General features: G+C 39.8%; 4 protein-coding genes, 1 long non-coding RNA gene and 1 other non-coding gene across 12 annotated transcripts; all 6 read left to right on the top strand.

Moving 5' to 3' along the window:
* The first annotated feature begins 2,151 nt into the window (after window positions 1-2,151).
* Window positions 2,152-3,010, top strand: LOC136235747 (peptidyl-prolyl cis-trans isomerase-like). The gene has a single exon (XM_066025734.1). It carries the CDS (start codon window positions 2,226-2,228, stop codon window positions 2,742-2,744), a length of 519 nt encoding a protein of 172 aa, XP_065881806.1. The 5' UTR covers window positions 2,152-2,225; the 3' UTR covers window positions 2,745-3,010.
* Window positions 3,011-27,694: 24,684 nt separating this feature from the next.
* Window positions 27,695-28,419, top strand: LOC136236041 (peptidyl-prolyl cis-trans isomerase-like). The gene has a single exon (XM_066026155.1). The coding sequence runs from the start codon at window positions 27,769-27,771 to the stop codon at window positions 28,285-28,287; it is 519 nt and encodes a 172-aa protein (XP_065882227.1). The 5' UTR covers window positions 27,695-27,768; the 3' UTR covers window positions 28,288-28,419.
* Window positions 28,420-33,083: 4,664 nt separating this feature from the next.
* On the top strand, window positions 33,084-33,217 carry LOC136201814 (small nucleolar RNA U19). Its single transcript, XR_010674152.1, has one exon. It is a non-coding gene; the product is annotated as a small nucleolar RNA U19 (small nucleolar RNA).
* Window positions 33,218-36,159: 2,942 nt separating this feature from the next.
* Window positions 36,160-41,702, top strand: LOC136200558 (uncharacterized). Of its 7 annotated transcripts, XR_010673385.1 has the most exons (6): window positions 36,160-36,511; window positions 36,605-36,702; window positions 37,715-37,818; window positions 38,957-40,140; window positions 40,224-40,886; window positions 40,954-41,702. XR_010673385.1 is itself a non-coding variant. In XM_065990930.1 (5 exons), the coding sequence occupies exons 4-5, from the start codon at window positions 40,830-40,832 to the stop codon at window positions 41,512-41,514; spliced, it is 618 nt and encodes a 205-aa protein (XP_065847002.1). In that variant the 5' UTR covers window positions 36,164-36,511; window positions 36,605-36,702; window positions 37,715-37,818; window positions 40,224-40,829; the 3' UTR covers window positions 41,515-41,702. The 7 variants fall into 7 exon arrangements, 2 of the variants coding, with proteins under 2 accessions (XP_065847003.1, XP_065847002.1); XM_065990930.1 differs by lacking the exon at window positions 38,957-40,140 and having other exon boundaries at window positions 36,164-36,511; XR_010673387.1 differs by lacking the exons at window positions 38,957-40,140; window positions 40,224-40,886; window positions 40,954-41,702 and adding exons at window positions 37,446-37,478; window positions 38,151-38,446 and having other exon boundaries at window positions 36,169-36,511.
* A 12,590-nt stretch (window positions 41,703-54,292) lies between these two features.
* On the top strand, window positions 54,293-54,940 carry LOC136200544 (uncharacterized). The gene is made up of 2 exons (XR_010673381.1): window positions 54,293-54,578; window positions 54,688-54,940. It is a non-coding gene; the product is annotated as an uncharacterized lncRNA (long non-coding RNA).
* A 9,229-nt stretch (window positions 54,941-64,169) lies between these two features.
* LOC136235861 (peptidyl-prolyl cis-trans isomerase-like) lies at window positions 64,170-64,897 on the top strand. The gene has a single exon (XM_066025931.1). The coding sequence runs from the start codon at window positions 64,247-64,249 to the stop codon at window positions 64,763-64,765; it is 519 nt and encodes a 172-aa protein (XP_065882003.1). The 5' UTR covers window positions 64,170-64,246; the 3' UTR covers window positions 64,766-64,897.
* Window positions 64,898-72,089: the final 7,192 nt, after the last annotated feature.

Here is a 72,089-nt window from a genome sequence, read left to right on the forward strand (position 1 = left end):
ATCTGGACAAATACTTGAAGAGACACGCCAAAATTGGATAAATGATTATGAAAAATAACGGAGTTAAATTCACCACCACCATCACATTGAAAAATCTTGATTTTTCTTTCAAATTGGTTCTCAATAAGCTTTTGGAATTTTATAAAGCAATCAAAAAAGTCTGATTTTCTTCTTAAACAATATAACCAAGTGAAACGAGAGAAATTATCCACAAAAATAGCATAATAGCGAAAGGATTGATTGGATGCAACAGGTGCTGGCCCCCATAAATCACAATGTATTTTATCCAAAAGAAAGCTCGAAACTTTATTTGTTTTAATGAAAGATAATTTGCAACTTTTACCCATCTGACAACTGACACAAATATTCAGTTCAAAAATCCAAAGATTAACATCAATACATTCAATAGGTAAAACATCTTGGTGTGAGGATGACCAAGTCGTTCATACCATATGGAAGAAGTTGTACTGCTTTTCCTAACTGCACTCAAAGCTTCATGAAAAAAACCAAAGGCATAAAGCTTGCCTTTTTTATGCCTATTGGTGATGACTCTTTTGTTTCTGTCCTTTATCACAAAAGAAGATCCAGTAAATTCAAAGACACGTTGATTGTCAGATGCAAAGTTTCCAACAGATAGTAAGTTCTTGGTAAGCTCAGGAACAACAAGAACATCATTAAGCTTTAAATAACCTGTATTTGTAGAAATATAAGCATTTCCAACATGAGAAATAGAGAGTCCCATTTCATCGACAACATACATTTTATCATGACCATTATAAGGTCTTTTTGAAAATAACTTACTCTCATCATTAATCATATGAGTTTTTGCACCAGTGTCAACATAAAGAGAATGATCATTATCAGCAAGATTAAGAGCAACAATAGCCTGAGAAAAATCTTCAGATTGATATGAATAATCAAACTTATACCAGCAATCAATAGCAAGATGATTAGCTTTGCCACAAATTTGACAAATAGATTTGTTACCTGAAGATTCAAGAGCAGCATCTGATTTGGATCGATTATCGATAGCCGAGGATCATGCGTCACTGTTGGAGAAGGGCTGACGTTTTTGAAAGAAGGGCTGCTATTTTCGATCCTAAAGCCCAACTTCTAAAATTTGAAAATTTGTAGTTTATTTAATTAGTCAATTTCTTCTAGCTAAAACTATAATCTACTATTTGGTCAGTCACAGACTAATACTCACTATTAGATTAGAATTCTAAGAACTCCACCTTAAAATAATTACCATCTTAAGTATTTTTTTTTTTGACAAAACAATGGTATATAGACTAAGCTTGGATTTAGGTAACATAATTCATAAAATTAGCTCGTTTGGGTTCAGAGAGGGAGGTAGAAGGCACACTTGTGTCGGCGCACTCTCGCTATCGAGAACCAGCCATGTAGGGGTGATTAAAGGACGGTTCCATCTCAGCCACCCCTTTCTATCTGCATTTCTGACGATCCAACCAAAACCTGGATTGATCCGGATTTTTATTATTTTTAAAAAGGAAAAGATAAAGCAATAAAATTAAAAAAAAATCATACTTTTTAAAAACTTTGAAACCCAAGTCTGAATTGCTTTCATAATTCATTAATTTTTTTCTTTCTATCTAAATAATAAAAGGTTTAATATGAAATACTAATAATTGAATACGAATATTGTTATAATTAGAATGAGACGTGATGGTGATGAATCCATAGAATTTATTAGATTTTAATTAAATATTAGAGGCAAAAACTTACAAATTACAAGTCTTTTAAGAATTGAAATAGACACACAAATTAGAAACAGGTACATATACCGTTACTAAAAAAACATAAAATCATGTAAGTGCGTCTAAAAAAATTCAAAGACAATAGCCACAAGTTTTAACAATTATGATGAGGTTCATGGTCATGATCTTGGAACAAAAAGTTGAAAGCCATGCTAAAATTAAACCATTTTTGAAAATTTTTCTTCTTATTTTTCAGCTTTTGTATCAACTTAACACTAAGATTTTGTGAGTTGGAGTTAATTGGAGATTTTAGTATAAATTGGGGGAGCTAATTGGTGATTTTAAGAGTTTGGGTATGTAATTGAATTCTAAGACATGGAATGGGCCTTAAGCCCTAATTTTATAAATATATATATAACATCAGTTGCTGTGAACCCTAAGGTCATTTCATTGATTCAATTTTCAATCCACGAACAGAGCAAACAACCATCAGTTTTCTTTTCTGCAATGGCAAACCCTAAGGTGTTCTTCGATATGTCGGTCGGCGGAGATCCGGTAGGTCGGATAGTGATAGAGCTATACGCGGATACAACACCGCGAACGGCGGAGAACTTCCGGGCTCTTTGCACCGGTGAGAAAGGCGTTGGAAGTAGTCGCAAGCCCTTGCACTACAAGGGATCATCATTCCACCGAGTGATCCCTGGATTCATGTGCCAAGGAGGCGATTTCACAGCCGGGAACGGAACTGGAGGCGAATCGATCTACGGAGCTAAGTTCGCTGATGAGAATTTCATCAAGAAGCACACAGGACCAGGGATCTTGTCGATGGCTAATGCAGGGCCTGGGACGAACGGGTCGCAGTTTTTCATTTGTACAGCGAAAACAGAGTGGCTGGACGGGAAGCATGTGGTGTTTGGGAGAGTTGTGGAGGGAATGGATGTGGTGAAAGCCATTGAGAAGGTTGGATCTTCCTCCGGCAGGTGTGCCAAGCCGGTTGTGATCGCCGATTGTGGGCAGCTTTCTTGAATCAAAGCATAATATTGTATTGTTTGATCAGACTCTACTGTTTTTTAAATTGCTGTGTTTGTTTATTTTCCCCTGTTCTGCTGTTCATCAGACGTATGCTTTGTTAGAAATAAAGTTAAATAATTTCTTCTATTTTTTTTGTTACAAATTTTATTACATTTTGAGGTATTAGTGTAACCTGGATCTTGCCATCAGAAATATCTGATGTTAAGGATGTGATTTTGGACCATTCATTTCTTGAGTGACTACTTTCTCAAGGTTCTGTAGATGCATTTGGCATACTTCTCCATCTCCTCAAGTGCAGCTTCAGATTATAATTTTTACAACAATATTACTTATCTCCTGTCATTGCAAGTTTTGTTGAAATTTACATGCTTTTGTATACATGTGATAAGACTATTTGATCAATCTTGTTTTTTTTTAGCTTCACCACACAAGTGATAAGACTTATCATTCAATTTGAGTCCTTCCATAGTTTTGCTATTGCTAAAACTGCCGCTTCACATTCTTTTAAGTTTTTTCTGAAGTGCATAGACAAGAAACATATGGTTTTAACCCATTAATGATTGCTTCAATAGAGGCTTGGGAAATTACACTGGTTGGTGATGTAGACAATGCTGGTCTCTTGCTCCTCCATGATTAGGTGTGGAATTATGACTCGGATTATGTGACATTCTCGAAGGGTAGGATGCAAATGAAGTTTCTTTCACGGAGGAGCTGAATCAGTTTTTTGGAGTTTCAGAGTACAAAAATTCTTGAGCAAGATCATGGTGCTGCTCTATCCATGATGTGATGAGTTTTTTTAGTACATAATTTGTTTTAGGCATTGAGTTTGTAGATAAAGGTTGCCGAGTAATGGGACAAGTGGTATTTCCTCTTTTTAGCGATTCCTGAATAGCTTTTCTTTCGTAAGGCTGACCAGTTTCGAGCTTAACTGGGTCATTGAAGAGCTGACGGGCAAACAAAACCTTTTGGTGGCATTGAATTAGAAGTCAGATTATCAGACATAGGGAGAGAAATGCAGCTCTAGTCTTCTTCACTTCTATTTAGAGAACTGTGTAACCCAAACAAGTTTTGAGCTAAAGAATACCATAAAATTGTAAATTATTGGAAGAAAATTGGCATTTGAGCTACCTATTCTCCAAGTCTTGGTTGTCCACCTTGTTGGAACTCATACTCCTTGCTTGGCTCCCGGGTTTTCTCCTTACACTTTTTTGCAGATCCTAAATTTGCAAAGCAACTATAGGGATGATAAGGAATAATGCAGCTTTCAAAGCACAAAGACAAAAAGAACTTCTAAGTTTTGGACATAAAATCACTTCAACATCAAAGTCTGGTGAGCTAATGTTGTAATAACGGCTCATGCTTGGAGAAACCGGAATGGAGGAGGCAATAGAGGATTCAATGACATGGCTGGAGAGAAACCGCATTAGAGGAGTAGACCCTTTTTTATGATTAGTAGAAGATACTTTTGGTGAAACAGTTGTTGGCGAATCAATCCACTGGAGAAAATTTTGCAGGAGAATATGACCAACTATTTGCTCTAGACGATCTTATGCTCGCGCCAATTTCCTCATTTCGAGCCATTTTCATGCTGCTCGGAGTTCCCGATTTATAACTTGTATCTTCAAAATCCAAATTACTATCATCAGACTCACCAGCAGAATCGTCTTCGTCCTCATGGTGTATCAGTTCCTAACATATTAACGAAGAGTATAATTGGGGTTATTTGAAACTAGAACAAGCAATTAACAAGTGAATCTTCATTTACTCTACGATCTATATATGCAAAATTGATAGCCTGGCCTAAGTATCCCACTCTTCCATATTATGTGACAGAGTTGGACTTGAATTTGATCTGCTTAAAAGTTACATCCATACGTGTATTAGAATTTTTGCAAATTAAACCCGAAAACAGTAACTAACCATAGTTATTAGAGAATTTGAAAGTATTTCCACAAACTCATTTACAATTGTTGCTTTGGATAGATAGGAATTTGAGTCCTTTCGTAGTTTTGCTATTGCTAAAACTGTTGCTTCACATTCTTCTAAGTTTTCTGAAGTGCATAGACATGAAACATATGGTTTTAACCCATTAATGACTGCTTCAATAAAGGCTTGGGAAATTACACTGGTTAGTGATGTAGACAATGCTGGTTGTGTAAATCTCTTGCTCCTCTGCTGTGCATGATTAGGTGTGGAATTATGATTCGGATTACGTGACATTCTCGAAGGGTAGGATGCAAATGAAGTTTCTTTCAGGGAGGAGGAGTTGAATGAGTTTTTTGGAGTTTCAGAGTACAAAAATTCTTAAGCAAGGTTAGGGTACTGCTCTATCCATGATATGACAAGTGGTATTTCCTCTTTTTAGTCACTCCTGAATTACTTTTCTTTCATAAGTCAGACCAGTTTCGGGCGTAATTGGGTCATTTAAGAGCTGACATGTGATAGGGCAAACAAAATCTTTTGTTGGCAGTGAATTAGAAGTCAGCTTATCAGACATAGGGAGAGAAATGCAGCTCTGGCCTTCTTCACTTCTATTTAGAGAACTGTGTAACCCAAACAAATTTTGAGCTAAAGAATACTAGAAAATTATAGATTATTGGAAGAAAATTGTCATTTGAGCTGCCTATTCTCCAAGTCTTGGCTGTCCACCTTGCTGGAACTCATACTCATTGCTTGGCTCCGGGGTTATCTCCTGACACTTTTCTGCAGATCCTAAATTTGCAAAGCAACTATCAGTATGATAAGGAATAATGCAGCTTTCAAGGCACAAAGACAAAAAGAACTTATAAGTTTAGGACATACAATCACTTCAATATCAGAGTCTGGTGAGCTAATGCTGTAATAACTGCTCATGCTTGGAGAAACCGGAATGGAAGAGGAAATAGAAGATTCCCTAACATGGTTGGAGAGAAACCGCATTAGAGGAGTAGACTCTTTTCTATGATTAGTAGAAGATACTTTTGGTGAAACAGTTGTTGGCGAATCCACTAGAGAAAATGTTGCAGGAGAATATGATCAGCTATTTGCTCTAGACGATCTTATGCTTGCGCCAATTTCCTTATTTTGAGCCATTTTCGTGCCGCTCGGAGTTCCTGATTTACAACTTTCAAAATCCAAATTACTATCATCAAGCTCACCACCAGAATAATCTTCGTTCTCCTCGTGTATCGGTTCCTAACATTTAGCCAAGCGTATAATTGGGGTTATTTGAAACTAGAACAAGCAATTAGCAAGTGAATCTTCATTTACTCTACGATCTATATAAGCAGAATTCACAGCCTGACCTGAGTATCCCACTCTTCCATATTATGTGATAGAGTTCGACTTGAATTTGATCTGCTTAAAAGTAACATTCATACATATATTAGAACTTTTGAAAATTAGACCCGAAAACAATGACTAACCATAGTTATTAAAGCTGAATGGTGCACTAAGGCGCTAGTGATCCTGGAGCCTTGGCGCATGGCACACGACGATGGCGCGCGCCATAGCGAGACAAGGCGCACTTACAGTAAAACAAAAATTATAAAACTAGCATAAAAATGCAATGAATACTAAATCATGACAATATTGAGCATAAATAAGTTTTAAAATGCAAAATAAACCCCATGTTAGAAGGCTAAAGTTGAATACTAAATCCTAAGTTCTACTACTCATCAAAACTCTCCAAATTAATCACTCATGTTGAATTTGAATTCCCTTGACTGCTTTGTTTATGTTTGAATTCGCTTTCTTCCTCTTATTATAAGATTTTGTTATTGCCTCTTCTAATTAATTCAAATATATAATCTCTCTCTTCCGCTTTAATATTTGTTTTTTTTCTCATTTTAGACCTTTCAGAATACTTGTTCCATATATATAACTATAAAAAAACCCATAAACTGCTCCTAACTCACCAAGGCACGCCTTAGTGCGTCTTTAGCAACTACCCCTTGGCGCAAAATGGCACACCAGGCGCGCGCCATGGCGGTTGCGCCACGCCATGAGGTGTTATGGCGCTAAGGCCTGCGCCTCCATAGGCGCTCCTTTAATAACTATGTTACTAACAATTTCAAATTTAGTGCAGGACGCAGACTAACCTCCTTGCTTCTCTTGCATCATTTTTTCATTGAATAACTGGACAAAAACCAACACTCTTTGGCAAGATGGGACCAAATTTGACATAATCAGGAATTGACTTGCTAACCTTCCGCAGAGGAGTCATGGGCGGCTCAGCTATCGGAAACATGGGTATCATCTTCTTACTTATGGTAGAATCAGAGCTCATACTGAGAATATTTCAAGGCAATAACTTAGATGGTTTTTATTAACTAGAACGTAACCTTTATACACAAAGAAAAGTTGTTTTTCTGTTATACAACTCTCTAATTCAAATTCAAAAATACAACTAACTGACTAATAAGAGATAAGAGATAAAATAAACAAAGACTATTATTATTATCCTTCTTCTATTTGACTATCGTGATCTGTAGAGATAATGCTTAACATTCCCCTTCAATCTGGCAATGGAGCCTTGGCCAAGGCTTTAGTAAAAATATCAGCAGGTTGGGAGGCCGAAGGAATATAACGAGTCACCAATTGTTGAACAACAACCTTCTAACGAACAAAGTGATAATCCAAATGAATATGCTTGGATCGAGAATGAAACATAGGATTAATGGTCATATGAAATGCACTCAAATTATCACAGAATAGTTGAGAAGGTCGGGAAAGCTGAATTCTAAGATCACGAAGGAGATAGGTAAGCCAAGTTAACTCAATTGTAGTAGAAGCCATAGAGCGATATTATGCTTCAGAACTAGAACGAGAAACTGTAGGCTGCTTCTTCGAGCTCCAACTAATACGATTTGCACCAATAAAAACACAAAATCGACTCGTACTACTACGAGACTAGGGACAACCAGCCCAATCAGCATCACTGAAACCATAAAGAGAAGATGGACTAGTAGAAAGACAATGTAGACCAAAATCTGAAGTACCTTTTCGGTAACGAATAATTTGTTTTACAGCCTTAAAATTGCCCAAGGTGGGACAAGATAAATGTTGGCAAACCTGGTTAATAGCATGAGTAATACCAGGATATGTAAATGTTAAGTATTGGAGAGCCCCAATGATGTTTCGATAAGAAAAAGCATCAACACGAGTAGAATCAGCTGTATGAGACTTTCCTTTTAGAGCAGCTGGTGTCGCAAAGAAGGAGCTGTTTGATATGACTGTTCTTTTTAAGAGATCATTAGTATAGTTGCTTTGACATAGGAAAAGACCATCAGTAGTATACTTAATTTCGATGCCAAGAAAGTACCGAAGGATACCCAAATCTTTTATTGCAAATTCAATGCCAAGCTGATTGATTATTTGTTGAAGAAAGGCTGCATCAGTACCAGCAATTAAGACATCATCCACATAAATATGAAAAAGAACCATCACAGTAAAAGACTGAAGAATAAATAAACAGGGATCTGCCTTGCTGCTACGAAAACCAATATGAAGTAAAAATTGAGATAAACGATCAAACCAAGCACGACGTGCTTGTGTACGGCCATAAAATGGATTTCTTCAACAAACAAGCATGATCAGTTAGCTTAGAATCAACGAAACCAGCATGGTGCTCCATATATACTTTTTCTTTTAAGAACCAATATAAAAAAAGCATTTTTGACATCCAATTGTCGAAAAGTCCATCCGTGAGAAATAGCCAAAGCAATTGGTAAACGAATTGTAGTAGGTTGAACAACAGGGTTGAATATCTCATCAAAATCAATTCCAGATACTTGGGTGAAACCACAAGCGACAAGACGAGCTTTAAATCTATCAAGAGAACCATCTTCCTTAGTTTTAATTAGGGCTATAAATGAACAGAGCCGCTCATGAGCGGCTCGGTGATCGGCTCGATAAAAGCTCAGTCGATTCGGCTCGATTTGTAAACGAGCCGCTCGTGAACACGATTTACTGGCTCGGTTCGTAAATGAGCCGAGCTTAAACAGGCCAAAGCTCGGCTCGAAAGCTCACGAGCAGGCTCGATTAGTACATTTATGAACAAATTTTAGTTTTGTAGAAAACTATATAGTTTTGTGTTAGTTCACAAATATGTAAACTTAATATTATTTTATTTGCTATTAGATGAGTTCGTTCACAAACATAATAAATGAGTAATAGACGAACTATTTGTAAGCATCTTATTTATTTATTCACGAACTTTGCTTGTTAGCTTGTTTATGTACACAATTAAAGAGTTATTTGCGAGCAAACTTCACAAATATAATTAACGATTTACTAACAAACAATTCATCATTAGATAATTTTCTTAATGAACAAAGTTCAAAGAGGATTTTGGGCTCGAAACAAGCTCGAAGCTCGGTTCAAGCTCGTTGAGCAAGCCAAAGCTCGGCTCGGACTTGACTCGTTAATTTTATAGCAAGCTCGGCTCGGGCTTGAGCTCGTTAATTTTATAGCGAGCAGAGCTTGAACAGGCCAAAGCTCGGCTCGGCTCGGCTCGTTTACAGCCCTAGTTTTAATGCAAAAAATCCATTATGAGCCAACTATGTTTGTATTTGTTGGTCGAGGCACCAAACCCCATGTCTGATTGTCATGAAATGCCTGAAGTTCCTCTTTTATTGCGTCGACCCAACGAGAGTCTTTGAGAGCTTTCTATAGTGTTTTTGGTTCTACAAAAGTAGAGGCAGAATCACAAGCAAGAGTCGCATAATCCTTTAGATCGGATAAAGGATGGCGTTCTCGTGTCAGTTTAGACAAAGCAATGGGAAACGAGGATGGCGATGCCTCAAGATTGGCAGCATTAATATTTGGCAATATATTAATTGCAGCAGAGGAAAGATCATTAATTTCTGCAGTAGTAGTTGAAACATTTTGTTGCAAACTAGCAGCAGACGAAGACATATATCAGTGTCTATATGAGTAGCAGAGATGGGACTCTAAGAATCAGTATTTGATGAATAAATAATGGGATCAACACCATCTGTAGCAGGATTATTAGTTCGCAAATCAGGGGAAGAAGTGTCAAGACTATTACCTGGAATATTAGAGGTTGAAGCACTATAATCCAAAGAAGAAACATAATCATATGATGGTACTGATGCAGACACATCATTGTCCAAGCGAATAATAGATCCATATATATATATGATGCATTATTAGATATTCGAATAACATCATAAGAGTCACAACACCCCGGATGGACCGGTGAACATCATAATTGACTATAGCAGATGTGATGTTTGAAGAGGCACAAGAAAACCATTCATCTGTGGACGAATATTCAACAAGACCAAAGTTTATATCATGCACTTTTGTTGCAACAGGTTTGTGATAGGGGTCAAAAAGCCCTATTTTTAGGTACGGTTTTTAGTGTAGTTTTGATTAGTTTTTGGCCAATAAGCGAGTGTTTCTCGCACTTTTATGCATTTGTACTTGTTATTTAGTTTTCGCACACGATTTATTTATTTTTGTAGTTTCTAGCCGTTTCAGAGTGTTTTTAGGCAAAACATTGCCAAAACAGCACACACTTGAACTTCACCTTATTTATTTTAGCTAATTGATCAACCAAAGGTAACACCAAAATGAGTTTTTACTAAAATCTAACGACTGGTGGGTTCAATTTAACTTTTGGAGTAATGTTTTCGGAGTTTGATTTGTGTGTGCAGGTTGAACGGAATCCAAATTGGCAAGAAATCGCGTCTTGGGGACCCCCGAGAGTCGCTCGACAAACTGGGAAGAACCAGCCCGTCGAATTGACCTCTGTAGGCCAGCTCGGTGAGCTAGCCGGCGGGAATCAGCTTTTTAGCTGATTCCCGGCCCCACGCCCGCACGATCGCGTCTCCGCCTTCCTACCTGCATTGGGAAACACTTTAGAATTAGTTTAAGGTTAGCTACAACTATAAATAGAACGTTTTATCATGTATTTTATTATCTTTAGTCTTATGTAAAATTAGCCTCACCCTACCTTGAAGAATCCCTCTTTTTCCTCCGTCTGCCATTGAAGAACATCAACCTCCGCGCTCCAAGGGATTATTCAAGGTGATCATCCTTCAAGTCCTAGGAAGACGACTGCTTGGTCAACAGGTTCCCTGAAAGGGATTTCTTCTCTTTTATATCTGTTTGCCTTTGATCTTTTCTATGAATCCTAGGCTAATTGTATCCTCCTGACAAACACTACTTTCATCTTTAATATTAATTCAAGTATTAATTTCTTCAACTAATTGTTATTTCTCTTCTTTTTATGCTTTGCCTTTTTGGTTTAAATCATTCAAATATCCAAATATCGTCTAGGTACATATTGCGAGTCGAATTTGATTAACCCTTGTTGAAACACCTTTCCACATGATTTTGATTTGACAAAATTATTTAAGTCAATCCCATGATTAAGACAATTAAATTTAAGTGCTTTGATTTAATTTTACTAATGAGTTTGTTCAATGTTGAGTATAATTATAAATGAGAACAGAAATAAAAAGTAAGACAGGACGAAGTCAGCATGAGACACAGCACAAGCTGAGTAGAAATGTAACTCAGCAGTATAAAAGAAAAGTCTTCTTCAGAACAAATGCTTGAAGATGAAACTACCCGAAGACGCTGAGTGGAATGGTACTCAGTCTCCGATATAAATAAAGAACAAAGGCAACGTCAATAAAGTCAAGCTGAGTGTTCGTCAGGTCAGCGCAAATGATCCGTTTACTAAAAGATAAGATCTGACAAGAGTCTGCGCCAATACAGAAGCCTTGGAATTACGCCCAGAGACATTTTCGAGATGCATGGGTCAACTGGCATTTGGCTAAAAGACGAAATTGGTGCTAGAAGACGAACCTGGCGGAAGAAGACAAGTCTGGCGCCTGCTAAATTCAGACGATAGGATTGGCCTGCAAAACTGTATGCTGACCAGTGAATGATGTAAGAAGACTGTTTGAATTCAACGAATACATTCGAATTCAAATGATTGAAGCATCATATTTCACTATAAAAGGACAAGTTCATCACTTGGATCCTTGGCTGAAGCACAAAAAGAAAAGCATACATACAAGCACATACAAACAAGAAAAAAAGCAAATTCTTACACCCAAATCCTATCTCTGTGTAAAAGTCTAGATTGAATTTTTATTCATCTAAAGTGTTCTTCATCTAGAAAGAACAAATTTGTATCAATTGTAAAGATTGAAAGAGTGGTGCTGAGTACTCGGTTTTAGTACTCAGCGGTAGAGAAAATCTGAGTGTTTGTTTATAGCGCTCAGTAGGGTTGAGTAGACGAATAGAGGACGGTACTCTTGCATACTCAATTGCTTTGTAAATGGTTTGTGCTCTACCTTTAAAGAGCTCAGTAGTGGATTGAAAAAGCCCGGAAGGATTCTGGGGACTGGACGTAGGTGGTAAGGCCGAACCAGGATAAGACTGCTGAGTAATTTCTAACCCTTCTCTTGATATATATATGTATGTGTTGCTTGTTTAAATTACTCAGTATATGATCTGTATAAGCCGACGCTGAGTAATCAGAGTGCTAAGTTGGAAGCTGACCTTAAGTGTTAATTCCCAACTCACAAGTAAAACAGATCTAGTCAGCTTCTGACTATGCTGTCTTGCATCGTGCTCAGCCTTGCTAACCTAAACTGAGTAAAGTTGTTTAAAGAATTAAATTAAGTCAGCAATTAAGCGAAAAAGTTACATTAGTTCCTAACCCCCCCCCCCCCCCTTGGAACTAATTACACGGGACCAACAAGTGGTATCAGAGTGCAGTAGTTCACTACTCAAAGATAAAACTATCTTGAGCTTATCCCTGTAAATGGCTGAGAACAGCACTCGTTTCCTTCCTGGAAATCAAACAACACAGATACTCCCTGAGGGATTATCTATTAGTCGGCCTCCCTTGTTCTTCGGATCAAACTATACATTTTGGAAGAACAGGATGAAAATTTTTATTCAGGCTACAAACATGAGTGCATGGCTTGCAATAGTCCAAGGCCCGTTTGTGCCTTACAAAATGGTAAACAACGAGAAAGTTGTTAAGAGTGAAACTGAGTGGTCAGAAGATGACCTTAGAAAATTACAAAATAACACTTCATCTATCAATATGCTTCACTGTGCGTTAGATGCTGCAGAGTACAATAAAATTTCAGGTTGCGAGTCAGCACAGGAAATATGGAAGAAGCTGGAAGTGACCTATGAAGGTACCAGCAAGGTCAAGAAATCAAAGGTGAACCAACACATGAGATTATACGAGCTGTTCGAGATGCATGACAATGAAGACATCTCTGAAATGAACGCAAGATTCACCAACATTATAAATGAGCTGAAGAGACTCGGCAAGAACTTCATAGAAGAAGAGCATGTGAAGAAAATCTTGAGAAGTCTACCCAAGAGCTGGCAAGCTAAGAAGACAGCTGTGGAAGAAGCTCAGGACCTGACCACATATAAATATGATGAGCTCATAGGATCTCTGTTGACCCACGAAATTTCAATGAAGAACTTTGAAGCTAAAGAAAAGTCAGAGGACAAGAAGCAAAAATCACTTGTCATGAAAGCTGACTCAACAGAAGCTGACTCATCAGATGATGAGGAGATGGCCATGTTCACAAGAAAGATGAAGAAGCTGTTCAGAAAGAATGACAAGAACAGTAAAAGGCCATTCAGAAGAAGCGATAAATACAAAGCTGAGCCCAGCGACAGCAGATATAAAAAGGACAGCTCCAAGCCTGTCACATGTTTTGAATGTCATCAAACTGGGCACATTAAATCAAGCTGTCCCACTCTGAAGAAAGAAAAAAAAGGCAGCAGAAAAGCAATGGTGGCAACATGGAGTGACAGTGATGAGTCAACCTCATCAGAAGCTGATGCCACGGAGTCAGCAAACATATGTTTCATGGCTGACGAATCTGCTGACCAATGCCGATCTAAGCAAGCTGGCCTCTCAGATGAATCTGACCAAGAAGAGCACTCCAATGAGGTAACATCTCTTCTCTTGCTTAGAAATGAAATGGTTAATGCCTTGAGTGATCTCTATACACTGACCAAAAAGTGTAATAAGAAAATTAGAGCACTTAGCAGGCGATGTGATGAGATCGAGGAAGTCAAACTGAGTGACATCTGACATCTCCTTCAGGACAACACTAGGCAAGATGAAAATTTAAAAATAATGCATAGATTTGTCTCTGAAGTCCAATCAAACTCCAAGAAGCTGAGAAAGGACATCACAACTATACAGAACCAGCTGAGTACATCGGCTAAGAAAAGGTTCTATCCCAATGCTGAGTATCATGGTACTAGTCAGCATGGACGGTACACTCAACAGAACAGTCAGTGTGACTGTTGTGGAAAAAGAGGACACACCATAGATGTGTGTTGGTATACTCGGCGGAATGTCCAATGCACTTCTGCAGTAAGAAAGGCCATACCACTAAGGTATGCTGGCATGCTCAGCACAATCGTGCTGACCAAAAACAAAATCACCCTCAAAGGGTAACTTATTGTGACTTCTGTGGTAAAGATGGCCACACCATAAATATATGCCGTCACAAAATAAAATGTGATGCGTCACCTGTTTATGCTAACCAACGATGACCCAAAAAGAATTGGGTACCTAAAGATGAATAGTTTAAAATGCAGGTGAGCTTGAGGTGTGCAGAGAAGTCAAAGCTTTGGTATATTGACAGCACATGCTCGAGGCATATGACTGGTGATGAAACTCAGTTCATCACACTTGAGCGTAAACGAGGTGGAAGTGTAAGCTTCGGAGACAACAAAAAGGGTAAAATAGTAGGATCAGGTACTATCGGAGGTAACCCCACTATTGAGTCTGTCTCCTTAGTCAGGGGTCTCAAATATAACCTATTGAGCGTAGCTCAGCTGTGTGACAACGGTAGAAAGGTTGTATTTGATGCCACTGAGTGTCGGATACTCGAGGGAAAAACAAACGATTTGATTTTAACTGCCCCTCATGTTGACAATGTTTACATGTTGAGTTTAGAAAAAAAAAAATCGAAAAACATATGCTTAGTGTCAAAGGAAGATAACTCCTGGCTATGGCATAGGAGACTTGGTCATGTAAGCATGGACCTCTTTGCCAAATTAGCAAGAAAGCAATTAGTTGAGGGTTTGCCCAACTTAGATTTGAGAAAGATTAATTATGTAATGCTTGTCAGTAAGGTAAACAAACCAAAAAGTCTTTTCTAAGTAAAAATATTGTCTCAACCAAGCGTCCATTGGAATTACTACACTTGGATCTTTTCGGACCTGTCCAACCACTCGGCTTGGGCGGTAAGAGATTTTCCATGGTCATTGTAGATGATTTCTCTCGGTATACTTGGGTCATCTTGCTGAGTTGCAAGGATGAAGCTTTTGAGATGTTCTCAACACTGATAAGAAAACTTGAAAATGACAAAGATTTAAAATTAGCTCACATCCGTAGTGATAATGGCGGAGAATTAAAAAACCAACAGTTTGATGAATTCTATGAAGTCAGCGGCATTGACCACAATTTTTCTGCTCCTAGGACTCCTCAACAAAATGGGGTAGTTGAAAGGAAGAACAGAACGTTAGTCGAAATAGTGAGGACAATGCTGAGTGAGAATAGGCTTCCAAAGTATTTCCGGGGTGAAGCTGTCAACACAACGTGCTATATACTCAATAGGGCTTTAGTTAGACCTATTCTTAAGAAAAACCCCTATGAACTTTGGAAAGGACGAAAGCCCAACATTGGATACTTTCATGCTTTTGGTTGTAAATGCTTTATACTCAATACGAAAGTCAACCTTGCCAAATTTGATTCTAAAGCTGACGAAGCGATCTTTCTAGGGTACTCAACTAACAGTAAAGCATATAGGGTGTTCAATAAACGAACTCAAGTCGTAGAAGAGTCTGTCCATATCGAGTTCGATGAAACTGACCCTGCAGGAAAATCAAGTCAGTCTGCCGAAGATGACCCAGGCTCAGCTTCCGCTGACCAAAATGGAGCCACTGAGTCATTACCACACGGGCTAACTAAAGGTAAAAACGAACCTGAAATTACCTTTGCTGACCAATCTAAAACTGCAGAGATTGTTGAAATACCCGCTCCTGACAACTCAACATTACACAAAGAGATCAAAATTCCAAGAGGACACTCGGAGAAGTCCATTCTTGATGCTGCTGAGAACAACCTGATGACAAGAAATCAACTCAGGAGATATCTTAGCAATGTTGCGTTCGTCTCAGTCCATGAACCAAAGAATTTCACCGAAGCTAAGCACGACGAATTCTGGATCAATGCTATGCAAGAAGAGCTTGATCAATTCAAAAGAAATGAGGTATGGGATTTAGTACCAAAACCTAGGAATCAAAAGACCATAGGAACTAAATGGGTCTTTAGAAATAAGCTAGACGAGCAAGGTAATGTAGTCAGGAACAAAGCTCGACTTGTAGCTCAAGGCTATAGTCAGCAAGAAGGCATTGACTATGGTGAGACCTTTGCTCCCGTTGCTAGGTTAGAGGCTATACAAATACTATGTGCATATGATAGTTTCATGAACTTCAAATTATTTCAAATGGATGTCAAGAGTGCATTTCTTAATGGATTTATAAACGAAGAGGTATATGTTAGTCAGCCTCCTGGGTTTGAAGATCCAAAATTTCCAAACCACGTTTATAAACTCAAGAAGGCCTTGTACGGCCTAAAGCAAGCACCACATGCTTGGTACGAAAGGTTGACCAGTTTCCTGCTGACCAGGAACTATTTTAGAGGCAAGCTGACACAACCTTATTCATTAAGAAAAAGGGTAAAGATACCCTGCTAGCACAAATTTACGTAGATGATATTATCTTTGGTGCTACTAATGAATCAATGTGCAAAGAATTTAGTAAACAGATGCAAACTGAGTTCGAGATGTCAATGATGGGTGAACTCAACTTCTTCCCTGGACTTCAAATTAAGAAAGGGAAGAACGACATCTTCATTAGCCAGTCTAAATATGCCAAAGAAATATTGAAGAAATTCGATATGGAAGAATGTAAGCCCATATCTACCCCAATGGGTACTGACACTGTGCTTTGCGCTGACGAGAAAGGTAAGTCAGTAGACAGCAAGTTATATCGAGGTATGATTGGCTCTCTACTTTATCTAACTGCTAGTAGGCCTGACATTCAATACTCAGTATGTTATTGCGCAAGATATCAAGCTGACCCCAAAGAATCTCACTATATAGATGTGAAAAGAATTTTTAGATATTTGCAGAGCTCAGTTAATGCAGGTTTATGGTATCCAAATACAAATGACTTCACACTCATTGGATACACTGACGCTGACTATGGACGAGATAAGCTAGAGCGTAAGAGTACTTCAGGAGGATGTCACTTCCTTGGAAGCTGTCTAGTATCTTGGTTCAGCAAGAAGAAATCGTCAGTGGCCCTATCAACAACTGAAGCTGAGTACATTGCTGCTGGAAGCTGTGTGGCCCAGGTCCTATGAATTAAGCAACAGCTAGAGGATTATAGATTACAAACTGAAACAATCAAAGTTAAATGTGACAACAAGAGTGCCATTGACTTATCCAAAAATTCAATCCAACACAGCAGGATGAAGCATGTCAGCATTCGGCATCACTTCATTAGAGACCATGTACTCAAAGGTGAGATCAAGCTGACCTACGTTCCAATAGATGAACAGCTTGCGGATATTTTTACGAAGCCCTTGGCTCGTGAGCAATTTAACATACTAAGGGAAGCTATCAGTATGTTGATGCGGTTTCTGCGAAACCTCACTAAGGGATAAGTGTACCCTGTCGTTATCAAGTAATAAATTTCTGGTTTAAGTCCAGGTTATCATCCACAGGATTTATTTCTGCAAGTATCAAGCTACTCGATCTCGGATGTTATCTAGGCTTAGGGGGTTTTGAGTTTGGTTTGTTTAATTAATCTACTCCTAGGTTGAATTATGCTAATCCTAGCTAAGTTATCTAATTCTAACTAAGTTATCTAATTCTAGCTAAGTTATTCTAACCCTAACTAAGTTACTCTACCCCTAATTGATCTTTTACCAAAGCAATTAACTGAATGAACATGAAGGAATACGATGATAACAATGATAGAATGTTTAAGCAATTGAATTGAAACTAAGTCGCTTGTGTCCAAGGCGATTAACCCGATCTATCCTCCTAAAGTCCCTAGTTCGTGATTCCCTTGTAAGGCCGAAACTAGCTCTAAGGCTCAGTAATTTGGGCTTAATCTTCTATAGGGTCGTCAATCCTATAGGCACTGACTAGGTCAGATTCAGCTCGCAATATGTGCCAACCTAATTTTGGGATTATCGAATGAGTTAAACCAATAAGACAAAGCGTGAGACAAAGATTAAAACATCAAAACAATTGAATGAACAAAAACTATATTATATATCAAAGATGAATGTATTGTCACGAAGTTACAATAAACCTAGAATTCATAGCATGTATCAGAGGCTAGACAGAATATAAAAGAAGAAAAATCCCTTTCAGGGAACCTGTCTACCAATGCAGGCGTCTTTCTAGGATTTAAGGATGGAGCTTGAGTAATCCTCGGTGAACGGAGCTTCGAAGGTATCTTCAATGGAGGTTTGAAGGATATGGAGGAGGTGGAGAGGATTTCTCAAGGTGGAAGCTAAGCTAATTACAAAAGTAAAAGATATTTAATTTACAATTGAAAATTCTTATTTATAGACGCGTCTCGGGCCTCGTTTTGACCTATTTTCGTGTCCTAGTTGGTGTAGGAAGACGTGGGGCCGAACGTGGCTTCGTGGGGGCGGAATTGGTCTTTTTGACCAATTCCCGCAGGGCTGCTCGCCGAGCAGGAAAGGCTGCTCGGCGAGCAGGGCTGCTCGCGCCGAGCAGGCTCCTGCTCACCGAGCAGGCCTCTGGCGGCCTGTTCGGCGAGCAAAAATGGCCCGTGGGGCCCTTCTCGCTGAGCGTTTTCACCCGAAGCGCGCTCGATCCAAGCTCGATGAGTTCCGCGACCTTTTTCGTCCGACTTCACACCTGCACATGCATAAAAACTCCCGAAAACATTAGTCCAAAAGCCAAATTGATCCGACAATCGCTTATTTTGAGCAAACACTTCGTTTGGTGCGACTTTTGACGGACCAATTAGCTAAAAGATAATGGAATTCTAATACGCATGCTATTTCGGCCGTATTTGCCTAAATTGATTACAAAACGAGCCTAAACGACGAAAAGTAAATAGAATGTTCTCAATTCCTAGCTAACTCACACAAAAGCATTTAAATGCGAGAATTGCTCGCTTATTAGCCAAATAACTCTAAAAACCGTCCTAAAACCGTACCCAAAGATAGGGGTTTTTGACCCCTATCATATGTCTAATCCTCTTCAATAGTTTTCTGCGCTTAAATGAATGTTGAGTGATTCTTACATGCTGAGTGATTAGTAACTGTTGCATGCTGAGCTAATATGAATTACATAAAATCACCTTATGCTGAGTAGACATACATGCTAAGTGATTATCATATGCTGAGTTACTAAGCATACAAATATTCCTTCTACGTAAAATTGAGCACTCAGAAAGTAAAAAACGTTTAGTATTCTAGATACTGAGTGAAGCCAGTTGCACAATAAATGCTAGCACGCGCATTAAGTAGCCACCTAGGATGACGTAAGCGTAATAATTAGAAAACACATGCGCCGAATGTGTCATAAATGCCAGAGATAACTGACGATTGATCATCTCGAGATCAAACCGCCATTCCGACCTATCAGATCAACTCGGCACTTCTATAAATAGTGGACGAATTCCCACTAATTCCTCTTAACATTTGAAATCGTTGGCATTCAATTTCTCTCTCTCTCTCAAATCCCAAATCCTCTCAAAATCTCTCAAAGAATCATGTCTAACGATTCTCAGAACATCTCCGGTGCCGATTACGACGACAATCGCTCCGATGAAAACCCTTCGTCTCCTGCTGAGCAGGACTATGAAGAGACTTCAACTGAGTCTCAAGGACATGGTCAGCATGACCAATCTAAGGTCAGCACTCCGAGCAAAAACCCCAAAGCTGACCAAGCAACACCTTCAAAGGAAAAGAAAAAGAAGAAGAACAAGCAACCTAAGGAGAAGGTATTCCTCCCCGTTTACAAAAACGTACAGAAGTGCGAGGTTGTCCGCTGCCGTTGGTTCTTTAAAGGGTTCGTGGAGGCTGAGAAACCGTTTTTTAAGTGGATATCCAAGAATGGCTGGACCGAGCTATTCTCTCTCCCCGGTACCACTTACCCGCAGTTGGTAAGAGAATTTTACGCAAATCTCAGGGTTAACAAGGATAATGTTGACCATTTAGTGACCAAGGTCAAAGACAAGGGCATCACGATCACTCCGTCCTATCTCGCAACTGCTAAAACTGATGGCCAAAGGTTCAGAACTCAGGACCATGAATGACTACTCTAAGATTGACTACCCTATTGAGTTCTGCAAACCAAAAGACCACATTGGGGAAATAGTCATCACTTGCATGGGTCAGCCTCAGAAAATGGCCCATTACATCTTGACCAATTTCTTATTCCCTAAGATCAACGCCTCCTCCTCAGTTTCCAATTTTGAGCAGTGGTTCATCTGGCACATGCTGAACTATATACCACTCAACATGCCCGTTTTTCTTATCGTCGCATTCCAACAAAGTACCGGGAAACTCAGGATGGGCTCCCTCATCACAAAAATTCTTCAGGACCACCAGGTGAGCACAGTCGAAGAAATTGAAATCTGGGGTACAGAAATCACAGCGGCACTGCTGTTTGGACTAGCTTTCAACCAACCGATTAAACCCAAGAAAGGAAAGGGGGCAGCGGTTGAAGAGGAACCTGCTGAAGAAGGGGATAATATGGTTGAAGCAGCACATGATGTGCTGACCAAGAAAGGAAAGAAAGTGATGGTTGAAAAGGAACCCGCTGACCGTACTAGACAGGACAAAAAGAGAAAAGCTGATCAATCCTCCTCCAAAGATATTAACACAGCTCCGAAGAAAATTCAGATTGTCTCTAGTGCGAAGAAAGCTGCTGCTGAGCAAGCTCAAGGGGAACCTAAGTCAGCGGAGAAACAGAAAAGGCAAGTTTAGCCTGAGGAAGAAAGTGAGGAAACCCCTGAAATGCCTCTGAAGAGGAAGAAAACCTCTGGGTTGACGCTGATCGAAGCTAACCCACTCGACTTCGTGGTTACTCCTGAATCACACTTTGTGCGGAGTCAAGAAATTGACCTTGAGAAGACTCCTACTGACCAGGAGGAAGAACTGGGTGATATTGGAGGTCAGTCTCAAGGTGATAAGACAGGATCTGCTGAGCCAAGTGTGAATGTTGCTGCTGAGCAAACTGAGAACCAAGCTAAGCAACCAATGAAGGACAAGGTTATGGAAGGCCTTGATGCTGACCTTGGACCTAATTCCACCTCTGAGTCACTTGACTCCATTGCTGCTGATCCCTCTCCTCAAACAAACAAGGGCAGCACAGGCAAGCGGCTCAAACGTAAAGCTCTGAAACCAAAATTCATCGACCTACTAGATGAGTCTCCACTAAGGGATCCAATCACCGACCTCACCAAAGTTCAGTTTCAATTCTTCTCAACTGTCACTGAGCCCACTCCGGGCCAAATAAAGGAAAAACAAGCCTCTGTTTCTCAAGCTGAGGAACAAGCCGACCCCAAAGCTCCTCAGGGTCCTATTTCTACCGAGCAAGTGCTCGAAGTCCATGCTGCTCAAGTCAACGAGTTGGCAAAGGAAATCCATGCTCAAGTCAGTTCTGAATTGCCTCAACCTTCAAAATCTCCTCAACTTCAGGTTGATACTGAGCAGGTCCATAATTTTGCTGATCCACCTCTTCCTATTCCTTCAACGCAAAATGACAACCAGTCAGCTCCTGCTGCTGACCTGGCTAAAAGTGCAGCTGCTGACCAAGCTGGCACCTCTACTTCTCAGCACCAAACACCTCCTCCATCCGGTGCTGACAAAATTCCGGCCTCTGAACCATAAACTAATGATTCCTATGCTTACTTAAATGCTTCTGAGTCTGGCAAGAAGATTATCGACTCAGCTCAAGCACTACTTCAGGACATTCATCAAACTCAGGTTGATGCTGCTGGGTCTGATCATGTTGAGCCAACACAAATCTCCTCTGTCACTCAACTTCTCACCGAAATCAAGGGTCTCAAAGACTTGATGAGTGTCATGACATCGTTCGCATCTCAACAGTCCAAGCAAGAATCAATAGTGAAGCTGGACAAACTCCAGCTGATGATGGTGAATCATATGAACGCCATCCAAGGTCAACTCAATGCCTTATCAGCTGTGAACTTAACATATGCAACCTCTGCTGAGGTTACTCAACATTTCTCCCAGCTGACCTCTGAGCTGACCGGAGCTCGTGACCTGATCTCCTCCTCCTCTTAGTGTTCCATCGAACAGATTGGTGAAGCCATTCGCTTACTCAATCTGAATAAAGAGGAAATGGACACTGACCTAGTGAAGACAAATGAGATTCTGCAATGCACTCAATTTACCCTTAAGCAGGTTCGGCAAACCAACACTCAACGCCAACAATATGACACTGCCATGCTCAGGATGTATCATCAATCATATGCCAGGATGACAGAATCCATAACTTGGATCGGGAAATCTCAAGAGTATCCGTTAAGTATGCTCAATGCCAACATTAAGATCCCCGCTTCCACTATGTCCGATGGCATGCAAGTCTTCAAAGGTCTTAGGGAGAGTATGAGTCAACTTCAAATGTACTCATCAAAACTGACTCGTGTTGTTCAACAGGGAACTTTCTATCCTCCTCCTTTAACTCCCGATGCTGGCAAAACGGGGGAGAAAGAAAGGCAAACTGCTGGGACTCAGCAGAAACAGGGGGAGATAACTAAGCCTGCCGCCGGAACTCAGCAGAAGCCTGGTTCAACTTCTGCTGACCCAAGTAATCTAAGTCAGCAACAAAGAACTACCAAGGGCAAAGGCAAATCCCACCAAGTTCAAGTCAAGATAAAAAGATAGATTAGAAATAGTCTTAAACTTGTAACTTTATATTTGGCATGTTATATTTTGTTATGCTGACTATCTATACAAGCATATTTTTATCCAAACCGACTTATCTCTATGCGATGCTTACTTGTTATGCTGATATGTCATACTTAACCAATCATTGAACAAAGTAAATCTTATGAACATAAGGAAAATACAAGTAAAATATACTCAGCACACATAACTCTGATACCTATATAATAACTCTGATACCTATGTGCAACACTGAGTAATAACTATATGTTCCAAGTATTGACCATCTTCTGAAAGCTGATCTAGGCTCATCTGAATTAGATCTTGGAAGGTCTGGAATTGAACTAAGTCAGTAAAGGCATGTCTTAATTTCACTCGATTAAATCTTAGAAGGTTTAGAGTTAAATTGAGTTAATAGATGCAACCCTTACGGGGGAGTAACTTCAGAAGAATAAAAGATAAATCAATCATGTGGAACTTTAAAAGCTGAGTTTCATAATTAAATATTTTTGCCAACATCAAAATGGGGGAGTTTGTTGAAACACCTTTCCACATGATTTTGATTTGACAAAATTATTTAAGTCAATCCCATGATTAAGACAATTAAATTTAAGTGCTTTGATTTAATTGTACTAATGAGTTTGTTCAATGTTGAGTATAATTATAAATGAGAACAGAAATAAAAAGTAAGACAGGACGAAGTCACCATGAGACACATCACAAGCTGAGTAGAAGTGTAACTCAGCAGAATAAAAGAAAAGTCTTCTTCAGAACAAATGCTTGAAGACGAAACTGCCCGAAGATGCTGAGTGGAATGGTACTCCGTCTCCGATATAAATAAAGAACAAAGGCAACGTCAATAAAGTCAAGCTGAGTGTTCGTCAGGTCAGCGCGAATGATCCGTTTACTAAAAGACAAGATCCGACAAGAGTCTGCGCCAATACAGAAGCCTTGGAATTACGCCCAGAGACATTTTCGAGATGCATGGTTCAACTGGCATTTGGCTAAAAGATGAAACTGGCGCTAGAAGACGAACCTGGCGGAAGAAGATAAGCCTGACGCCTGCTAAATTCAGACGACAGGATTGGCCTGCAAAACTGTATGCTGACCAGTGAATGACGCAAGAAGACCGTTTGAATTCAATGGATACATCCGAATTCAAATGATTGAAGCATCAGATTTCATTATAAAAGGACAAGTTCATCACTTGGATCCTTGGCTGAAGCACAAAAAGAAAAGCATACATACAAGCACATACAAACAAGAAAAAAGCAAATTCTTACACCCAAATCCTATCTCTGTGCAAAAGTCTAGATTGAATTTGTATTCATCTAAAGTGTTCTTCATCTAGAAAGAACAAATTTGTATCAATTGTAAAGATTGAGAGAGTGGTGCTGAGTACTCGGTTTTAGTACTCAGCGGTAGAGAAAATCTGAGTGTTTGGTTATAGCGCTCAGTAGGGTTGAGTAGACGAATAGAGGACGGTACTCTTGCATACTCAATTGCTTTGTAAACGGTTTGTGCTCTACCTTTAAAGAGCTCAGTAGTGGATTGAAAAAGCCCGGAAGGATTCTGGGGACTGGACGTAGGCGGTAAGGCCGAACCAGGATAAGACTGTTGAGTAATTTCTAATCCTTCTCTTGATATATATATGTATGTGTTGCTTGTTTAAATTACTCAGTATATAATCTGTATAAGCCAACGCTGAGTAATCAGAGTGCTAAGTTGGAAGCTGACCTTAAGTGTTAATTCCCAACTCACAAGTAAAACAGATCTAGTCAGCTTCTCACTGAAGCTGTCTTGCATCGCGCTCAGCCTTGCTGACCTAAACTGAGTAAAGTTGTTTAAAGAATTAAATTAAGTCAGCAATTAAGCGAAAAAGTTACATTAGTTCCTACCCCCCCTCCTTGGAACTAATTACACGGGACCAACAACCCTAATCAAAGAACCTATAAGATTGACAACCTTATAGTTTGTAAGACCCAAATTACTGAACCTTAGAGCTAGTTTCGGCCTTACAAAGGAATAACGAACTAGGAACCTTAGAATGATAAGTAGGTTTGATCGCCTCAGGCTTAAGTGACTCAGATTAAGTTGACAATTGAATGTTAAATTAGGCCGTAATCAATATTATCGTATGACTCCATCCAATTCCAGGTTAAAGTACCTTGCTAAAAATCACTTAGGAGTAGATCTAACTAAAATAGGAGTAGGTTTAATTTAAACAAATCAAATCTCAAACCCTCCATCACTTAGATAACTTTAGAAGACTAGAAGTTTGGTACTTGCGGTATAAATCCTGTGGATTCAATACCTGGACTTGTCCTGATTTATTACTTGATAATGACGGGGTACACTTATTCCTTGGTGAGCTTTCGAGCAGCAACTCGGGAGCGCATCAGTTTGCAAGGAAAAACTACTTCGTTAAATACAACATGTCGGGATATATAAACCCGCTTACTATGAGGCTCCAAGCAACAATAACCCTTATGTAGAGGGCTATAGCCAAGAAAAATACATGGATATGTTTTCTTCGAAAATTTAGAATTGCCTTGATGTCGAAGAAAAGGAAAACACTGACACCCAAACACCCGCAAGCAATTATAATCTGGATGTTTATTGTGAATCTTGTAATAAGATGTATCATTGTGTAAAGCGGAAGAAGGAAGTCTATTAATCAGATAAACAGCTGTAGAAAATGCTTCAACCCACAATGTTAAAGGCAAATTCGCATGAAATAACATCGTTAAACCTGTTTCAACCACATGGCGATGTTTTCTTTCAGCAACTCCATTATGCTCAGATGTATCTGGACAAATACTTGAAGAGACACGCCAAAATTGGATAAATGATTATGAAAAATAACGGAGTTAAATTCACCACCACCATCACATTGAAAAATCTTGATTTTTCTTTCAAATTGGTTCTCAATAAGCTTTTGGAATTTTATAAAGCAATCAAAAAAGTCTGATTTTCTTCTTAAACAATATAACCAAGTGAAACGAGAGAAATTATCCACAAAAATAGCATAATAGCGAAAGGATTGATTGGATGCAACAGGTGCTGGCCCCCATAAATCACAATGTATTTTATCCAAAAGAAAGCTCGAAACTTTATTTGTTTTAATGAAAGGTAATTTGCAACTTTTACCCATCTGACAACTGACATAAATATTCAGTTCAAAAATCCAAAGATTAACATCAATACATTCAATAGGTAAAACATCTTGGTGTGAGGATGACCAAGTCGTTCATACCATATGGAAGAAGTTGTACTGCTTTTCCTAACTGCACTCAAAGCTTCATGAAAAAAACCAAAGGCATAAAGCTTGCCTTTTTTATGCCCATTGGTGATGACTCTTTTGTTTCTGTCCTTTATCACAAAAGAAGATCCAGTAAATTCAAAGACACGTTGATTATCAGATGCAAAGTTTCCAACAGATAGTAAGTTCTTGGTAAGCGCAGGAACAACAAGAACATCATTAAGCTTTAAATAACCTGTATTTGTAGAAATATAAGCATTTCCAACATGAGAAATAGAGAGTCCCATTCCATCGACAACATAAATTTTATCATGACTATTATAAGGTCTTTTTGAAAATAACTTACCCTCATCATTAATCATATGAGTTTTTGCACCAGTGTCAATATAAAGAGAATGATCATTATCAGCAAGATTAAGAGCAACAATAGCCTGAGAAAAATCTTCAGATTGATATGAATAATCAAACTTATACCAGCAATCAATAGCAAGATGATTAGCTTTGCCACAAATTTGACAAATAGATTTGTTACCTGAAGATTCAAGAGCAGCATCTGATTTGGATTGATTATCGATAGCCGAGGATCATGCGTCACTGTTGGAGAAGGGTTGACGTTTTTGAAAGAAGGGCTGCTATTTTCGATCCTAAAGCCCAACTTCTAAAATTTGAAAATTTGTAGTTTATTTAATTAGTCAATTTCTTCTAGCTAAAACTATAATCTACTATTTGGTCAGTCACAGACTAATACTCACTATTAGATTAGAATTCTAAGAACTCCACCTTAAAATAACTACCATCTTAAGTATTTTTTTTTTTTGACAAAACAATGGTATATAGACTAAGCTTGGATTTAGGTAACATAATTCATAAAATTAGCTCGTTTGGGTTCAGAGAGGGAGGTAGAAAGCACACTTGTGTCGGCGCACTCTTGCTATCGAGAACCAGCCATGTAGGGGTGATTAAAGGACGGTTCCATCTCAGCCACCCCTTTCTATCTGCATTTCTGACGATCCAACCAAAACCTGGATTGATCCGGATTTTTATTATTTTTAAAAAGGAAAAGATAAAGCAATAAAATTAAAAAAAATCATACTTTTTAAAAACTTTGAAACCCAAGTCTGAATTTCTTTCATAATTCATTAATTTTTTTCTTTCTATCTAAATAATAAAAGGTTTAATATGAAATACTAATAATTGAATACGAATATTGTTATAATTAGAATGAGACGTGATGGTGATGAATCCATAGAATTTATTAGATTTTAATTAAATATTAGAGGCAAAAACTTACAAATTACAAGTCTTTTAAGAATTGAAATAGACACACAAATTAGAAACAGGTACATATACCGTTACTAAAAAAACATAAAACCATGTAAGTGCGTCTAAAAAAATTCAAGACAATAGCCACAAGTTTTAACAATTATGATGAGGTTCATGGTCATGATCTTGGAACAAAAAGTTGAAAGCCATGCTAAAATTAAACCATTTTTGAAAAATTTTCTTCTTATTTTTCAGCTTTTGTATCAACTTAACACTAAGATTTTGTGAGTTGGAGTTAATTGGAGATTTTAGTATAAATTGGGGGAGCTAATTGGTGATTTTAAGAGTTTGGGTATGTAATTGAATTCTAAGACATGGAATGGGCCTTCAGCCCTAATTTTATAAATATATATATAACATCAGTTGCTGTGAACCCTAAGGTCATTTCATTGATTCAATTTTCAATCCACGAACAGAGCAAACAACCATCAGTTTTCTTTTCTGCAATGGCAAACCCTAAGGTGTTCTTCGATATGTCGGTCGGCGGAGATCCGGTAGGTCGGATAGTGATAGAGCTATACGCGGATACAACACCGCGAACGGCGGAGAACTTCCGGGCTCTTTGCACCGGTGAGAAAGGCGTTGGAAGTAGTCGCAAGCCCTTGCACTACAAGGGATCATCATTCCACCGAGTGATCCCTGGATTCATGTGCCAAGGAGGCGATTTCACAGCCGGGAACGGAACTGGAGGCGAATCGATCTACGGAGCTAAGTTCGCTGATGAGAATTTCATCAAGAAGCACACAGGACCAGGGATCTTGTCGATGGCTAATGCAGGGCCTGGGACGAACGGGTCGCAGTTTTTCATTTGTACAGCGAAAACAGAGTGGCTGGACGGGAAGCATGTGGTGTTTGGGAGAGTTGTGGAGGGAATGGATGTGGTGAAAGCCATTGAGAAGGTTGGATCTTCCTCCGGCAGGTGTGCCAAGCCGGTTGTGATCGCCGATTGTGGGCAGCTTTCTTGAATCAAAGCATAATATTGTATTGTTTGATCAGACTCTACTGTTTTTCAAATTGCTGTGTTTGTTTATTTTCCCCTGTTCTTCTGTTCATCAGACGTATGCTTTGTTAGAAATAAAGTTAAATAATTTCTTCTATTTTTTTTGTTACAAATTTTATTACATTTTGAGGTATTAGTGTAACCTGGATCTTGCCATCAGAAATATCTGATGTTAAGGATGTGATTTTGGAACCATTCATTTCTTGAGTGACTACTTTCTCAAGGTTCTGTAGATGCATTTGGCATACTTCTCCATCTCCTCAAGTGCAGCTTCAGATTATAATTTTTACCACAATATTACTTATCTCCTGTCATTGCAAGTTTTGTTGAAATTTACATGCTTTTGTATCCCAGACCAATTGTATACATGTGAAAATCTATGCATATACCTCTGACATTATCATCCCCAGAATGAAATAATTCAAGTACACAAGTCATGTCAATTGTGCTTGTTATAAAGTTCCAAAAACTCTTATCCACAAACATGCAACAAATGAGTATAGAAATAATGGACTTTCTTCCTTCCACCCGGTCCAAACATTTGACTAGTGCTAGAACTCCATTTGCATAAATAACACTATAAGCATTATTAGATTGGCTGTTTTCATCCCCTCCTGTAAGTATCTACTCAAGCATTGCTACGGCAGCATCCTTTGGCTCTATTACTAATTCAAGATCGCGGAAATCCTCACTTTTGATCTGGATTAAATGGATAAGGAAAGGTATAAAGTTGTGAGATGAAAGCTGCGCAAAAGTTGCCTCAGCAAGTCCATTTTTAAGCAAAGCAGCTAGGGAATCAAAATCAGAATCTACACTTGTAAGAACCTCTGCAACACTTTCATCTTAAAAAATTAGCTCGAAGAGAATGTAAATTGATGTTCTAAGAACTTCTCTGTTTAGAGAATTTAAAAGTATTTCCACAAACCCGTTTACAATTGTTGCTTTGGGTGGGCCACGGGGTCACCTTTTGAGTCCTTCCATAGTTTTGCTATTGCTAAAACTGTTGCCTCACATTCTTCTAAGTTTTCTGAAGTGCATAGACATGAAACATATGGTTTTAACCCATTAATGATTGCTTCAATAGAGGTTTGGGAAATTACACTAGTTGGTGATGTAGACAATGCTGGTTGTGTAAATCTCTTGCTCCTTTGGTGTACATGATTAGGTGTGGAATTATGACTCGGATTTAGTGACATTTTCGAAGGTTAGGATGCAAATGAAGTTTCTTTCAGGGAGGAGGAGCTGGATGAGTTTTTTGGAGTTTCAGAGTACAAAAATTCTTGAGCAAGGTCAGGGTGCTGCTCTATCTATGATGTGATGAGTCTTTTTAGTACATAATTTGTTTTAGGCATTGAGTTTGTAGATAAAGGTTGCCGAGTAATGGGACAAGTTGTATTTCCTCTTTTTAGCCATTCCTGAATTTCTTTTCTTTCGTAAGTCTGACCAGTTTCGAGACTGGGTCATTGAAGAACATCATATGACTGATCATCCCTTAGACATCCTATAAATATGACCTAAACGTCGTAATCAAGGTACGTAATATTGCAATTACTCTCAGTTGTTTAGTATCTACCTTATACTATACTAACTTTGGCATCAGAGTGGGGTTGCCTGTCGACGGCTCTGCACTGATCATCTTGCTGTTCAAGCGCTGGAAAGATCTTCTCCGGCAATAAAGTACTACCACACAGTTTCTCTCGTATCACACCGAAATCAAATTTAGTTAAGAGATTGTTAAATTTAATTATTTGTTTACTGTTGTGATTGTGTGGGTTACATGTTGGGCTTTTCTGATCCATGGGGAGCCTATAAATGGGTTAGACCCATGCAGTAGGTGTTGTTAGCCGATTTCTGTCAAATCCGAGTAGGAAGCAGTGAGAAGCAATTAAGTGAATATTCAGATATCTAAGGGATACTTCTAAATTGGGTCTTACATTTGGAAAATGAGAAGTCAATGCTTGTTGGGTACTCAGATTCTGATGTGGAGAATAGGTGATGGTAATCAGACTCGAATTTGGGTATATAATTGGGTGCCTGGGCTCAATGCCAAAAGGCCATTGGTTAACTCCGATCTCCGGGACCGACGATGATCATCGAGTTAATTGAAGACAGTTTCCCACTTACTGCATTTAATACATCAGTGATTACAAATGAAGTTCTCTTAAACTTTCTCTAGGTTTTCTAGATGCATTTGGCATACTTCTCCATCTCCTCAAACGCATTCAGATTATAAGTCAATGATTAATTAAAATGATATGTAAAGACTTGTTTTTAGCCCTTTTATTTGATATACACTCATCTTACCTGAGTTAAAAACAAAAGTTCTTAATGCAAGGGTTGCGGGTAAATTACATATGTGGTGTACAACCTTTACCCTATTTCACACTTTGGTGTACAACCTTTAATTTTGCACACTAAAGTGTACAAACTTCTGGTGACTTCACACTAAAGTGTACAGCCGGTAATTGTGACCGGTCAACACGAAGTCAACGCGCCACATCAGCATTTTTTTATCATATTTATTTAAAAGAGAGACTCATTTATCTAATTACTAAAATACCCATATTCAATGTATAATTACTCAAATAACCTTATCTTCTTCCTTGCAACTCCTCTCTCCATCTTTTCCATTCTCTCTCTAAATACTTTCTCTCTCTAACTCCTCTATTTCTCTCTCTAAGTCCTCTCTCCCTCACTCTAAATTAAACGACTTGAAATCCTCCACCCCAAACATTTATAAACCAAAAATGTAATTTATATAGGTAATGATATGCAAATTTATAAATCAAAAATCTCAACTCTTCTCCACAGCCACCGCCATTTTCTATTTTCTATCTCTGCAAATTTAATCCATCATTCATTCACTCAACCCTTTTTACGTCCCATCACAAATCTCCCTCTTCTCAAAAAATTAAAACCCCCTCTTTCTTCCTCACCAATAATAAACAAACAAACAAAAAAAAAGAAAACTCAAATCTTACAGCCATGGAATCCATAATCTCTTTTCCACGTTCAACGGCGACGAAAACTCTTCTTTAATACTCTAATTTTCCGATTCAATCTGTCAATTTCCATGGAATCGACATCAGGAGGAGGTTCAGGACCTGACCCGAACAGTGGTGAACGGAGTCCATCATCAACAGCTCCACTCGGATTATCAGTATCAGGATCGTCTTCTTCAACATCGCAGCCGAGTCGATACGAGTCGCAGAAGAAAAGAGACTGGAATACTTTTTTACAGTATTTGAAAAATCATAAACGGCCATTAACGCTATCGCGATGGCAGTGGTGTACATGTGATTGAGTTTTTGAAGTATTTGGATCAATTTAGGAAGATTAAAGTTCATATAGAGAGACACAGGAGTGAGAGAGAAAGAGTTAGAGAGAATACCTAGAGAGAGAAAGGGAAATATAGAGGAAGGAGTCACAAGGATGAAGATAAGGTTATTTTAGTAATTGTACGAGGGATGAGGTATTTTAGTAATTAGATAAGAAGTGGGTCCCACTTTTTTAAATGAGTTTGATGAAAAATGGTGATGTGTCGCGTTGACTTCGTGTTGACCGGTCATAATTACCGGCTGTACACTTTAGTATGAGGTCACCAGAAATTTGTACACTTTAGTGTGCAAAAATAAAAGTTGTACACCAAAGTGTGAAATATGGTAAATATTGTACACCACGTATGTAATTTACCACAAGGGTTGCCAATTTCCTCATTTCGAGCCATTTTCATGTTGCTTGGAGTTCCTGATTTACAACTTGTATCTTCAAAATTCAAATTAATATTGTTGTGGCCTAAAGCTGAACAGTAAATTTGTTGAAGGGGAGAATGATCGTCAAAAATTTCGTTGATCTTCTGAGGGAAGGCGATCCTTCTAATCAGGCGATGACGGTAGATATTCCAGAGCACCGTACTTGTTACAGTGTGGGAAGCGATTTTCCCATAAACACTATGATGCATAAGTTATATATAATAAATATAGTATTGTTTATATTGCTCAAAATCCAACCCTTTCCTCATCAACTGAAAGATTATTTATAGGGTTTGAGGAGGAAGTTACTTGTGAGTTATCAGGAGGATACGGTATTGAACGTGGGTACAGTTACTCAGATAATGGGTTACACGTGCTATGGTTATATCAATTGCTCCCCGCTGTTATTTTGGAATTCTCTCAAAAATAAGAGTGAGAAAGAATTGGCCCTAATTAACTGAAGATGGTTAAATTATGCTCTGTATAAATCTTCAACGTTTTTCCTCTAGCCGTATCCTTTTTGCGGACGGATGCACGTATTATCCTGTCGGGGTCACCAACTTTGCATAGAAATTAAAGCAATAAAACGTAAATATAAACATAACAAATTTCGGAAAAAAGGGGGAAAATCGGGTCCCTTGTTTTTTTTTTTTTTTTACGGGATAATGTTGGGCATGTTTATTTTGATAAGGATAAGCATTCTAATTTCTATCTCAACAAATTAGAATAATAATAGGTATCAGAATCCTAGTACGTTTAGAAAATACGAGATACCTCTAATATTTAAAGATGTCAACATGAGACCTCTTTTCTACTTCAACCGCATAATCACTCTGCAGCTTCACCGATATTTCTCCCTTTCAAACCCGTTCTTCGAATATTTGCGAAATTTTCATTTCGTTCTCGCCTTCGACTTCGGTTCAAGAGGAGCACCGTTTTTTCTCAGGTTATTTTCATACTTGAATCTAAAACTTTTTCCTTTTAGAGTAGTTATCTAAAAACTATTTCATACTGGTTTAATTAAAAAGCAGGAATTAAATCATTTGATCAACTTATAGTTAATTAATCAGATTCGAGGCTTGTTCGGGTGGACGTTCTTTGCGATTTCACGAATAATCATCCCCCGAATAGCTTTGTAATTTTTCAACATATTGCCATAGGTGCGAATTTTTTAACATAATCGTCCTCCATGTTTTTTTCGATTTTCTTATTTGTGTTATTAGTTCGATTTCGCCCTCAGAATGTCGGAAACCTATTTAACTGATAATAATCGATCTAGTCAGAGGCGTATACTATTCTGAATCGCCACCGTTTTTTAGGGTAACAGGATTTTTCTTCTGTAGTTGCCTTGTTTCATCGGAAGATATTCACCATGGTTCGTACTAAGCAAACATCAAGACCCATATCGGAAGTGTTGGGGCCTCATTCTCTGGACGTTTTAGCTCTGTGTGTTCCTACTCGCCTAACAAAAGATGATGTTCAGACTTTCAAGACGAAATATGATCGGCTATTTGCTCTAGATGATCTTATGCTCGTGCCAATTTCCTCATTTCGAGCCATTTTCATGCTGCTCATAGTTCCTGATTTACAACTTGTATCTTCAAAATCCAAATTACTATCATCAGGCTCACCAGCAGAATCATCTTCGTCCTCCTGGTGTATCAGTTCCTAACATATTAGCCAAGAGTATAATTGGGGTTATTTGAAACTACAACAAGCAATTAGCAAGTGAATCTTCATTTACTCTACGATCTATATATGCAAAATTCACAGCCCGACCTGAGTTGGACTTGAATTTGATCTGCTTAAAAGTAACATCCATACATATATTAGAATTTTTGCAAATTAGACCCGAAAACAATGACTAACCATAGTTATTAAAGGCGCATGGTGCACTAAGGTGCTAGTGATCCTGGAGCCTTGGCGCATGCTATAGCGAGACAAGGCGCACTTACTGTCGCGCCCGTGCCCGCGGATCACGAACTGTTATAACTTCGGTATGGCTCCCGCTCTACTGGTTTTCTAACGGTGCTAGACAGTCCCTCCAAGGAGGCTGGTCCAATGGGTTTCGAGTCGCCACCAATCAGTTTGACGGTCTGATTGGACATCGATTTGATTCCGAATTGACCCATTCGGGTAAGTTCAGATAAGGTAGTAGTCTGCGATGATTCTAAGCTCGGTTTCCGGTTACGTGTATGGAAGAGACGTAATCTCACCCTACCCCGCCCGAAAAAATCAGTACTGTTGTATTTCTATGTGTTTGTTTTACATGTTTGTGTTTACTATTGCTTTGAAGGGTCATTAATTGAATATATTCAAGCCATTGACAACGCTCACAAGGTTTTTGTCGTATGTTTATCGGGATCACTATCCAGTAATCAACATGATATGATAGGTATGTAATCGCTATACAACGATCGAATATTAAAATATAATAATCGCTCTCAATTATTTGTCGTTTATTTATACAGACACTATTCAGTGGTCGAGATAATTCGGTCATTTTACAACCATTATCCAACGGTTAAAACCCGATAAAAGAACGTCACATGTTATCATCTTTATATAATTTTGGTGAAGATACAAAAAAAAAGCATTATATTTATTAAATGAATATAGCAACATATACTTTAGCGCTATTTATCGTTAGTTTATCAAGATTACTATCCAGTAATCGAGATAAACTTATCATATTATAATCGTTATACAACAATTTAAATCCGATAAATGAGACTAAATCATAAATTATTATATTCATCGAATAAAGATTATCATTGTCAAAAATAAATTAAAGACTAACTAATCTAATTCATTTGAGTTCAGACTTAGACCCTGTTTGTTTGAGGGAAAATATTGTGTTCTGGAAAATATTGTGCAGGAAAATAAAATATTTTTCTGTGTTTGGCAACAATACTGGAAAATATTTTTCGGTGTTTGGCTACAACAATGGAAAACATTTTTCAACCACTAAAAATGTGAAAAAACACAAAAAAAAACATGAAAATTTGTTAAATACATAAAAAGTAGAAAAATGCGAAAATCACGAAAAGTAAAAAAATATATTAAAAACATAGAAAAAAGTGAAAAACACGAAAATGCGAAGAAAAAAATTAATGTTAAAAACACGAAAAACGTTTATTCATATTTTTGGCATTTTTTGTACATTTTCTCGTGTTATTAACGTTATTTTATTTTTTTGCATTTTTTTTATGTATTCACGTTTAGTTTTTTGGGTTTTCTCTCTTTTACGTTTTATTTTTTTTTCGCGTTTTTTGTTTTTCCGTATTTTGTTACTTTGTGTTATTCACGTTTTCATGTTCGTATTTTTCACGTGTTTGTGCCTTTTACGTTTTCGTGTTTTGTTTGCATTTTTCGTCTTTTCATGTTTATCGCGTTTTTCACTTATTATCACGTTTTTGTATTTTAGCATTTTTCGCGTTTTCGTGTTTTTCGTATTTTTTTACGTTTTCATGTTTTTTGTATTTTTAACGTTTTTGTATAATTCGTGTTTTCTCACTTTTTCGCGTTGTTAATGGTTTGTACTTTTTCAAGTGTTTTTTTTTTGCGTTTTTGTGTTTTTCACGTTTGTTCACCTTTTCATGTTTTTTGCCTGTTTTTTTCATATTCTCGTGTTTTGTAACGTTTTCATGTTATTCATATTTTTTCGTGTTTCATATTTTTTGTATTTTTACATTTTTTAACGTTTTCACCATTTTCTCTAAACACATGTCTTGGGGAAAATGTTTTACCATTTTGAAAAGGGTAAAACATTTTCTCTTATTTCTTCCTTCCTTTTCCATTGACTTGTCACTTATTTTCTTTTGAATTATTTTCCTGCCCAAACAAAAACTGGATAATTGGGAAAATATTTTCCTGCAGAATATTTTCTCCAACCAAACAGCGCCTTGAGAACAATAATTAGCTAACTAAACTTACCATACAAAAGATTAGTATATTACCAATAAGAAAATGAAACGAAATGGGTCTAATTGAGGCATGGAGGGGCTTAATTGAATCAACTCAAGTGATAGGGATTAGATTGAAAATAAACAGGGATAAACGTATTATCCCTGATTGGGGATAAATTTGGATTTTTAGGGTTACAAACCATTTGGTTCACCGCCTCCCAACAGCCTCCATCTCCACCCTTCCTTTTCTCTTAACCAGCATAATTGAGAAATTAGAAACCATAGCCGGACACCTTTACTCATGAATATCCACCGTTCACTTCCGTCTGATGTCGAACTCGTCTCTGACGACGGCGATTCAGTTTTCTTCTCACCTCCTGGTCCCTCCGTCGTTGTCCTTCATCACTCGTCTGTCGTCCACGAGCTGTTGCCGCCCGTGACTCGTCTCGGTCTGCCGCTTGCTGCCCTGCCATCATCATAGCTGCTCCTTCCGGCCACTCTGCTCCGCGTTATTGATGACCTTGAAACGGTAAGTTTTTTTAAACCTTTTATATTTAGTTTGGGCTGTTTTTTCTGGTTTAGATCTTTGATTTGGAACTTTTTGTTTTTTTACTTTGTGTAGCTGCGAAGATACAATGGAAGATCCGGTGACGGTGAAATGGGTGAAGGGGAAATACGGTTTGGTGACTCGAAATCTGGTGATACCCCATGGTAAAATAGGTAAAAGATAAAAAAATATAGATCCTACTTGTTAACTGTGATTAATCTAGATTGATTATGATTTTATGTCAATGTTAGTTTATTATATTTTCATAATTTTTGGTTATAGATTTAAAATTTTAATTTAGGTGAAATCTGTAGTTTTAAAAAAGGTTTAGATCAAAACATGCCATTTTTCTTGAAAAGAATTTCTGGAGAAAAGTAAATTTTGAAATATGAAGAACAGATGAATGTTAGTATTGTTAATCTTTAGGGAAGAAAATGTTAGTGATTAGTAAATGATAAATATAAACAGTTACTTACAAGCAGAGATATAAGTTGTATTAACTAAAGTTACTAAGATTAGTAAATAGTTAGTAGCATAAATTTAAAAGTGCATTAAATAAATACATGCATTTAAAGGAGCTGAAAACTAATAGATCTTTGTTAGTGGTTTGCAAAATTAGATCATTTCAAAAGCAAAAGGAATGCTTTCAATCACTGTTTTTATAAACTAGGAATAAAAATACTTAGCTCAAAGCGTTGGAGATTATACTGAAAAAGATGAATTTGTATTGGATTTGGTAGATAGTACAAGATTTAGATTACAATGAAAATATTAAAGAAATCAATCAATCCCTAATTTCTGCCTAAAATATGCTCTTTCTCTCAAATTTGGCCCAAAGCTCTCTGTTTAAAAATTGGCCTCTGATCCCTTTTTTTGAAATTTCGGCCCCCTTATCTCTCCTTTTTTTTTGAATCAGGTGTCTAACCCCTCCATTTATAGATACTCAAAGGTATGGCTGGGATTGAGAAATATTGTCTTTTTACTTGACTCTCTCCTGCTGCCTTTGTGTGCCTTTGTCCATACTCAAAGGTGTGGCTGTTTTCAAGATGCAGTATATCTGTCTGTTGTGATAGTAGCTATTATCTGTTTTCAAGATGGAGTGGCTGTTTCCAAAGATGTTGAATTTGTCATTTTCTCCTTTTTAAATCCAAACCAACTAATGCATTTGTCTCTTTGTAATTTCAGAATGCAGTGGTTGTCTCTTGTAAATGGTGAATTCTGCTTTTGAAAATTGGCTTGGGTTGGGTACCCATTTGACTTGAACTTTATGTGGACCCGACCTCATCTTGGTATATACTTTGACCCATTTCTGACTTGAACTTCATTGATGTGGATTTGGACCCGAACTTGATATGGATTGTGACCCGAACTTGATGCGGATTTTGACCCATTTCTGATTTGGATTTGGTCTTGAGTGAAAAGATGACATTATCATTATTTATTAATAAGGGATCTTATTTGAATTCCAACTCTTATCTAATGATTTAGATATGAATTATTAATTCATTTTGTCATTACTTAAATTTGAAATCTGGAAATTAATTATATTCTAAATATAGTGTATAATTAAAAATTATCTTTAAAGCTATATGGGTGCTTTCTATGTTTACTTTGTAATTAGGGGATGGGCTACAGTGATTCGATCGACCTTTGGGTGTCCTCGCGTCTCCTGGTTGTCGTCTCTGTGCGGGGAGCGGTCCATGCGAATACTCCGTCGATCAAGACAGTTAGATATCCAAGGAGACTTATCTAAGGAAATATTCGAAGAGAGATGGGGTTACCCGATAGTGTAGTTAGGAGGGAGTCGGAAAGATCAGATCCCCCTCTTCTCCCTGTCGTGGGTATTTATAGATGGCTTCATGGGCCCTGTTTTTGGGCCTAACTCATATTCCGGATCAAGTAGTCCCCCCCCCCCCCCCTCCGGCGAACAGGTGTGGCGAGTATTCCATGCGATCGGCGAACTGAGTGTCTTGAATTGATGTGATTATTTCGGCGAGAATCGGAGTAGCGGATAGCTGACCGCTGTGATTCTGAAGAGACACCTTAACTTCCGTGCCTTTTACTTTAGGCGCCACTGTTGTAACATTAAATGCAATATTGATTTCTCCCTACACGCGCCGCCAGACGCATTGGAAATAGTGTTTTGCCGGCTACTTTATTTTTGTCTCCTTATAAATATTGGAGGGTGGATTTCTTTTTCCTTCCTTGCTTTGCGATTTTTCTGGATTACTCTTGTGCCTGGAGATTTCATCTTTGCGAAAGTGGGTTTGCCGTTCGTCTGATCGTAAGTTGGAGATTTTCGCCGATGCAGTTCTTTTCTTTTGTCGTTTTGGTGGAGCTAGTTTCTAGCCGAGTCTCGTTGTGCTTTTGTTGAAGGTCAGTTATACCTTGTTAATTTTACTTGTTTTGTTTTTCTATTTTCTTTAGGGAGAGGGAGTATGTCGGAGGGTTCTTCCCGGGGAACCTTAAGACGTTTACCGCCTGTTGCTCTGGGTGATTTTACGCTGCGTGACACGTCGCAGACTCGGTCGTTGAAGAGGAAGAGGCGGATCGAATCGGAAGGGGAAAGCAGTTCCCTTGCTGTAAAAGCGAAGAAGAAGAAAGCGGTCGTGGTTAGGGTTGTCCCGAGTGGGGAGAGATCTGTGGGTGGCGTTCGCCCCGGTGTTCTTGAGGTTGTTGTAGTTGTGCCAGATAATTTGATAACACCGACGCGCCATTTGGGTACGTTGTACGAGGATATGAGGTCTAAACTGTGGACGAGGCAGTCGGGTGCCGCGGGGACCGACGGCAGGCACTTCGAGCGAGCAGAGCGCCCGAGGAGGCCTGAGTCGTTTGCTGTTGAGGATGCCCATAGCATAATTGTTCCTGCAGACTTGGCATCTATCTCCGCGGTGTATCGGATAGGTCAGCCGTACGAATTGGCTGCATTGGACAAGGATGACCGGGCTCATTATTCTGGTGGAGCTAACGAATTAATGGTCTACGAGGAGCAGTTTGAGTCGGGAATGCGGCTCCCCCTTCTTCCTCTCTTTGTGGAGGTCTTGAAGAAATATGACATTTGTCCTGGTCAGATTCATCCGAATGGATGGCAGATGATGGTTGCTTTCTATTCGCTGTGTCGGTTCGCGGGGTTTCGGGCGACTGGGCTTGCGTTCCGGTAGTTCTTTCGACCAAATAAGGGACCGAGGTCACAACATGTGACCTTTTCCCATAAAAAATTTAAAGTCCTCGGGGGGCTCAGAGATAAGGTTAACGAGTTTAGGCATCAGTTCTTTCTCGTTTGGAAATTGGACGGGGATTTCCCATTCCGAGTGGTATGGAATGGTGATCCTAATAGTTGAGGCCGCGGGCGATGTTGGAATCGGAGAGTCAGTTGGTGAAATATTTGAAGAATTTGCCGTATGGGAAAGATCAGTAGCAGGATGTGGATGAACTCATCGGGCATTTCCTTGCTTCGGGTTATTATATCTGGAATCAGTGGCGAATGGCTCAGTTACGGGGACGGGTGGCGTCCGACTTTGAAAAGTGGAAGAAAGGATACAGCTTCTCCGTCGGCGAGCTTGCGGAATTGGAAGCTATAACCGTGAATATTGCTGTAGTAGGCGAGGAGCGTGAGGGGTCTAGTTGTGAATGTGATTTTTGTCTTTTGTGTAAAATTTGTGTGTAGTCTCTGATTGTTTTTGTGTATTTGCAGGTGCTGGGGATCCTCGGGTCAGCATGGACTTTGATCCCGATGAATTTGGCGTTGGCATCGAGAACACCGAGGAAGCTTTTGCTGGTGCTTCGGCTTCTCTGGCCTCATTTTCATCCCTCGAGGATGCAAACCAAGTGATTTAGAGTATGGGCGGGGTGCTTGCCGTAGTTGATGATGGGAATGTGGCGGCGGAGGTCCCCAAGGGGCTTCCCGTCAAAGAAAATGAGCTGGTCAAGGTGGGGGAGCAGCTCGAGATTGTTCCTGATGATATCTTGACGGATGAGGGATTGATTGAGGCCGCGTTGTCTCGTAAGCGAAAAGCGAGTAAGGGCAAGGGAGTGATGGGGAGCGAACAAGGAGGGTCGACTGCTCCCGAGGGTGCTGGTGGTGCTAGCGAGAGTTCGAAACGAACACGCTCCGAGGTCGAATTGCTGGAAGATCTGGTTGACAGGGTGGGCGACCATCCTGAGATGGTGAAGAGAATGGATATGAAATTGGCGACGTATCGTGAGTTATTATGGGGTTGTCGGTACATTCGGACATGACGACGTCGGACTTATCCCGGGCGATGGCCCGGGTTGCCAGGATTTAGGAGAGCTATTTCGGATGGATGGTGCTTCGAAGATCAATCTGGGTTTGGAGACCTTGTCGGCCCTTGGTGTGGTAAGTTTCGCTTAATATGTTGATTACTTTCCTGCTGGCTAGTCCCATTAAATTGTTTTGTTTGCAGGCTATTGATGATGCGAACATGGTGTTCGACATGTGCGTGAATGATGAAAAATTATTTCGGGAGATGGAGCAGGGTTTGCGGAATGCTGTGGCTGAGCTAGAGATGGAGAAGGCGAAGTCGGCCAGTGCCAACGAGCTGCTCGAGCGTCGTGACGTTCAGATTGCCAGTTTGTCCAGCCAGCTGGCGGATGAAAAGAAGAAGAATGTTGAGCTGTTGCAGGGGCTGTCCCGCGATGCCGAAGAGCTGCGGCGCCGTAGATTGCTGCTGAGGTTGGATGTGCCTTGGACTCGTCGGCTGCAATCGAATTTGTCGGACAAGACCCTGCAGCTTGCTAAAGTGGTTGAGGAGAGAGGACATGCTCAGGTGGAGAACGAGAGACTCCGTCGGGAACTTGAGGTGGCGCAGAAAGAGGCGGCTGATCTGCGCGCCTTTGCCAAGCAGCGCGAGGAGAAACTCGTAAAGATGGACCGAATGATGTTGATCGCTGCCGTACATGGTGCTAGGTATGAGGTTCCTCCTGAAGTGATATTTTCGCCGGATGTCTTCGACAAGGAGGCCTAGGCCAAGGCTGTTGCTTTTTGCGGGCGCTTCAAGAAGAAATAAACCAAAATAGCTTATCCTTTTGTTATGTCTCTTTTGTAATGATGTAATTGTACTTTTTGGATCTTTGTAATGATGTCTACTTTTCTTGAATTGTCTTTCATGTCAAATCTGCCTGGGCTATAAATGGGGGCCGGTTTTGCGGTTGATTTGGGCGCTTTTTTTTTTTGCTAAGTCTTACTCTTTGTTATTTTGTTAGCTATCCTGTTGCCCTTATGTCTCTTCGGGATATCGTCGATCCTGCGCGGGTGCTCGAAGTGCAGAAAGCGATATTGGCGATGCCACACCCTTATGTGTATTGTCCGCCGAATGAGGATCATGACTCGGAAAGAAAAGCTCGATATGCCTCTCCGGTGTGGATGAGGCGGGGTTCTAGCTCGCAAAAAAGAACTATGGAGAGTGAGAGTTCTATGCTTTATACTAGGGTCGGTGACGAACTCGTGCGAGGTGGCTGTACGCTCGTTTTCTTCGACTGAGAAGAAAATTAGGTCACAAGAAGGTATTGGTTACCTCAATCCTGACGAGACGGTTGTTCCTGTATTGAATCCTCATCCTTCGTGGATTAAGAGGCTTCTGGCCGATGAGCTGGAGAGGGTAATGAACTTGCCTCATGAAATGGAGTACCGACGAGTGGGGCGCCATGCTTCTCCGACTCATCTGTATGGTCCGACGTTCGTCGATCCTTTGAAGCCTCGAAGCGTGGTGTTTCTTGAGTTTGCTAGGCAATGTAGCCTTGGTCCCGTTCCGGCCAATCCGAATCATCGTGTGACCCATGTAGGCAAGGCATGCTTGTACCATAGGCAGAATGGTCATAACACCGATGAGTGTGCCGATTGGCGAGCCGTGCACCTAGATTTGATGGATGATGAGGCCATCCCTAACCCCGACCGTGTCAATGCCTTTCCCTAGTGGGAGTTCGATTCCTGTGTGATGTTCGCGGTTGTATTGCAATAGATGTATGAAATTTGGACCTGTGTTTAATGGAATCTGTTATGCTGTTCGTTTTGACCTCCGGAATTTATTTTCTTGATATGTGGTTATAATATTGATGTGCCTATGTAGTTTGATATTTGCCCAATTCGTAATAACATAGATCTGGCGCGAGGGCCTTATCGGGTAGCGGTGTTTTGCGCAATTACGTGACTGCTAGGAGGCGTTTGAGATGCTCGAGACGCCTTGTTATTTAGTGAGGACCCTATCGGGTAGCTCGTGTTTTGGGTAGTCGGTAATAACATGGGGTCACTACAACAAATCACCACTTGCGCCACGGTTAAAATTGTGGCCCAAATGTAATATTTCCGTGGCTATGCTATTTAGCCACGAAAATTTCAAATGGTTACTCCTGTGGCGCAAGTGAGCGTGGCTAGGTAATTGCCACGAAAAAATAATGGTCGTGGCGTATTTTGATTTTTATACCATGGGAAAATTCGTGGCCAATCATATATCTTTGACACGAGTAAAATCGTGGCAAGAGTAAAATACCCATGGCAAGACCTAACAACCTGTGGCAATCTATACCAGTTAGCCACGAGGATAACCATGGCAAAAATAAAATACATCTCACTAGAAACCTTACTTAGCCACGAAAATAACCGTAGCAAACTTAATCAAATTTTAGTAATTTATTTTTTTATAAATTTCTAATTTTTAATTTCTTTATTATTATTATTATTGTACATTAAATCATTTAGAACAAAAGAATAGAAAACAAATAAATCTAAATTTGAACGATCCTTAATGAAAAACAAATAATTATTAAATGAACATTAATCATTATATTATTCAACAATGAAATTCTCAGCAACATCAAAAAATCTCCTAATTCGAAGAAATTATATTAACAAATTCCCAGTTAGATATAATGCATACAAATAACAATGGAAAAAATCGTAGAGTCAGCTTTTCCAAGTTTAAATGTATCCTCGATCCACCAGCTCCTCAGCTCCTTGTTGATTCCTACATATCCCAAATAATCATCTGTTAAGAGAAAAATTTTTTTTAGTATGATATGACTAAAAATAATGTTAGTGTATGAAACCAGTACTCCATTTTTATTGGCAATTGTATTCTCGTGGTTTTGAAAATATAAAATCACATGACCATTAACCAATAGATTGACCAAGTACCAGTTACAAATAAATTTAGAATATAAAACCTCAAACACCTTAAACAATTTTGACCATGTATTTGACAAAATTCCAATTATATAACCCAAAACATGAAAATGTTACAGCAATGCAGATAGTTCAAAAATATAGAAACCAACCAGGATGATAAGAATTAACATTAGCTCCCATTTTAATCGAAGTTCTAGCAACATTTAACAATCCAGAATTCATGTTCATCACAATAAGAGGAGTTTTCCCAATTTTTATCAATCAACTGCACCCAAACGGATGCTTAAAATCCTCAACTCTCTCCAAAGAAAAGCAGAATTTCAAATAGCAAAATCAACTAATCCATCACTCAATGATAAATTAGAAACGTAATTATAGGTTGAACAACTGCAAAAAGCAAATAAAAAGTCAATTTATGTAAGATTTCCGATGAAATTTTATCAGTGAACACTAACTTATTTTAATAAAAGGATTATAACGTCAAACTGTCCGAGTCGCAATTTGCTACCAAAATTGATTATCTCAGCCAAGGACAATAGTTGATTTCCCTCACCATCTAGTTGAAATTGGATTCAAATTGAAAAAGACCCACAAAATAAAACTCTCCGAATAACTGTTCTCGTCGTTCATAGTAGTCAACTTGAGAGTTTGCTTAATGAAAAGTAACATTAACATCTTGAACTTGGTGAAGGACAATAGGAAGAAAATCTTATTTCAAGTAGACAGTGCACAACAAATTAATGCAATGGTAAACCAGAGATAAAAAAAAGAACTTTGTAGATTTCAGCAATGACATGTTTATTAGTCAATTCCAATAAATGAAATGAACCGAAAAGTGAAACATAAAAAGAAGAGGAAAGTAGAAAAGTACCGTAGGGAGGTATTGCTGGTGTAAGAAATCAAGATGCAAGTTTTACCAATGGCCCCATCATCGACGCCGCAGACAATCTGGATGATACGACACAATTTTGCAAAATAATGGTTGTAATTATATTCTCAAATTAAAGTTGGAGCTATAAGAATTCCCAATCTATGTTAAAGCAAAAACGAAGCATGCTCTTACGATGAGGTAAGGGCTCACTATGCCCTGTCTCAAAAGAAAGGAACCAACTCATCTGCGAAAGAAACAAACCAACTCGCCTGCCTATTTCATTCCAGGGGAACAACAACCGGAGTAAGGACCCCAACATTTTGGAAGATATCTTGAGAAAAGGTTTTAGCACCAGCGTTTCCTATAAGTACTCTAGTTTATTTGGAGTATCCAAATGTTGTAAGGATGTAGACTTATTGGGAAAAAGGAGGGAAATCACTTTGAGGTCTTGTTTTAGAGAAATAAGTGGCTCACAAGGAATGGAACGAAACATTTTCTATTGGATCTCGAAGTCCTCATATAGCATTTCTTCTAATCCTAGCCAGGTGATAACTTGTAGGAATGACATAGTGCTAATCCATGTTCTACACGGCTAATGAAGCATCCTTTTTTAATCTCATTATGACTTGGTCGTTCGGAAGAGATTCTTTCTCGAGCATAATTGATTCCCTTTCTTTCTTTTCAACCTCCCATGAGCCAGTAGAGATGGCTTTATTTCCCTTCATGTCAGGACTGATGAAATCCTCCAATCATTAGGCTGAGATCTGCGATTCAGTCGAGGAAATTTCCCTCAAGCTGACTGCTTTATCAGTTCAAAAAGAAAATGATTTATGGTATGCAGCTCTGTAAGGTGCCACCTACAGAATCTCCCCAGACCTTCAGCACAGAAGATTGAAAACCTCAGCGCGCTAGCTCCTACCAAGAAGACATGGTTGGCGAGGATGGTGTTCCAGGATACTTCCTTGTGCCTGCATAAAAAACACAGCTAAAGTAAATGCTCGGCACATTTAGATCTACTAAGGAAGGGATTACTGTTCACTCCCATCGAAGCAGCTTCAAGCCATCTTTATTCTTCGAGACACTTATCAAGAAGCGAAACCTTTCACTAAATGGAACTGTTACTTTAAAAAAATGCTTGCTCAAAAGAAAAAAAAATCAATCTTCCCATTAAAGTCGTCAATTAAAGCAACAAACAACTCTCTTCTCAAAGTCAAAGTAATAGAGAGATATTTTTATAGTTAAGCTTCTATCAATACAATGAAATAATCGTCCACTCATATTTGTTTGTCAGATAGAAAACAAATTAGACACCAAAAAGCCCTACTTTAACTTTAACTTTAAGGGTGGGTCGTACTTGATGATAATTGTGTGAGGGCATATGCAAAGCATAAGAAAATCACCACCATTATTGCATAGAATATAATTTCTAGACTTGAGCACTTTTGTCATGTCATTAACTAAAATGTGATATAACCATATTATGCTCTAAGCTTAATAACTTCCTCATGTATTAATCATAGGATAAAAGAGAGGCATTAGATCTACCAGTTTATTAAATTACACCATATGCAACTCATTTCTCACTCTACTCGTTTAATATTAATATTACACAACATTTTAGATGAAGAGAAATTGACCGACTCTAAACCTTGGTCCGCAAATATGTATATAACATCTAATTAAGCAGAAAATCAATTTACCAATTTTCCTTCTAACTATGCCACAAACTCTGCTAAATTCAAACGCACTGATGGTAAAAGTAATAATCATAGAAGAATCAAATGAGTTTAAATTATTATCAACATTTAGTAAATGGGAAATGAAAAGGAAATACATCTAGCCAATTCATTTGCAAACAAATGTTGGGAATTTCACATTATCTGGTGCAAAAATTCAACATAGTCCACAGTGGAACTGGGCAAGCTCAACAGGATATGCATTTTAAGGCTGCTCCATTGCAAAAATAAAGATAAAAAAACCCACATTTTCTAGAAATAGCACAGCAAGTAGAATATACTCAAATTTCTCAATTTTAATAGCCAACATAAAGCTACATCTTCTTGTTGAGATCATATGAGAGAACGAGATGATGTGTTATGCAAGGCATGTGGGGTTTCATAGGATGATTTGGACCAAAGTAAATGCTACCAGCATCAACTGCAATATCAAATCCCAGTAAAAAGAGAGAAAAACCTCTAGACAAAATTAAATGCCAAGTAATTCGAGTATTTGAACGCAATAAACACCAAAATAAAAAACATAGTGAACAATACTTCACTACAAGATTATTTCTTTCTAAACAGAATGTGAAGCAGGTTGTAATCTAAGCATAGTTGAGCAAAGGGTTTATAATTAAAAGCATGGACTGTTTCTCTCAATTATTACCTTCATGCGCTAGAATCGCAGCCAATCCAAGCAAATAATCATGTTCATGAGTATATATATCCTAATCTACAAAAGACAAAAGTAAAACTAAAACTAGAGTATGTTAGGGTTTTAAGTAGATAGAAAATATGTACCTTCATTTAGGGTTTTATGCAACAATTACCTCCCGTAAGAATCATGTAGTATGTTTTGGGACCTAATGATGAGATGTTGAGAGAGAATCTGAAGAATCTGGATTGAAGTCCATGAAACATGTCGAATTTGTCAAAATGGAGAGTCTAGTCGGCCGATGGAAAATCCTCTTATAGTTCAAAATTTGTGGAATTAGGAGGCCATATTTGTGATTAGGATTTAGAATCTCAAATAAATTAAGAAAGAGAAAAAGAGACGAAGGGGAACGTGGATGATGAGAATAAAACAGAATGAGGAATTGTGTGGGAGGGGTTTGTGGGATAGGGCTAGGAAAATGAGAGACGCAATTAGGGGGAAACAGAGCGTGAGGGAACTTTCTCAAAAGATAAAAAGCGGGAAAGGAAAATTGGAGGAAATAATAAATTTGTGGATGTAATGGTTGAAACGAATAAAAAAAAGCCAAAAATATAATATGTTGAAAATAATTTTAAGATAAGTAATAACATATTAATTATTGAAATTTATTTTAGAATAAGTAATTTTATTGCTACGAAATAAATTACTCGTGGCTTAAGTAATTTTATGCCATGCATAAATAGATTTGGCCACAAAAAACCATTTATCGTGGCGAAATTCGTGGTATAAGTGTATGTTTGCCACGAAAAAAATTTATCCGTGGCATAAATATAACAAGAGATCATATATTTGTAGTGGAATTTGTTTTTCCCGTGGCTAAACTAAAACATGCCACGAATTTTAAATACATGTGGCATAATTCGTGGCGCAAGTGATGATTTGTTGTAGTGGGTTGATTACGCGATTGTGAAGAGGCGTTTGAGATTCTTGAGACGCCTTGTTATTTAGCGAGGACCCTATCGGGTAGCTCGTGTTTTGGGCAATCAGTAATAACATGGGGTTGATTACGCGATTGCGAAGAGGCGTTTGAGATCCTCGAGACGTCTCGAAAAATGCTTGGAGATAAATATTCGTCTTGAATTATTATTGATGAGTTACACGAGCTACTGATAATATTCCAACTATTATCGAAAACCATTCCGTCTAATGAGGCGATTCTGTAGGCCCCGTTATAGAGGTCCATATCGATCTTGTAAGGCCCTTCCCATGTCTGTTCGAGTTTGCCCTTGGCGAGCGGGGATTGAGCGGCGGCCGCATCTCGGAGCACGAGGTCCCCTACTTGGAAAATGCGGGGCCGGACCCGCTTATTGTGGTATCGAGCTATGCTTTGTTTATGGGTCGTGATGTGGAGCAGGGCATTAAGGCGCTCTTCCTCCAGTCGCTCGTTGGCTTCAGTAAGTTCCGCGTTGTTGTTAGCTTCCTCGAAAGTGATTTGCTGAGGAGAACGAAGGATGACTTCGGATGGTGCCATTGCTTCTGCCCCATAGGTTAGGAAAAAAGAAGTGCGTCCGGTGGCGGAGTGCGGGGTTGTACGATATGACCACAATACTGCTGGGATGTGGTCAGGCCATGCTTGTCCTTTGTCAAAAAGGCGTGCTTTTATTCCTCGCAGGATTGTCTGGTTGCTTACTTCAGTGAGTCTGGTACTTTGAGGATGCGCAACCGAGGTGTAGCGACCTTTGATACCCCATTCCACGCAGAACTCGCGGAATTGATTGCAGTCAAATTGTCGCCCGTTATCTGTGATGAAAGAGTGAGGGACTCCGAATCTGTATATTATTGTTCGTTTGAGAAAGCTTATGATGTTCTCGGCGGTTATCTTGGCGATAGCTTTTGCCTCGATCCACTTTGTGAAGTGATCAACTGCTACTATTATGAAACGCTTTTGTGCTAAGGCTATCGGAAAACGACCGAGCAGATCCACTCTCCATATGGCGAAAGGCCAAGGTGTGACGATGCTTTTGAGCGGAGCCGCCGGCGCGTGGTGAGTATTTGCGTGTACTTGACATACTTGGCAGTTGCGAACTAGTCGCATTGCATCGGAGTCCATGGTCTGCCAATAAAGTCCCTGCAGGCGGGCCTTCTTCGCAATTGACTGAGCTCCCTGATGCGAGCTGCATACGCCCTGGTGTATCTCCTTCAGACAGTGATCTCCTTCTTCCTCGGATATACAACGCAACCAGGGGTGTCCGGATGATTTCCAATAAAGGAGGCCATCATGCATTGCGTATCGCCAGGATCGCCGAACTACGAGGGATGCCTGCGTCCTGTCCTCTGTCAGGGTTCCGTCTTCTAAGTATCTGATTATTTGACTTCTCCAACCGTTCTCTACTACGTCTGCCGTGTCGATCTGTAGAGAGCACTGTGCTCTGATGGCCGGGGCCTCGGCGGTTTCGATAAGAGTCTGCGGGTCACTAGACTGCTCACCTGCTGCGAGAGCGGCAATGGAGTCTGCCTCTTCATTTTCCTCTCGCGGTACGAGTGTAAGAGTAAAAGTGACTCCCTTGTTCTTGAGATCCTCGAGCAGGGACTTGGCGAGCTCCAAGTATTGACACATCGTTGGGTCTTTTTCTTTGTAAGTGCCGCTGACGTGGTTGACGACGAGCTTGGAGTCTGAATATATGGTTAGGTGCCCTGTCACCATTTTCCTCCTTGAGATATTGCCAGATCTTAGCGTTCTCCTCCTACAGGTTTTGGTGCTGCTCCATAACTTTCATCTGAGCCGCCGTGTGAATGGCCTGGGTCGTCTGAAAACCCCGTATGACGCTGAGGAGTTGTGCCGTGTCGTACGCTCCTTCCTCTTCGAGATCCACTTTCTCCATCAGCGGGGCCAGGTTCCTAGGAGAAATTGGGGTAGACAGCGCAGGCCGTGCTTCGCCGGTCATGGAACTAGTTGCTGCTGCGCTCGGTACTCCGGCAGGTGTGCGCTCGGTAGTCCATGTTCACCGCACCAAATAATTAGGGGATGGGCTACAGTGATTCGATCAGCCTTTGGGTGTCCTCGCGTCTCCTGGTTGTCGTCTCTGTGCGGGGAGCGGTCCCTGCGAATACTCCGACGATCAAGACAGTTAGATATCCAAGGAGACTTATCTAAGGAAATATTCGAAGATAGATGGGGTTACCCGATAGTGTAGTTAGGAGGGAGTCGAAAAGATCAGATCCCCCTCTTCTCCCTGTCGTGGGTATTTATAGATGGCTTCATGGGCCTAGCTTCTTGGGCCTTTGGGCCCTGCTTTTGGGCCTAACTCATATTCCGGATCACTTTGTTTTTGACAAAGTAAATTTTACTTTGTTTTTTCTACCATTGGATGAGTTTACTTTATCAAAGTTCATCACCATGATGGTGAAAAAAACAAAGTAATGTTTATTTTGTTAAAAACAAAGTAAGCATAGCCTAACCCAGCTATATGAATAGCTCAAAATTAATTTTGTAATCATAATTTATATTTAAAGTACAAACATTTTCTAATATGATTTCACAATTGATAAGCTGGAGAATTAATCTAACCATTTAGATATAAATTGAGTTTAACTAATAAATTTGAAATATAACCATTCTAAAAAAATCATATTTGGAATACAACAAATTATATCTCAAATATAATTTATAACCTGAAAAATATTTCTATTCCAATGAATCACATCTCGAATATAATTTGATAATTATACTGAGATATAAAGAATTGGTATAAAATATAATTTTCTTAATAAATTATACTTGTAATAGAAAGTTTGCGTTTCTAATATAGTTCACGAATTTATTAGAATTCCAAATATAATCAGTTAAAATTTTAAAAAAATACCCGGACAAAAATGGGTATCTACACCCTGGATGAAGAACTTTGAATTAACGTTGGCGAATGCCCATCAACGTCCTGCCTGTCCCCCTAGGGGATTCCTTTCTTTGTACAAAAGCCACGTGGAAAGGGGTTTCCGTCTTCCCCTCCCCAAGTGATGGGAGAAATCCTTGACTACTTTGGAATCATCGTCAGCCAGCTGCATCCAAACGGCTGGTTGGATGTAGCTCTGGATGCTTTTTGGCATCCAATTTGGGGGTACACCTTACTCCTCGAGTTTTTCGATCCCTCCATAAGCCTTCTAAGCGGAAAAGTGAATCCTTTATAACTTTCGTTAAGTTTAGAGGCTATTCGTCTTTTAGTGATAAGATGTCTAATGTTCATCTCTGGGACGAAAAGTTCTTCTTCGTCAAGCTGAAAGAGGGCGAATCTTTGGGATTCCTAGCGAATTGGAACCACAAACCTCAACATATGGCTGGCGATTTGATTCAATTGACTCCCCTTGAGGAAAATGTGGCGAATCTCATGAGGAGTATCAAGACGGATTTCTGGACATACGCTGATGCCTTAGAATTTATGATGAGCGGGGTTCCGTTGGTCTGCCGAGTGGGGACTCAGATCAACTATGTGAATTTTACCCAACTTGATGAAGGTACCTTTATTCTTCCTTGAACTTTGATTATTTTATTGTCCCCTTGTCAGGGAGTTGTCTCAAGCCAGTTGCGCCCTTGTAGAGAGGCGAAAGAAGATGAAAGAGCTGGAGGCAAAGAAGGATGTGCCGGTGGCGAATCCCAACAAGAAGGACGGGAAACGCCTTTTAGAAGGTGCTCCACTTCCTGCGTGCAAGAAGACGAGGGCGGCTCCCGCGGGTGGAGCAAAGCTGCTGGCTGATGCCTCAAGGGCGGGAAAGCCCAAGATTGATTGGTTGGGCTTTAATCAGGAACAGGTACAGTTCTTCCCTCTTACTCTGCTTTTTGTTATGGGTCCTAATTCCTGCTTTTTCCATTTAGGTGACCAAACCAGACTTAGGGAAGTACTGGTTCACCAAATATGGAGAAAAGGGAACCCTTGAGAGCGAGTCGGTCATAAATGACTTGGATGAAGCCATTGGTCAGCTGGGAAAGGTGCAGGAGAGCCGAGCCAAGTACTCTGGATCCGCCCATGCTAAGATGGGAAAAATGGATCTTCTTACGGTAAGTTTCTCATTGTTTCATATTTTTGGATGAAAGAATGATCTCAGTTTTGTGGACCTTGTTTTCTAAATGATCCCTTTTTTATCAGGCATATGCCCATATGTGCACAATGGAGGCGGATCTTCTCCAAGGTGTAGCCGATAAAGCCACTATCAAGAAGTTGGAGAATGAAGTGGTCGTCATCAGTGCCAATGCGACTACCTCCATAGCTCTTAATGAGAGTAAGAACGCCAAGATCCAGGAGCTGGAGAAGAAAATAGCCGAGGATGTTAAGGATCACAAGGCTGCTTTGTTGAATATGGAGATTGTCGCACCCTGGCTTCCGGTTTTCAGGTCGGGGTCCGTGGCCGGCTCGATCCGCCTTTCTCGTGTTTTAGGGTTTCGAGTCGCCACCAATCATCACTTGGGAATACATGTGCGAGCGTGATTGGTCGCCCTATCTGTTTGGATTGACTCTGTATGGTTTGGTTTTGATAAGGACGGTCTTCGGAGAGATTTAGGGTTCGTTTTTCCGGTTACGTGTAGGGAAGAGATGTGATCTCACCCTACCCCACCCGACGTATCGGTACTATTGTGATATTACGTGTTTGCTATTTGCTTTGCTTTGAATTATCGATATAAGTCAGGTACTCACGCGTGTTTTGGGGTTATTTTAGCATCTAATTCTAATGACGTTTTCACATCGATTAGAATTAATTTGGTTATGAATTCGAATGCCGTTTTCACATCAATCCGAATTAATTTGATTATGGATTCGAATGACGTTTTCACATCGATCCGAATTAATTTGGTTTATGAATTCGAATGACGTTTTCACATCGATTCGAATTAATTTGTTTTATCTTTTATTGATTCGAAATAACATTTTGAATTGATTTATTATTTTTTTTTAAATTACGTGTATAGCATACACGTAATCGTATTTTATTGAATTAAAATTCAATTTTATTTTACGCATATCACATATACGCTAAAAAATATGAATTTTAATGAAGGACATTTTCAAATATATTATTGAAATTCAACTTCAGTAATGCAATAAATATATATAAAGTATAAACAAATTAATAATAATCTTTTACACATATGGAAAATAATTTTACCTTGAACAAAGGTGAAACTAGATTAGGCAGCAAACTCTAATTGCATTTTATGAATTAATTTAAACTACCTAAATAATAATATAATAATATAAGTGAAGTTAAAAATTGATGGATAGTAAAAAGCAATGTTATCAGAACCGGACCGGACATCGAACCGGATTGGTGATTGGGTCACGAGTCACTTGGTCAGACCGGATGGCTTGGATTGGTCGAACCGGATGACGTAATAAATAAATAAATAATATATTAATTATATTTATATATTAAAATTATATTTATATTATGATAATAGTCTGATATAATATCCACAAGAGACACAAAAGTTCATATACACAATAATGTAATATAATATCCACAACAGACAAAAGTTCATATCCAGAGGCAGAACAAAAGTTCACTTTAATAAATTAAATACACAAAAAATTTACTGATATGATAAATAAATCCACAAAAGTACACTTTAATAAATTAAATACACAAAAGTTTACTGATATGATAAATAAATCCACAAAAGTTTACTTTAATAAATTAAAATTACTGAAATGAAATGAACACAAACCTGGAGGCAGAACAAATCCGACCGGTAGCAGAACAAAGGACGGAACAGAGCGGAAGAGAGGCGGAGTCGCGGCGGAAGTAAGGCAGAGTCGCAGCAGAAGAAAGGCGGAACAGGGACGGAGTCGATCGGTGTAGCGGAGTCACTCGATCGGTGGAGGCGCGGACTCAAGGGATGGAGGAGAGGAGGCAGAGGATCGATTTCGTTTTTACTAGAACTTAGGGTTTATTTTTTCCTTTTCTTTCTTTCTGATCTAATCTCTAACACATTTTTTTTTGACTTTTACTAATTTACCATTTTAATTTCAGAATTTTTAAATCAAAATTTTAAGTTTTAAAAAAAAATAAAAAAAAAATGAAAAACCGGGGTCACACCGGTTCCCAGGCTGACCGCCGGGTACCGGGTCAACCCCGGTTCTCTCCGGTTATTTGATTATTCAAATAACCGGAGTGGCTCGGACCGGTTTTCTGGCCGGTTCCCGGTCCGACTGGTCCGACCGGCCGGTCCGACTGGTCCGACCGGCCGGTCCGGTCCGAGCCTGCTAACATTGGTAAAAAGGGATTAGAATGCACTAAAAAAAAAAATCAAATGTGTTCAGTTAAGTATGTTGGGCCGAAGTTGGGTTATAAACTTGGAAGAATTCAATTGAGACAAATCTGGATTAGCAGGGATCAAATAAAAATAGACAGAATTATGGAGGGTTAGAAAAGTAAAATACCCATTATATATTTATCCTTATTTTCTGATTTCCAGCCACATCTCCTTCTTCTTTCTCTGCCATTCTCTTGAAATCTGAAACTCCACCCATGGCTTCCATAACCGCTTCCGTTTTCTCCCATTGCTGCCGGCGACTCAACGACGGTGGCGCTTCCCTTTTCTCCTGTATTGGGCTTCTTCGATCGACGGTGACAGTTGCCTCAACGGTGGAGGATTGGCGAACGGCGGAGACTCCTCGGTGAGTGTTCACTTCGTTTTCTTCGTATCTTCTCTCCGATTCTCCTCTTTTGCTTAGATCCCCGTATTTGCGGCCCAGATCTAACATTAGCGTTTTTATTTTCTTTTAGATCTCTGTGATTCCTGGTGACCGGAGTATGGAGAAGGATGAAGGAGGTCTCTCACCAACGGTTTCTGGCGAATGGAGATACAGGAAGAGGCCGGAAAATACAGATCCGTTATAGGGAAGAAGCCATTGATGAAAAAATTTGTTTTTATTAAATTTGATCGATCTGATATTTTTATAAAGGTTTTCTGTTGTTTTCGGTTGATTATTTGCTTAAACACAAAACAAAGATTTCTAAATAAAAGCCATTTACACAAGATGATTTTCTGAAACTAATTAGCTTTTTAGAACAGATATAATTTTTTATAAAGTCAATATTACAATATAAATTGTAACCAAAGTCAATATTAACTTTAACTTTAATATACGATGTTACATCATAATTTGCAATTCAGACTTTAGACGTTTCTAAATATAGTTTACGACAAATAAATAAGCATTGAAATGTTAATTCGATTGATTGACATCTGAACTTTAATTAATAAATTATAATTCGAATTCAAGCAAATTCATTTTTATTCAAAATACGAGGAACACATCTCGAATAAAATTCATAATAGGTTAAAATTATACCTTTTTTTTTTTTAAAGAATGAAAGAATAATATTAAGAATCAGCCCTGAGGGCAGGAATCAAAAACCGGGGTGGTACATTCCACCATTCCCCGCAACCAGACATAGAACCAATAGCACGAGCTAACACATAAGCCGACTGGTTCGCTGATCGTTTAACAAAGTTAACCTTACATAGCCTAATATCCCGTAGGATCTTTTGACAGTTTGAAATAATTCTTCCAACAATACTATAACCGGGTTTGTCCTGTTGAAGAGTAGTGACCAGCACCTGGAAGTCCGATACAATCTCCACATTCGACCATCCTCGACCTTTCAGCCAACCCAGCACTTCTCGCAGCGCCATAGCCTCAGCGGTAAAGCCATCGCACGGCTTGTCCATTATCCCACACCGCCCAACTACAAACTGGCTCTCATCATTTCTCACCACCATTCCATAGCCAATCTGCCCAGTGTTAGTAAAGACTGCAGCATCAACATTTACCTTGGTGTTACCAGGCCTCGGGGGTATCCAAATAGCCGGCGCAGGACGTGCAGGCGGATCAATCGATTTGTGTAGGAGAGTTTGCGCCCTTTGCCAATTTCGATAGAAAACAGCAGCTTCGCTATAGCAATTCTGCGCAGGCAACTCCACATTATTCCACACCCACTCGTTTCTGCTTTTCCATATCGACCAGCAGGTCATAGCAGCCAGTTCCAAGTTGCACCTGCTTGCTGAACCCTGTAATTTGCACCAAAAACCAGTAAAGTCACTCGCGATGCAGCTGTTGTCGCCCAGGGGCATCGAATGCCAGACTTCTTTGGCCTTCGGACAACCCACGAGTGCATGGTATGTATCTTCCTGCTGAGACGCACATCTGGGGCAGCCAACAGACACGTCAACTCCTCGACCCCGTAACGCAATCATCGTTGGAATACAACCCGAGAGGGCCCTCCAAACCAGGTTAAAATTATACCTTAATTCTATTAAGTCGCATTTTGAATATAATTCGATATTTTTACCGATTTATATCGAAATATGACAAATTAGTCTTAATAGCACAATTTTTTCCCTAATAAATTATTTTCAAGATAATACCATATATTCTGGATAATTCATGAATCGTTCAAATTTTGAGTGAAATTTATTAAAAATTTAAAAAATTGGTCCGGACAAAAATGGGTATCTACAGCTGCCCCCCTTTGTATATCTCCATTGAAAATGGAGTATACAAAGTAGACCGAGATACCCATTTTGGCGGGTTTATTATACAATAATAATAATAATAAAAAAAAGGATAGAGATGAGTGTTTGCAGTCTTTCCGCTCATGTTTGAATTTCGCTTTAGATAATTGTGTATCTGAAACGATTGAAGTGTTTTGAAATAACTTTGACCGGCCATTCTCCGGGATGGATGATTTTGATTGGATGATTGTGTGTAGCTGGAACGCTTGAAGTGTTTTAGAATGACTTTGACCGGCCATTCTCCGGGATGGATTTGAGTGGAATCCTTTCGCTTGGACATTGTGACTGTCTGTCCTGCTGTTTGGACTGCTACAACAATCACGTCCTGCTACTTAGACATTTGTGTCGCTACGCCCTGCTACTTAGACGCTTTGACTGCACCCTGCTGCATAGGTACGGTGGCTGTCTATTCTGCTGTTTGGACTGCTACGACAGCCACATGCTGCTTCAAGACGTTTTCGTCGATCCGCCCTGACACTTTGACTCCACCCTGCTGCTTAGATGTGGTGGCTGTCTGTCCTGCTGTTTGGACTGCTACGACAGCCACACCTTGTTGCAAACATGTTTTCGCCGTCACGCCCTGCTGCTTAGACGCTTTGACTACACCCTGCTGCTTAGATGCGATGGTTGTCTGTCCTGCTTTTTGGACTGCTACAACAACCACATGTTGCTTCAAGATGTTTTCGTCAATGTGTCAGGCTGCTTGGGCACCTCGACTGCACCCTGCTACTTAGATGCGGTGGCTGTCTGTCCTGCTGTTTGGACTGCCACAACAGCCACACCTTGTTGCGAACATGTTTTCGTCGCCACGTCCTGCTGCTTAGACGCTTTGACTGCACCCTGCTACTTAGATGCGATGGTTGTCTGTCCTGCTTTTTGGACTGCTACAACAACCACATGTTGCTTCAAGATGTTTTCATCGATGGGCCATGCTTAAACGGTTCGGCTGCACCATGCTACTTAGATGCGGTGGCTATCTGTCCTGCTGTTTGGACTGCTACGATAGCCACGTCTCGTTGCGAACATGTTTTCGTCGCCACGTTCTGCTACTTAGACGCTTTGACTGCCCTGCTGCTTATGCTCACCCAACCTCTTCTATATGTCTTTCATGATTGTTCGGTTGGTGACTTCGGTCATTCCATTTGATTGTGGGTAGTATACTGAGGCGAATCTATTCTGGATGCCTTGATTCTGGCAAAATGACCTGAATTCCTCACAGTTGAACTGCGTTCCGTTATTCGTGGTGATTGTGTGGGGGACTCCGAATCTCCCAACAATATTGTCTCTCACGAATTCTACCATTCGCTCTACACTTATTGTGGAAACAGTTTCGGCCTCTACCCATTTTGTAAAGTGATCGACAGCTACCACTACGTATTTCCTCTGTTTCCTTGTGGAAGGAAAAGGACCGACGATGTCGATACCCCACGTGGCGAATGGTCGTCCTTCGATGATGGGCTTTTGCAGATGCTTAGCTGTATGGGGTTCATTCACATTGACTTGGCAGTTGTGGCAGGATTCCACTAATTTCTGAGCATCAAGCTCCGCAGTAGGCCAATAGAATCCAGACAGCCTGGATTTCTTGAAAATGGCGGCGGATGCTTCGTGGGCTCCACATGTGCCCTCGTGTAATTCTCTGATAATCTCCTGTCCCTCTTCTGTTGTGACACACTTCAACCAAGGCTGGCTAAAAGATTTTCGGTACAGGTGATCATCTATCATGGAGAAATATGCTGCTTTTCTCACCATCCGCCTAGCTTATTCTTTGTCTTGAGGCAAAGATCCATCTGTAAGGTACTGCTGGATCGGCGATCTCCAGTCGCCTGCGGCGTATGTAAGAATAGCTATGATTTCTGAGGTGAATGCTGGTCTGGTTTTCACCTCGAATGGGCACTCAAGATCCGCCCATTGATCCTTGCTAGAAGCCAATTTAGCCATGTGGTCTGCTTCTGTATTTGATCCTCGAAGCACATGGATCAACTCCCTTTTTGTTTCTTTGCTTTCCAAGTGGGTCAATAGCCTTTTGGCCTTTTCCACATATTTGACCAGGGTTTCATCTTTTACATCGAAGTTTTTGATTACCTGATTGACCATCAGTTTGGAGTCACTATAGATCACAACCCGTTTCGGTGTGATCTCTTTTAACAGGCATAGTCCGAGTATTAAAGCCTCGTATTCTACAGCGTTGTTTGTCACGAGGAACTCTAGCTTCGCAGCATAATGTATCTTGATATACTGAGGACCCTTGATTACTACGCTTATTCCAGCACCTTCTGCTGATGAAGCTCCATCGGTGTACATCGTCCATTCTTCCAACTTTGGTTGAGGGGGATTAATATCTTCCTCTTTGAATTCGTTCACAAAGTCTGCCAAGACTTGGCTTTTTAAGGCGGATCTGCCTTCGTAGCGGACGTCGAATTCGCCCAGGCAGATAGCCCATTCCATTAACCTCCCCGGTGTTTTTGGCTTCTGTAATACCTTCCTCATTGGTATGTTGGTGCGAACAATGACTGTGTGGGCTTGAAAGTATGGTCTGAGGCAGATGGAGGTAACGACCACGGCTAGCGCCATCTTATCCAATCTTGAATACCGAGTCTCGGCGTCCTTCAGGACTTTGCTAACATAGTAGATTGGATATTGTTGACCTCCTTCTTCTCTGATCATGACAGTGCAAACCGCTTTATCAGTGACAAAAACATACATGTATAAATCCTCACCTTCAAGGGGCTGACTCATTAAAGGCGGTTCTGTGAGGAAACACTTGATGCCTTCAAAGGCTAGCTTGCAATCTTCGTTCCATTCAAACGCTTTTTGCTTCTTGATCACTTCGTAGAATGGCTTACATCTCCGTGCAGAGCATTAGATGAATCTCCCAAGAGCTATGATCCGCCCATTAAGGCGTTGCACCTCTCTAACGTTTTGTGGAGCTTTCATGTTCAATACGACTTTAATCTTGTCTAGATTGGGGCCCACTCGCTTCTAGCTGATCATATATCACATGAACTTCCCGTATGTTTCCCCAAAAGTGTACTTCTCTAGGTTCAGCTTGATATTGTGATGGCGAAGGACTCCCAAAACCTCTTTTATGTCCTCAGCATGCTTTTCCATTATGGTGCTTTTGATGATCATGTCATCAACATACACTAAGAAGTTATTGCCCTTCCTTCCTTCAAATATCTTGTTCATCATACGCTGGTAGGTTGCTCTAGCGTTCTTAAGCCCAAAAGGCATAACCTTAAAGCAATAGGTTGCCTGGTGCGTTACAAAGGAAGTTTTGATCCTGTCCGACGGTTCTATGGGGATTTGATGATAGCTCGACTTCACATATGTAAAGGAATATATAGCATGCCCCACTGTTCCATCAAATAAGATGTCAATGCAAGGTAAGGGACAGTTGTCCTTGGGACACGCCTTATTGAGGTCTGTAAAATCAATACACATGCGGTATAACCCGCCTACCTTCTTAACCAGGACCACGTTCGCTAGCCATTGCGTATAGATAACTTCCTCAATGGCGTCTGCTTTTTTCAGCTTGGATATCGCCTCCTCAATCACCTTTTGTCTCTTCGGACCATGATTCCTTCTTTTCTGAGCCACAGGAACCGCATTTTCGGCGATATTCAGTTTGTGGGTGATCACGCCCGGGCTGACCCCTATAAGGATCTCGTCCTTGCATGCAAACACGTCTTTTGACTCGAGGAGGACCTTCGTGACATCATTTTTAATCTCTGTTCTCAACCCTTTGGCTATCCGTACTTGCTTCCCATCCACAATGAGGAACATTTCCGTATCTCCCAAGGCGGCTGTAACAAGCTCATCTTCTTCCTCGTCCCTGGATTGAGGGCGGATTGACAAAGATGCGGAGTATGTTTCTTGAGCCACTTTCTGATTTCCGCTGATCATTACCCCTCCCTTAGCCGTAGGGATATACATTGCCAAGTGGCATATTGATATTAGAGCCACCACTTCTAAGATAAAAGGACGTCCCAAGATGATGTTGTAAGCCAATTGTCCATCCATGATAGAGAACTCGAGATCTCCAATCCATGCCTGATCCTCATCTGCCAATTCACATTCTAAGGTCACTTGTCCCTTCGTTTGGATCGTATGGCCTGTTACTCCCAAGATGTCCACAATGGTGGTCTCTATCTGGATTGAGTCGACTTTAAGCTTGGCGAAAGCTCCTCTGGTGATAACGTTGCATGAACTGCCTGTATCTATCATCACTCGCTTCATCTCTCATCCTTCTACCATCATGGTGATAACAAGATCGTCCGCGTGTGGAGGAATTGCTGGACTAATGTCTGCGAACAGGCGATTGAGTGATGCTCTATCAAGGGCGGTTGTTCTGGATTTTTTAACTGAGGGCTGGTATCCTGGTCCGCCAGTGATGACATTGATAATGCCATTAGCCTTCTTTTTTGGACCATCTTTTGGCTTATCTTCATCTCTCTTTTTGTCATTCTAAATGAACCTATCCAACTTCCCTTTTCTCAATGAGCCTCTCGATCTCCATGGCCAGTTCCCAAGATGCATCTGTTTCATGTCCATTTCTCCTATGATATCTGCAATAATTTTTGGGGTTTCTCCCCGTATTGGTGTATTCCCCCCTTTTGGTTTGGGGTATGAAATTCTCCGCTTGTGTTGGCTATTTTCTAGCCACATCAGCACTTCACTTTTAGGGGCGTTCAATGGTGTGAACGATGGTGTATACGCCGATTTGTTCCTGAAACTCCTCCGTCTACTTCTGGAGGATGAATCGGGGAGCTTTTCCTTCTCCTTATCTCTCTTTCGGGATTCGTCTTTCCCTCTTTTAGGAGGAGAAGCAGATTCTCTTCGTATGTCATCAACTTCCATGAAATCCTTGCATCTCTCCATTAATTCTGCAGTGGTCCTAGGCTTATGTCTGATCAAATCCTCTTGTAGGCTTTTGCAGGTCGTATTCTTTATCACTGCTTCAACAGCCATAGGAACGTCCACATCAACTACTCGGATGCATAGCTTGTTGAACTTGTTGACATAATCTCTGAGGGATTCATCTTCCTTTTGCTTTAACTCAAAGAGCTTTCACGATGAATACTGGCGGAATGCTTTCTGTAAACTTTGAGCAAACTTACCTACTTAGCTGATTCCAGCTATCTATTGACCCTGGCAGAAGAGATTGAAACCAGTCATACGCCGGTCCTTTCAGTGTGGTTATGAACATTCGGCACAAGACTGCTTCATTATCGCCATTAATCGCAAGCAACATGTTGTATTTCCTTGCATGGGCCTCAGGATTTATCTTCCCCTGAGTAGCTAGGTATGTTTGGGACTTTGAATTGCCTATCAGTTTCTGCGTCTTCGATCCGCCTTGTGAACGGTGATTCTCTGTTAGCAAAAGGATTGTGCCTTGCATTCTCCTCATTCTGCCTTCGCATTTCCGCCCGAACCTCCTCAGCTATGAAGTTACGATCCATCCTCAGGCGTCTCATACTATGGGATCTACTCTGTTGAGAGGAGGAGGAGGAGCTAGACTGCGATGAGGGATCCGATGGTGATCATCTACCACCTCTACCTTATCCTCTAGGTGGGGGACGTCCGCTTCCTCCTTGTTCTGGCGGTGGTAGCGGTATTTCCTGGTGAGGTGATCTGGTCCGCCTTCTACGGTAGGAACGGGATCTGGATCATCTTCGTCCACAAGATCTGGTCCGCTTTCCACACCTTGGATCAATACGTCCGCCTTGCGGGTGACTAGGATCCGCGGCCTCATTGGTTTGCCCTTGGCCAGCCTGTGTTCCAGTTAGCATTGGAGGTACCTGAGGATCGTCAATAGTGATTCCTGGATTAGCTGTATTCCTTGGGGGAGCCTGATGGTTCCTCCGACTCCCTTCTGGAACCTCTTCAAATAGTCTCCTATTTGTTGGCAGAGCACTTCCTCACTTTGGATTGGTGACCACTGAATCCGTAGGTTGAGAGAGCAAGAAGGCTGAGTCACAACGAGCCCCCGGCCTGATAAAGGCAGTCTGCCATGCTGATGTCCTCGGCCTTGGCGGAGGACGGTTCAGAGGTGGAATGGTTCTCGTTGTGGGTCCACCTACGACGGGATTCGCAAGGTAAGCTCTTAATCGATTCGCCATAACTGTTCCATGGAGGTTTCCCACCGCTTCTACGCAAACATCCATGAAATACTCAGGCGACATTTCTCTTTCATCCTGAACAGTCGGTGCATCAGGATCTATATTGTCGGCGTTTGTCTGAGGATTATTGACTGAAGTTGGTATTGAAGGTGTTGTTATTCCAGTTGAAGGGTTCGACCCTCCACTTGCCATCTTTATGATTGTGAACTAAGTCCTTTTATGATTAGAACTTCCACATTCACCGCACCAATTGATGACTGGTGATGAATTCTTGATCGGCTTTCTTCCCTGTGGGTCACCATTGGGATCGGCGGGAGGAAGCTCCGATGCTAAAGTTAGTAAAGTATAGAAGAATAAGCTGTAAGCACGAAGTAGGGTTTAGGAGAGAGTGTGTGTGTACCTCAATAGCTTGGGATGCAAGCTATTTATTCTCATATAGTTGTAACTCCGGAAACCTAGAAAGTCTCTATTAATACCTCATTAATGACGGTTACTGGTCTTATTCAAGTATGACCATTAGCACATTAATAGGTTATTAGTTGCCTTTATTGGGAATCGGCTCTACCGTTTAGGGGGCGTATCGAGGTGAGATGGCGAGTCTCCCAAGTGTTTGCTATTGATGACGTATTGAGGAATTTATCTGATCCGCCATCCAGGTGGCTTACTTGATATGCTATAGCTTTCACGATCCTCCTTTTACACGGTCGTTTGGTTAATTACCTTTTTGGTCCCGTAAATAATATCTGGATGTTATCAATACCATTACTAAAAAAACATAAAACCATGTAAGTGCGTCCAAAAAAGATTCAAGACAATAGCAACAAGTTTTAACAATTATGATCAAGTGTTTTTGTGATAATTCATGGTCATGATCTTGGAACAAATAAAATTAAACCATTTTTCTCCCATTTTTTCCTTCTTCTCCATCTTTGAATTTTTTTTCTTCTTATTTTTCAGCTTTTGTATCAACTTAACACTAACACACGATTTTGTGAGTTGGAGTTAATTGGAGATTTTAGTATAAATTAGGGAGCTAATTGGTGATTTTTAAGAGTTTGGGTATGTAATTGAATTCTAAGACTTAGATTGGGCCTTAAGCCCTAATTTTATAAATATATATATAACATCAAATTAGACTGGGCAAAAACTTACAAATTACAAGTCTTTTAAGAATTGAAATAGACACGCAAATTAGAAACAGGTACATATACCGTTACTAAAAAAACATAAAACCATGTAAGTGCATCTAAAAAAATTCAAGACAATAGCCACAAGTTTTAACAATTATGACGAGGTTCATGGTCATGATCTTGGAACAAAAAGTTGAAAGCCATGCTAAAATTAAACCATTTTTCCCTTCTTCTCCATCTTTGAAATTTTTTCTTCTTATTTTTCAGCTTTTGTATCAACTTAACACTAAGATTTTGTGAGTTGGAGTTAATTGGAGATTTTAGTATAAATTGGGGGAGCTAATTGGTGATTTTAAGAGTTTGGGTATGTAATTGAATTCTAAGACATAGAATGGGCCTTAAGCCCTAATTTTATAAATATATATATAACATCAGTTGTTGTGAACCCTAAGGTCATTTCATTGATTCAATTTTCAATCCACGAACAGAGCAAACAACCATCAGTTTTCTTTTCTGCAATGGCAAACCCTAAGGTGTTCTTCGATATGTCGGTCGGCGGAGATCCGGTAGGTCGGATAGTGATAGAGCTATACGCGGATACAACACCGCGAACGGCGGAGAACTTCCGGGCTCTTTGCACCGGTGAGAAAGGCGTTGGAAGTAGTCGCAAGCCCTTGCACTACAAGGGATCATCATTCCACCGAGTGATCCCTGGATTCATGTGCCAAGGAGGCGATTTCACAGCCGGGAACGGAACTGGAGGCGAATCGATCTACGGAGCTAAGTTCGCTGATGAGAATTTCATCAAGAAGCACACAGGACCAGGGATCTTGTCGATGGCTAATGCAGGGCCTGGGACGAACGGGTCGCAGTTTTTCATTTGTACAGCGAAAACAGAGTGGCTGGACGGGAAGCATGTGGTGTTTGGGAGAGTTGTGGAGGGAATGGATGTGGTGAAAGCCATTGAGAAGGTTGGATCTTCCTCCGGCAGGTGTGCCAAGCCGGTTGTGATCGCCGATTGTGGGCAGCTTTCTTGAATCAAAGCATAATATTGTATTGTTTGATCAGACTCTACTGTTTTTCAAATTGCTGTGTTTGTTTATTTTCCCCTGTTCTGCTGTTCATCAGACGTATGCTTTGTTAGAAATAAAGTTAAATAATTTCTTCTATTTTTTTTGTTACAAATTTTATTACATTTTGAGGTATTAGTGTAACCTGGATCTTGCCATCAGAAATATCTGATGTTAAGGATGTGATTTTGGAACCATTCATTTCTTGAGTGACTACTTTCTCAAGGTTCTGTAGATGCATTTGGCATACTTCTCCATCTCCTCAAGTGCAGCTTCAGATTATAATTTTTACCACAATATTACTTATCTCCTGTCATTGCAAGTTTTGTTGAAATTTACATGCTTTTGTATACATGTGATAAGACTATTTGATCAATCTTGTTTTTTTTTTAGCTTCACCACACAAGTGATAAGACTTATCATTCAATTATCTCTATATTGCCTGTGATAAGACTTATCATTTCCAGAATGAAATAATTCAAGCACACAAGTCATGTCAATTGTACTTGTTATAAAGTTCCAAAAACTCTTATCCACAAGCATGCGTCCATCTGCTAAATCATTTTCTCTCATTCTCCGTCCATCTGCCTTCATTAAAGCATTGTAAGGTTGATCGAATCCTGCTATATTGAGGAGACGGGCTTCCATGTATGACCTCCCATAGGATGTAACAGTTCTAGAAACTGATACTAACGCATCTAAAGCCATCATTTGACAATTAGAGAAGTCCTTTTTGTGAAGTGCTTCAATAAGTGTTTCTACAACCTCTTCCCTATAAATACTCAATCTTCCGTGGCTCGGCCTGGAAATTTTTTAACGCGTAGAAATCATTTTACATCGACATGCGCGCTTACAAGAGTTATTTACTATGAATGATGTTAAGGAATGAAGGCATACCAAGAGATCAAGCTGAAGAAGAAGAGTAGCAATGGCAGGTTGCTGTTCCATGGGAGCCATTTGAAGATACACTAGAAACGTATGTATTGTACTAAATGATCCTTCTCCTCTAATTCTGTGCAAGATCTCATTGCAGACAGTTCTTCCGAAAAAGCATAGGAAATAAAAAAACTCCGGACGTCAGCATGGAAAGAGTTCAAATCAAGCATAAACAAAGAAGTATGTTTAACTGTATACTTCAAAATTGTATACTTGATCAATGAAATGGATGCGTACAGATATCTGTTTAACTGCCTAAGCTCCGAAAGAAAATCTATGCATATACCTATGACATTATCACTTCCAGAATGAAATAATTCGAGCACACAAGTCATGTCAATTCTACTTGCTGTAAATTTCCGAAAACTCTTATCCACAAGCATGCAACAAAGAAGTATAGAAATAACGGACTTTTGATAGAGAAGAAATTCAAAATGAGGATAATATAATTCACCAGGTCAGCACCAAAAGAATTGAAGGTTTACCAAAGGAGAAAAATGGTAAAGGGTAAAGATGAGAATTAACTTGCATTCTGTTATTCCAGGTGGACAGTTTGTTATGGCTAGGGTGGAGGTTAGTTATGCTTAGGGACAGCTGGGTCTCTAGAATGTACCGGGGAGTTCTATATTAACAGTTTTCATTATTGCTTGAGGTAGCAAATATTTTATTGTTATTTCTACTTCTTAGCAGGGCTTTATCTACGATAGAGACGTGATGTATTCCTGAGGGATTGAAGTTCATTCAATCAGTTTCCTTTCTATAATATCTCAGTTCATCACTATTTCTTCTTATTCATTTTTCTAGGTTTCTTGGTTATTGCTGCACTTGTTTCCATCATGTGGCGCCGTCAGCAGTCCAAACTCATGCACAGGCCAAAATCGATTTGCAAACAAGAGTTGAAAGTCATGATGAGATTTTAAGTGCTATTCAGAGGTCTCTATCCTCTTTCCAGCAATTGGTTGAAGATCGAATGGATGGATTGGAAGCTCAGATCCAGAAAAATAAACAAATAGTAGAAGACTCAGAGGATCCAGAATCACATACCTCCGGTAACCAAGGTCTAACCGTTCTACCTGAAGGGCGAGTGCTCTTGCAAGCTAATACCAAGTTTGGCCATCCCACTAATTCCGCTTTCGATTCCGGTTGGCGACCTAACCATTTCGAATGAGGATCCATGTCTTTGCCTAAGGTGAAATTGCCCGAGTTTACTGGCTCCGAACCTCAAGCCTAGATTGCCAAAGCAGACCTCTATTCCTCCGTTCATCGTACAAAGGATTCCATGAAGCTCAGCCTGGCACAGATGTGTATGACTGGGGCTGCAGTCACTTGGTATTTCCGACTACTCCAAGATATTCCACAGCTGACTTAGGATCAATTTAAAATCCGACTTAACGCTCGATTTGGCCGACGTCGAACTTAGAATCCATATGAGGAGGTGCGATTACTATTTCAAACCAAAGGGTAGATGAATATATAGAGGAATTTGAGTCAGTTACTGCCTATATCCCAAAACAATATGAAACTCAATTTTTGGGTTATTTTATGGGAGGCTTCAAGGAAGAAATTGGAAGATGGATACGCTATCATAAACCTCAGACCTGTGAAGCAGTGATGGAACTTGCTAGAGATGCAGAGTTGACGTTTAGTCCGCCGGGAAACCGGCTCCACGTGCGCGATAAAGGAGGAGCGTTACATCACCCAGGTACCCCTAATTTACCCGCTTTTAATTGGCGTCAGTCAAATATAAAAGAATCGAGTCAACCTGACCCAAAAATAAAACCACCCGATCCCACCACCCCAAAATTACTTGATACACTCACAAATCGTAATTCACAGCCTAATCCAAATTCTACTCCCAATCTGCGACCTAGAGGACCTTGACACCTCTCGATGTTTCAAGTGCGCCCAACCCTATTCTCCTCAACATCTATGCCAAGTTGGGGAGTTGCGTATGCCAGTGGTGGAGAATGAATTGATGTTTGAAACCGACTTCGATTTAGAAGAGTTGGAAGAGTTACAAGATTCTAGGGGTTTTATAACCGAAGGAGAATGCACCGCAATGGAGGTTTTGTATCTAGCTGCTTCTGACCTCCGATTTCCAGGCACTTTGAAGCTACAAGGGGATAGACAGGGGATTCCAATTATGTTGCTTGTGGATTCAGGGGCTACATATAATTTTATTTCTCGAAAGTTGGTTCTGTCTCTCGGGTTATCAATCAAAGTCATCCCACCTATCTATATTAAGCTTGGAGATGGATTTCGAGTTACTGTAACGGAATGTGTTGCTGTCAATATTCAATTAAGCTCATTAACTCTCTATATTGACGCTCTGGTATTTGATTTGGGCCCTCTCGATGCTGTGTTGGGAATTGATTGGTTGAAATCTTTGGGTACATGATAGGGGTCAAAAATCCCTATCTTTAGGTACGGTTTTAGGACGGTTTTAGTTTACTTTTTCACCAATAAGTAAGCAATTCTCGCATTTATATGCATGTGTGTGTGTTAGTTAGATTTTGAATATGTTTTATTTACTTTTGTACTTTAAGTTCATTTTCTGATCCTTTTTGGGAAAATATTGCCAAACTAGCACGCATGTTAACTTTCGATTATCTATTATGGCTAATTGATCCACCAAAAGTCGCACCAAATGGAGTGTTCGCTCAAAACAAGCGATTGGTGGGTCAATTTAGCCTCGGAACTAATGACATTTGGAGTTTATGTGTGTGTGCAGGTCAAAACATGAACAAGTTTGGACGAAAATCGCGTCTCGGGGACACCCAACAGTCACGCGGGGTATTTGGACATCACCGCTTGTTGAAACTGGCCTTTTTAGGCCAACTAGAAGGCCAGCTCGGCGAGCTGACCTGCGGGAATCAGTCTTTTGACTGATTCCCGGCCCCACGAAGTCACGAACTGTCCCCACTCTTCCCACCTGCAAAAGGAAACGAATTAGGTCAGATTTGGGACTCAAACCGCAACTATAAATAGGAATTTCATTATGTAAATTAGATATCTTTCATTCATTGTAAAAACCCTAGCTTTCCCCCTTGAAAAATACTCTCCACCTCCTCCATCTCCTTCAACCTCCATTGAAGAACCTTCGAAGCTCCACTCATCGAGGATTATTCAAGGTTCCTCCTTAAGTCCATAATGAAATAATTCAAGCACACAAGTCATGTCAATCGTACTTGTTATAAAGTTCTGAAAACTCTTATCCACAAGCATGCAACAATTGAGTATAGACATAATGGACTTTCTTCCTTCCACACGGTCCAAACATTTGACTAGTGTTGGAACTCCATTTGCAGAAATAACACTATAAGCATTATTAGACTGACTGTTTTCATCCCCTTCTGTATGTATCTGCTCAAGCATTGTTATGACAGCATCCTTTGGCTCTATTACTAAATGAAGATCACCAAAAACCTCACTTTTAAGCTGGATTAAATGGACAATGGAAGGTATAAAGTTGTGAGATGAAAGCTGCGCAAAAGTTGGTCTCATCTGGCATATGAGCACAACAGCCTCAGAAGTCCATTTTTAAGCAAAGCAGCTAGGGAATCAAAATCAGAATCTACACTTATAAGAATCTCTGCAACACTTTCATCTGAAAAAATTAGCTCGTAGAGAATGTAAATTGATGTTCTAAGAACTTCTCTATTTAGAGAATTTGAAAGTATTTCCACAAACCCGTTTACAATTGTTGCTTTGGATAGATAGGAATGGACCCCGGGGTCACCCTTTGAGTCCTTCCATATTTTTGCTATTACTAAAACTGCTGCTTCACATTCTCTAAGTTTTCTGAAGTGCATAGATATGAAACATATAGTTTTAACCCATTAATGATTGCTTCAATAGAGGATTGGGAAATTACACTGGTTGGTGATGTAGACAATGCTGATTGTGTAAATCTCTTGCTCCTCTAGTGTACATGATTAGGTGTGGAATTATGACTCGGATTACATGACATTCTTGAAGGGTAGGATGCAAATGAAGTTTCTTTCAATGAGGAGGAGCTGAATGAGTTTTTTGGAGTTTCAGAGTACAAAAATTCTTGAGCAAGGTCAGGGTGATGCTCTATCCATGATGTGATGAGTCTTTTTAATACATAATTTGTTTTAGGCATTGAGTTTGTAGATAACTCCGCCTGTGAGGGTCACTTGGTGGAATTTATAGCCGGTCCCAAGCCCGAACAAAGGAGGAGGGTTGCGGTAGGTTTGTGGCGGCCAGCGTAAAACCTAGCCACATCTTATGACATGAACCAAAATATGAATATCGTGGGGCGTTCCCTACTCAACTCCAAATATCTACAGAATGTTGAACCATTATATATATTTTGTAAATATTTGACTCTTCGGAAGTCAAAAGGGGGGGCCATATGATATCATATCAGTATATACATATCCTCATCCTGGTCTAACAGGGACATCATATCAACTGGAGTTGTTATATTAAACTAAATAAGGATATCGCCATTTCTCAGAAACGTGGATCAATATGAAGACATCTGAATCCGGCTCAGATTAAAACCTGCCAATCCTGCCTAAGATCAAGGAAAACCAAATCAGGTATAACACAAATTACTTAAAATACGTTCAAGCCATGTTTCGAGGAATCTAATGAGAACATCATATGACAGATCATCCCTTAGACATCCTATAAATATGACCTAAACACCGTAATCAAGGTACGTAATATTGCAATTACTCTCAGTTATTTAGTACTCTACCTTATACTATACTAACTTTGGCATCAGAGTGGGGTTGCCTGTCGACGGCTCTGCACTGATCATCTTTCTGTATTACCTTAGGCGCTGGAAAGATCTTCTCTAGCAAAAGAGTACTACCACACAGTTTCTCTCGTATCACACCAAAATCAAATTTAGTTAAGAGATTGTTAAATTTAATTATTTGTTTACTGTTATGATTGTGTGGGTTACATATTGGGCTTTTCTGATCCATGGGGAGCCTAAAATGGGTTAGACCCATGCAGTAGGTTTTGTTAGTCGATATTTGTCAAATCCGAGTAGGAAGCAATGAGAAGCAATTAAGTGAATATTCAGATATCTAAGGGATACTTCTAAATTGGGTCTTACATTTGGAAAATGAGAAGTTAATGCTTGTTGGGTACACAGATTCTGATGTGGAGAATGGGTGATTGTAATCAGACCCGAATTTGGGTAGATAATTGGGTGTCTAGGCTCAATGCCAATAGGCCGTTGGTTAACCTCCAGTCTTTGGGACCGAGATGGTCATCGAGTTAATTAAAACGGATAGTTGCAAACGGAATGCGAAGGTGTTGGCACGACACTTTGTGGTTTTGGAACATCTGGAAATCCGGAAAATTAAATTGAGTTATAGACGATCATTTGATGATTGGTACTAGGGATATACACGAATGGGAGAGTTCTCAGTTATGTCGGCTTATTATTTGGCAGAACATACCAGGTCGTTCATTAAGGGTAGAGCGTCGTGTTCATTGATGGGGGGGAAATCTTTCTAGAAGCGTTTTTGGGCATCATGGCTTCCGCTGAAAAATCAACATTTTCTATGGAAATTGGTAAAGAATATTTTACCCACAAATGCCTCGATTACGAAATGCAAAGTGCTGTGCTCTGAAGCTTGTTCGCGATGTCACTATCCTAGTGAAGACGACCTTCATACCATCAATTTGTGCAGTGCGAACAAATTAGTATGGAGGAACGTTGGTCTGCCATATAAGATCGATAAATTTGAGACTCTAGATACTTTCTCGTGGTTGTAGGTTTGCTTGGAGCGGTTAGCAAAATTTGATTTTGCTCTCGCAACTTGTGTGATGTGGTAGTTATGGTTTCGTCAGAATACATACATCCATGGCAGAGATTGGATCGAAAACGAGTTATTACAGTTCAAAGCGCATAATTTCTTCAAGGAGTGGAAATCGTGCTCTGCTAGTAACCAATCCCGACCTCCCGACACTATGATCCTTAACCCTTATAAGATTTCGTATCTACCCCGCGAGGCGTTACTAAAATCAATTGTGATGCCTCATTTGGGGAGAACAGCCTTATCGCAAGGGTCATATTAATAGCCAAGGACGGGAAGGGACATGTGTTAGCGTCGGCTGGTATTCTGATTAAACCGTGCTCTTCAATCGAAGTCGCGGAACTCCAGGCAATAATGGCGGGACTGACGATGGCTCGTGACTGTTTTTTCACTTATATTTGCATTGAGTCTGATGCTCAGATTGTCATTGATACTCTGATACGGAGACAGATACCGTAGGTATCTTTAAATTTCCTTTATGTGATGTTTTTAATTTTAGTTCAGGTTTTACAGGTTATATTTTTAATTTTACATATAGGGATGGAAATGTA

The sequence above is a fragment of the Euphorbia lathyris genome, chromosome 7 (genome assembly GCF_963576675.1).
Source record: "Euphorbia lathyris chromosome 7, ddEupLath1.1, whole genome shotgun sequence".
Lineage (NCBI taxonomy): Eukaryota > Viridiplantae > Streptophyta > Magnoliopsida > Malpighiales > Euphorbiaceae > Euphorbia > Euphorbia lathyris.

Bases quoted from the DNA above. Each gene is read 5' to 3' on its own strand.
- LOC136235747 (XM_066025734.1), top strand. From the start codon at position 2,226: ATGGCAAACCCTAAGGTGTTCTTCGATATGTCGGTCGGCGGAGATCCG.
- LOC136236041 (XM_066026155.1), top strand. From the start codon at position 27,769: ATGGCAAACCCTAAGGTGTTCTTCGATATGTCGGTCGGCGGAGATCCG.
- LOC136200558 (XM_065990931.1), top strand. From the start codon at position 40,830: ATGGATGGTGCTTCGAAGATCAATCTGGGTTTGGAGACCTTGTCGGCC. The intron at 40,887-40,953 runs GTAAGTTTCGCT...TTTTGTTTGCAG, and splicing joins CCTTGTCGGCCCTTGGTGTG to GCTATTGATGATGCGAACAT.
- LOC136235861 (XM_066025931.1), top strand. From the start codon at position 64,247: ATGGCAAACCCTAAGGTGTTCTTCGATATGTCGGTCGGCGGAGATCCG.